This window comes from Rhamphochromis sp. 'chilingali', assembly GCF_963969265.1.
Source record: "Rhamphochromis sp. 'chilingali' genome assembly, chromosome: 19".
Lineage (NCBI taxonomy): Eukaryota > Metazoa > Chordata > Actinopteri > Cichliformes > Cichlidae > Rhamphochromis > Rhamphochromis sp. 'chilingali'.
Genome location: NC_137946.1, coordinates 30283539 through 30355627, shown reverse-complemented (window position 1 = coordinate 30355627; position 72089 = coordinate 30283539). Strand labels below are relative to the sequence as shown.

The window sequence follows — 72089 nt, the reverse complement described above, 5'->3', positions numbered from 1 at the left end:
TCCGTTTAGTGACAGATTGTAGCTAGAATCCTGTAGATGTTACCTCAGGTTTGACAGTTTTCAGAATTTCTAACAAGCTTTTCTGCAAACAGTGATATTTAAACAGAACGCTGCAGCTCGCATGCTGACCGGTTCCAAAAAGAGAGACCACATCACTCTGGTCCTCTGCTCTCTCCACTGGCTCCCAGTTGCTTTTAGGATTGATTTTAAAATTTTACTGCTGGTTTTTAAGGTTCTTAACGGTACTGCACCTCCTTACCTGGCAGAGCTTCTTAGCATTTACCGCCCCAGGAGATCTTTGAGGTCAGCAGACCTGATGCTTTTAGATGTTCCCAGGTACAGATTAAAGACTAGGGGAGAGAGGGCTTTTGCTGTGGCTGCACCCAGACTGTGGAACAGTTTACCTCCTCACATCAGATTCTCCACAAGCCTAGGAACTTTTAAAACTGCTCTTAAAACTCACCTCTTCTCATTGGCTTTTAGCAAGGTTTAACTTATTGTTTTAATTTATTGTTTTATCAGTGAGGTGTTTTATGTACTTGTGTTTTATTGTATTTTATATTTGTATTTTATTGTACAGAACTTTGGTCAGCCTTGGTTGTTTTTAAATGTGCTTTATAAATAAACTTGACTTAAACCCTTTGAAAGGGAAAAAAAGATTATTAACCTTCCAGTATAACAAGGCTTTATGTCTGATTATATGGATACCATGATGAACTGGTAACAGATTCAACAGTGTAGTCTGATTTAATTTTTTATTGTCAGATGCCATAATTGTCCCATTATGCCTCCGGTGTCAAGCGGCCACTTTCTTCTTGTCATTCTGTCTGTTGCCCCTCTTCCTCTGTTTATGCATGTATCTTTAGGTTTTTGTGGATTCTTGGAGGTGCTGCTACTCATTGGTTTCTTGCAGATCTCTGGCACGCACCCACGTCTGGCTAACTGGACAGTATATCAGGACCAGCATTTCCATCTGCCAGATTGTTTTTTAGCAGTAGAAATTAGGGGTGCAACGATACACAAAATTCACGGTTCGGTTCGATACTTTGGTGTCACGGTTCGATATTTTTTCGATACAAAAAAAATGTTCATGCATTTTTAATTTGTCATTTATTAAAATTATAAATATATATTTTAACTCAAAAGTACAGTTTTTAAATTTAACCCTAACCCTTGTGCGCGTTTTTTATTTTGACAGCGAATGCGCACCTGCGGACCACTTATGTGCAGCCCTGGTTATATAGCTCGTCATATTGCAGCCACAGAAATTCTTTTGTCCATGAAACCATAAAGCTGCACTTTCTTTTTGCCTTATAGTCTGATTTGTCATAACTTCTCCGTTTTGTGGTAAGCTTTTATTTGGCTGTCACTTCTTCACCCTGACCTGTCTTATTTGGCTCAGCAGAACTGAAATGCTTTTACACACTCACTCACATAAGCTCAGCGATTCTCTGCACGATCAACCTCTCACATGTTTAAGCTTGCTGCGGGAGATTTCACTTGTCATGTTTGCATAGTAAGCTAACGATTAATAAGACGATGTCAGAGGAATTGGTGCACAAATTATCATCACTCACAGATCAGTGCTGTCGCTCTCTATACACAGTTCGCACGATTGCAAAGTGAAAGCAAAAAAACAAGCGCAAATTCAAACGCGACTTCAATATGTCACATATTGACAGTGGCTCACCGATGCCAATGACATAATTACCCAGCTACATTTCTGAAAGAATGCAAAAGCATTGACATATATTTTTCCTACAATAGCCCGACGGGCAGGGAAGAGAGATTTTGGTAGCCCGACTGAAAAAAATCGCTAGCTCCAGGACGTCGGGCTAGCGATATTGCAAACCCTGTATCTGATTGAGGAATCACTCATCTTTGGAAAAGAGAGTTTATTACAGAGAAATGGCTCTTTCCAAAATAAAAGCTATACTATCCGCTTCTTCTGGGCTATATTCTCAGCAGCATAAGGAGAATCATGTGCTAACAGCTGTCTAAATGACTCGGCTAAAGTTAGTAGCATGCTTGTTGTTTTTGTCTTTGCACTAGGATGATGTCGGTGTAAATGTGCAGTCATATTCGTTGTGTTCCCACTAGTGCTTTCAGGTTAATCTCGTTGAAATGACCTTAACGCCAAAACACGGCAGATCTCCGTTAACGAGCTACCGCCGATCGCTCCGTGCATGGGGCTAGACGGCCAACACGTTAACGAGCTAACTGCGCTAACACACTAGTTCACACCAATGTAATTGAGCATTGCATGGCACATCCAACATACTGTTTTACTTTAGTCCATGACTCGCTTACCTTCAGGGTCATACGTCACATGAAAACCAAAATAATTCCAAACGCCAGATCTGAATGAGGGTCAATTTGCCTGTTGCAAGGAGAGCTTAACTTCTGTCTCGCTAGCTTGCCCTGCGCTCTTCCTTCTGACTATGCTGTCTGTGTGGAGCGCTCAGTGGATCTGCGCTCGACAGTGCAGCCTAGGCGGAGTAGTCGAACACAGATTCACTGAGCGCTCCACACAGACAGCATCGTCAGAAGGAAAATTGATAAAATAAATTACAAATGTTGTATTGTTCGATACATATGCGTACCGAACCGAAAGCACTGTATCGAACGGTTCAATATCGATACGAATATCGTTGCACCCCTAGTAGAAATGTTCAGGCTCCTCTCGTAGTACTGGTTTCTGGTTGTGATCTCTTGCATTCAAATGCCAAACTGCACATACTGTTAAATGAATGGATCTAAAAATAGATGGAGATTCCTGTAAGCCATTTTACACTTGATGTTGCTGTATTTTTTGGTGTCCAGAAATGCGCCAAAAGATGGTATACCCGCCTGCGAAAAGATCCTCCAACAATTTAAGGATTAGGCCAACATGCAAAAGGCAAATCCAACATTTCTAACCAAAACTGAAGACCTGAGTGTTGACCAAGGCTCTACAGTGATCTCATGTTTCAGCCACTGAGACTAAATATTCTCTGCACTGAAGACCCTACTCATCCATCATACTCAAGAAAAAAGTATTATCTTGTGTTTTTCACTTGTGCCTCAGTATGAATTATTCAATGAGCTATTCATTATCTAACTGGACCTGCATGTAGAGGACGAGTCCCATCTACGACTCAGCCACTTCTATCTCTGAGGAGTTTGGAAAGCTCTCAAAATAATTGAATTGTGGCTTTAGAGGGTCTGGCTTTCCATCTGACTCAACTGCAAAGACAACTGCACTCGTCTGCCACATCTGATTTATTTGATATGCCTTTATTAGTCCCACAAGGGGAAATTTCATAATTTAGACACAAGTTGTGTCAGTTTACTGAAAACCTGATCAAAGTCACACAGGGACTAAGCCACATAAAGATCCATCGCCCCAGAACTGGTCATTCATAAAGTAAAATGGGCAAAGTCTAAGCTACTGCAGCCACTGTGACTATTTCCATTAGACACACATAATGTGTAAGGTCAGAAGATGAAAAGCTGGAATTCATGATGTTGAATGTAAGCTTTGCTCCAAGTAGCATTACAGCGTGGTGTAAATGGCACTGTGCTGAATCACACACATGATATGGTGGAGCAGCTCTCAGCTACAGATTTAATAGAAAATATGAGAACATTTAGAAAAACACTGAACATTCGGTAGAAATGATACAATACCAATAAAGTACAATTACTGGTGTCTAGGGAGTGAAATGAGTTGGGCAACCCAGCTTGTTTTCACATTTTCACAACTGTTTTTACCTGTATGCTTTTATCTCTTTAGGTGAGGAAGTCTCTGAACGAGACCTTTAACAGAATAACGATGACAAACATATTAGGAGTGCACAGGCATGAAAAGAAATCTGGACAAAAATATGTCTTGTCATTTTTGGACTCCACTGAGAAAACAGGAAAAAAACAGTAAAGTACCCTTAATGAGCTATCTGCAGAAAACAGGAAGCAAAAGAAGAAGAAAACAGTCAGACGACATGAAAATGCAACAAAATTCACCGACTCAAGAGAAAATACATAAGTACATAAATAAGCTGTCCTCTGCAAAATTACACTTTTAGGACGTAAAGAGCTCATGGATGAATTAAAGATTTCTTTAAACATGTGTTTGCTGCTGTCCTGTCAAATGTGGCATAGACGATGCAGTTTGTTTGATCTTTCAAGTTGACTACTTGTTGCTCGTTTGTTAGTCAAAAAAAAACATGCTGATTGTGCAATAAAAATAAATCTATAATAAAGTTTTTGGACACATCTGTCTCAATATTAATGGATTTTACAACTAAGGAGATTACTCAAACAGTCAATATTCATTTTTCAGAAATTCTGATTGTAACCGTGATACTCTCCTTGCTTATTTTTTAAATAAGTGAAATATGGAAGTAGTGCTTACACTCATTTTCACACAAACTCTGCAAGCCTGAATTAGTTTTTTATTTATTTATTTTAAATGCATCACTTGGGAGGTTTAAATGCAAATGTAGTCCAAACAGATTGGACATTAGAGTCTTCAACATGCCAGCTCAACGTGCAAAGGAAAAGCAGAAATTCTGACTACCTACTCTCACATGGAATCCAAAATCCCACCTAGCCAGAGTTACTCCTGTGTCCTGCAGTGTGCTGTGCATGAGACAAAGTTGGCAGAATAAGGTTGGGAGAGTGTGCAGATTTAATATGTGAAAAGACCTTTGATTATGTCTTTCATTTCACAGCAAAGAGATCGGAGGGTTTATAGTGATGGTTGAGTTTACACAGTTTATACATTTAATGATGATTCATTTCCCCCGGGAGTTCGTGTTATTCTGCATGTTGTGTTTATTCTGAGATCTGCATGGGCCAAAAAAATATTCAGCCATCTGTTACTGTGTAAAGGCACAAGTGTGAAAAAATTGATTTGGGGATTAAACATTAGCATTTTTGGAGGTTTATCAAATGGTTTTTGTCAATGTGTCTACCTGTAAAAATCAGATTCAAGAACTGTAAAAAAAAATAAAAATGTTTTTTTAACGTAGTAAAAGTAATAGTAATCTAGTTACACTGTAGAAAAGGGAAGATTGCAAACACAGCTCTGCTGCCATGCTTTGAACTGAGGAGTATGACCATGTCACTCGTGTCTTGAGTAGCAGTTTATGTTTTATTTAAAGCTCTTCCAGTCTTCCAGTTCCATTGCTGTCTTTCTTGTGCCATATCAGGCACTATGTAGCCTCATATCCTCAGGCAGTTGTTGAAAACAAAGGGAGAAAGAGTGTTTGTGGTCAGGGGCTCAAGACTTTGGATATCACACGGGCCAGTTCAGTCAAAACATTAGCTTATACACTCCATCACGACTGATTTACCTTCTGAATTTACTGGACATCTGAAGTACAGAGCGCACCATTACTCTGCCACTCTTGCCTAATCCTTTTTACACAATCTGTCAATTTAATAATAGTTAAAAAAAAAAAAAAAAAAGTTGGTGACATTATTTGAATCGATGTGATTCTTGTAAAGAATTGGCATATGTAGACAGAGATTGACTTTAAGAGTAAGCCACTGAAGAGAATGAGACAGAGTGCAGTGATAGTTTGATTTCATTTTTCTGTCCTAGCATATCACTGTGGCTGCGTTATTGCTGAATAAACTGAAATATCAATGGTATGTGCATCAGTCTGTCAGACGAAATGAAAAATCTTTGACTCAAATTGGTTTTGCACTGATGAAGGTCATTTCATTGGAAAAGAGCAGACCAACTGAAAAGAAGAACTGACTCTCACTGTTTCACTGCTCTTTTTTTCCTGCTTCAGTTTGGCGTGCTCATCTTTAACAACCACCACAGCAATTGCAAAATGCTGTACTGCACATAACTCCCAGTTAATTTAACAGCCATACCACATGTTTGGATGCCAGTATCTTTGGAAGCTTACAATAGCCCTTTTTCCATTAGTACCTACTCGGATCGGCTCGATGCGACTTGAGGCAGCACAACTTAGCTCAGCTAATTTACTGTTAGAATCAAGTACCACGTAATGTGTGCAGGGTCAACATAGCAACACAGCCAAACGTCCCGCGACATCATTGGTAGGAACCAACACAGGTTGACGTTGAGGCAATGGTACACCTGCTGCTTGGACTGTGGCTTTTCGTCAGACTCTGGGACCATGATGCTTTTTTTCTGTGTAACCATTTCCCTCATTCCCGGGTTTTAAAAAAAAAAAAAAAAAAAAAAAAGGACGCTCTCATGACTCAGTGATGCCACTGACTAACCAATCGTGGCATATGGTCTGACATCACATTTTCAGATGGTTTGAAACCCTGGTTGAGAAGTTACCAAACAATTATCTGGTACCAGTGTTATGAGTGGCTGTGTGCAGACAGGAATAGGACCCAAGGTGCAGACTCCGGAGACAGTCGTGAACTCAAAACAGCTTTAATGTAAAACTCAAAATATAACATAACTGGGGGAAAAATCAAAATAAACTTAAACCGGAGGACTGACAGAACACACAGCTAGGTAAACGGTAGATCGCGACACAGACACAAAGAAACACAGGGCTAAAATACACAGAGGGAGCAATCAGGGAATGGGTAACAGGAGGGAAACACAGCTGGGGCAAATCAGGCCTAACGAGACAAAGGAAGCAAAACCAGACACATTAACATCAGACATGGACTTTCAAAGTAAAACAGGAAACATAACAGAGACTGAACAAAAGACACAGACTCACATGCAGTCACTACAACAGAGGGAACAGAGACGTGGGACCAGGGCAGACACAGACACTGACTGGACACGGGGATATAGCAACTAAGGATACACAGAGACGTGAACTAGACAAGGGGATACAGCTGACAGGGGGGACAGAGCAACTAGAGACGACAGAGACATAAACCAAAAGACAGAACTCTAAGAAACCAAAGACTAGAAATTATAAATAATAATAATAATAATAAACTCAAAAACCCTGGGTCGACGACCCAGGCATCCTAACAACCAGGTTTTATCACTTAATGGAAAACCCTAGAAACCATGAGCCATGCCGAGTCGACACAAGTAGGTACTAATGGACAAGGGCTAAAAATAACCATCTTCAAACCTTTAACTCCCAAACATTATTAGTTTGTCAGCTTGTGCACATGAAAAACCAGTGTGCCGAGCTGAGACTCTACATCACCAGATAAGTTCCCATTTAATTAAATTTAATTCTTTGGCATATTTATTTTAATCACCTTCTACTATTGTTTTCCTCAAGTTTTTTAATTCATTGTGAATCTATAAATACTTGACAGTGTTGTCACAGCAGCATGTTGTTTGTTTAAATGTAATTGGAATAAATTATTGTGACCCAGAAATAAACAATTTTGTGATGTTTGTCACTATGAGACAACCAAAAGCATGGTGCCGCCTTTGTTAAATGTTATTTCTTTTCAGTGCATCACTCCGTTTCCATGACAATAGGTATTATAGGCCACATATTTTAATGTAATGAACTTTAAAAAGGGGACCATAAGGTCACAGAGCACCAAGTGGAAACTAGGCATGTGGCCAAGTCATTGCACACCGACTCAAAAATCTTAAGCTGCCTATATTAAAATTATGATTTTAATCTAACAAATCATCAATAAGCAGATGACTTTTACATAATATATCTGAATGCATTAAAACAGAAGTCATCAAGTCTTCAGTATACAGGATGATCAAAGTGCATAATAGTTTTACACCAACACTTCTTTAATGGTTAAACAAGTTTCTGGCAGACACCTGCTCGTATTTAGGAAAAGCAACTCAAACAGCCTCACAGTGCTGTAAGGATTAATATTTAATGTCTTTTCATATTTAAATCCTTTTAAGAGGAAACACATGGATTGTAATTTTGCTTTCTAATGTCCCTACTTCAACTCATTGTGGACACAACATGTTGGCTAATTATATTCTTTTTTGAGTGACTGAACATGCAAGTCTGAAGTTACTGCTTTCAGCGATGGGTTACATTTGTAAATGGACTTTATGGTTTACTGGTAATTCTAAAGTACTCGAGGGATGTGCTGCATGTTGTCTGGCTTTTTAATGACATGGGCATCAATTATTCAGTTGAAAACATTTCACTGCGGGAACCAGACAGTCACTTAATGATTCAGATTTGTTATTTGCATTTAAATAGAAAGAAGAAGTACTCTTGAAATATGAGTAGTGTCTACACATTCAACCTAGTTGACATGTTGTATTATGTTATATTTATAATGAGAACAGCAGAATAATTAACATTGAATTAGCATCAGAGTTTTATATCAAGATGTGATCCACACCTCACAAGTTTGCTCATTACCAACAAAATTGATCATTTTCAAAATTCATCATAACTCTGTGTTCCCCTCTAGGCCATCTTACAATGATTTTAACATGTTTTTCTTTTCTGTTCACAAGTCTTACTACAAAACTTGTTGAGGGTCGGACCCTGAAGATGACATGATAGCCCTGGGGTGTTGAAAAGGTTCCTCATCTACCCTCAGGGGTTTAGTTCACCCCTCAGCCAGTGCAGGCACTGAATATACAAAATAGACAATGCTGCTCACAAGGAAAAAATAGTCACTGAGGCAGCAATAAGAGATAACAAATGTGCTGAAGGTTTTGCAGCCAGAATGTTAAAAAAAAAAAAAAAAAAAAAAAAAGAAGGAAAAAAAAGCAGACTTAGATTTTTTTACTTTTACAGAAAAGGAGGAAGGAGCTTGGAGAGACGGATGAAAGGACAAGAGGAGGTAGAGGAAGAAGAGGGATAAAAAGACAAGGGTGTATAAAAATATAGTGAGAACAGGAGGAAACACAAGGGGAGAGAAAGTGTTGGTTGTTTTTGTGCGTTTGCTGGAGTGTGAAATGCAAAACAAATTTCTATGCATGCAAACAGAAAAGTATAATGTCAACGAAAAAATAGGTTACTGGCGGTGGTGGAGGAGGGCCTGTGTACCCTCACTAACTTTACAAATAAAGTACACGCTCCTCCCCCCTAACCCCCATCCCCAGCTCTTTTGTGTTCAGCAGCCAGGGGGAAAAGAGCATTTCAGGATGTACAGCTGCATCAACCAAACCCATTTATAGAAAACACCTCATATGCAATATGAGGTCAATTAAACGTCACATGTGTCAGGTTATCTGAAAATAGAGATGAAAAGAGATTACTGATGAGATTTTAAACATTTTTCTAAGGAAATATTTACTTCAGTAGATTTATAATCAGACAAAATGAAACAAGATTATTTTGGTCCACTTAAGCAGACAGTAAGAAAAGGCAGCAACTAGAAGCGTTTAATGAAGCTAAAGAATGTAGTGAGGACTACAACACAAACCTAAGGTATGCATCTCTGCAAGGTACGTTTTCTAAGTACCTAGCTGGCTAATCTGTTAGCTTCTAGACCTGACCTTCCTTCCCTTCAACCTGGTGTCAAGATATGGTGGTGTCAAGTCCCCACTCAAGTTCTCATTCCTGCCCTTCCTTCTCTCGCTGCCTCCAAACACACCTTCACCTTCTGTTCGGCTAACAGCAGCATCTTGCAAGTGCAGTCGACTCAGACTGAGACTGAGTCCAAAACTAGATCAAAATCTTCACTTTCTTGTTCCACGTCATCACCTCTAATGATCATATCTGCTAAGATACTGACCCCAGGCATTCCTCCATTTCCCTCTCTTATTCCATTTGTTTTCCAGTTCCCTTCTTTACACCTTCATCTTACAAGTTCTTCTAGACATAAGGCGTCTCCTGTGATGCACTTTTAACCACAGGGTTGGAGCAGCTGCATGATGACAGAGTAGAGATCAAGCAACGATACAGATATGAGTGAGAACAGAAAACACCACAGACACACGTGGTTTGTTTACATTAGCTTTTTTTGTCCACGCTTTTTGAGAACTACATTTTAATGCACATAGAGTACGAATCAATCTGTGAAAACAGATTTAGGCAAGGCAAGGCAAGTTTATTTGTATAGCACAATTCAACAACAAGGTGATTCAAAGTGCTTTACAGAGACATTAGAAACAAGAACAAATAAAAAGCATGATTTAAAATTGATTAAAACAAGCAAATAAACTAACTAACTAATTAACAAACAAACAAACAAACAAACAAAACAGTATATAAAATCAAAACAGATAAAATCAGAACAGTAGATAAAATCAGTAGTTAAATGTAAGTTTTGAAATTTAAGCTTAAAAGTGTGGATTTGGTGCTTTATTCAAATGCAGCTGAGAACAGGTGAGTCTTCAACCTGGATTTAAATAAACTGAGTGTTTCAGCTGATCTGAGGCTTTCTGGGAGTTTGTTCCAGATATAAGGAGCATAAAAGCTGAATGCAGCTTCTCCGTGTCTGGTTCTGACTCTGGGAACTGATAAAAGACCGGATCCAGATGACCTGAGGGATCTGGATGGTTCATACTGGGTCAGGAGGTCATTGATGTATTTTGGTCCTAAACCATTCATTTAATAAAATAAACCTATAAACACACTGATCTTTGTATTAGATGCAGGTTTTTGAACATCTGGCTTTACTTTTTTCAGTTTTTGTTTTAATAATTTGATCAAAGTTCAGGCCATATACATCAGTGAGCCTTTACTGATGCTTCACAGACTTTTCAAAGTGGGCTTCAGACAACAGCAGCTGACAAGCTTCAATTTGAAGAACAAGCCACTCAATCCAAATGGCCATCTGGCTTTGAAAAGGCAGAATTTTGGTGGAAAAACAGGTTGTATCAAAGGGGACCAATATTAGGACTCTAAATGATATTGTCAGATATCTACTTCATGCATAGATGTGTGCGCTTGCATTAACTTCCTCTCACCCTGCATCATCATTACCACACATGTTCAGGTGTGCAATATTTGTTATAAAAAAATTCATCTTAGAGGTGGTAATTGCATTTTCTCTTAATATCGTCCAGATCCCTGAAAACTGTTTGTTTACAACAGTCATTGAAAATGGACATCTACGTTTGTTTAATTACTTTGATTCCTGTGTATCTGCTACCCCAGTTTAACACAAGAACACAATATAATCTGCCATGTACAACAACAAGGACACAGACAGACACCCTTTCACTGTCTACACAGTCCCTGCAGGCGAGTAGTGTCTTAATAAAGTTTTACAGATCTATGTTGGAGTTCAGCTTGCATCATCAATTCCCTTTTGTTTATTCATTTTCCAAATATAATTTCCTACTGAAAAAGGCGTAGATCCATAAAATATGCATGACCTGCCCACTCCCACACAGGCAGAGAAAAACAAAAAGGAAATTGTACAGTAAGAAAACAGTACGGCCTTGTTAATTCAAGGTTACGAATGCAAACTGGAAATGACTGTTGCTTATAAATAATGTTTATTATTAACATTCCATCACTCGTCAGTGACAAGAATTGTGTTGTGTACAGGACTCAATGTGTCTTCTCAACTTTGGGCTATGATTTTAATTCATGAATTAGTTGTCTGTCATTTGTAACCCAACTGAAAGCTAATGTGGGTACATTTAAAATTTAAGAGGTTGTTTGAAGGTCTGATAGGACATGAGGCTCCACATGTTTCTCCAAGGGTGCCATCATCTAAAAACACACAGGCTACATAAATTATGCACTGATGCCCTTTTAAAAGTTACGCAGTACAACCCTGTCAGCTGCTCTTCAGACATGGAAAAGCATGCGATGGAGTGGAAGCGCTGAAAAGGTGTCAGTACCACCACCGAGTGGTTAAATAAAGGAACAAGTTTTGCTGAAATGTTGCAGAGTAGTCACATGCCACATGTTTCCTGTGCCACCAGTGCCCGTGAAAGACCAGACGTTGTAATAATGGCTGCCACGTGATAATGTTCCCATTTTAAGGATTAAGGTTAGGTTACTGGGATAATGATACCATAAACTGCAGATGGTTCTAATGGAACAACTTTATATTCTCCAATTTCTGATTTGTTTTGTTTGTCCTTTATTTTTGCTTAAATTACATTTTGGCAGCAGGGATTACTTGGTTAGGTTTAAGAAAAAAAAAATAAAGGATCTTGGCTTGGATTAATATATGCCTGTTAACAGTAATCCTAATTGCTGACAGATGAATGGGATGTGACAGAGCCCTCTCACTGCTGTCATAGTCCAGTACATCAGGGCTCAAAGAAATCCTTATGTGTAAATGAGCAACAGCAGTGACTCTGACGAAATGTCACTAATTGTTGCTCCAGGGATGAGAACGGCCTGGCGATACTGAAATTAGTACCTCTTGAATATAGCTTCCCATCACATTTGCAAACACATGTAGATGTGGACTACTGGCCTCTACAAAGCCAGGCTGAAAGCTTATGCTTGATCGTAGCCTGTATTACAAAGTCAATTTGGTGGGCTGACCATGCGCTCAAAAGGTAGTTTCAGATTTAATTGGACAGGAGGTACTGGTCCTTGTAGTTGTTCTGTTCACAATGGTCATGGAGATATCCTCAATGATGGAAATTCAGCCTGAGAGGTCAGGGAGAAAGTGCACAGTCAAGTGTGCATCTCTTACCAATTCAATCTTCCTCTTGTTGGAGCTTCAGAGTGAATTCAAGCTGAGGTTGTTTTATGATACACAACCCATTTTACATATACTCATACAATTTATAATAATAACAATAATAACAACAACAACAACAACAACAACAACAACAACAATACTAAGTGTGCACTGCTCCCCCCTTCTAAAATGCATTTTAAAACAGATCTCTGCTAGCTATAAAACAGAAGAATGTCTGCAGTTGTCCCCAGCACACCACAATGTGCTGTCAAAGTTGGTTTATCTACTTCAATCAAGTGGGTTAGTGGCTGTGCTTAACAATCAATCATTATGTCTTTAAAACAAGAACAGCTGAGACTTTATAATGCTAAATTTTAGTAGCTGTTCTCAAAAGGTGATGGAAAAGGATCTGCTGGAGGTGTTCATATAAATAATGGTGCACACAAATTCTGTTTGAATGTGTTCATACAAAAAGTGAACCAGTGTCCTGAAGGCCAATCATGGTGGGCCTTTGTAGCTCAGGAGGTAGAACATCTAGCTGAAGTTCTCCATTTACTGCAGTCCACATGTCAACGTGTACATGGTGTATCCAAAAAGTTGAGCGTATGTGCATTAGAGCTAAAAAGCATGTCCATGATGGGGGAATACAGCTAATAGTATAAAAACAGTCATGTGTGATTCAGTGCATTTTATATGATCCAATACCAAGTAAATGCGGGGCAAGCATACCAAAACTGAAACGTTTAATTTATAAAAAGCAGCTTACTGTATGTATGGGAGAGCAGTATGTCAAGATTTATCTGATGGATCATCAGTTTTTAAATCCTGAATACATTTTAATGACCACTTCATCACTGATTTTTACTTTACCACAATAATTAATCAACAAAACACAACACAACACACTTAGCTTTTCATTTCATAAATGTGCCTGTCCCTAAAGCACTATGGGTCAACCTCTGTTTAAATGTGATATAGACTATAAGTCTAGAAGTTAAAAAGATGTGAATGTCCACACAAAAACAGATGTTTTTTTGGGGAAGTTTTTGTAGTGCATGTTTTCATTTCCAAAAATATGATTTAACACACACTTTAGTGGGCAACATACAGAATTAGAGGCTGGAAACAAAGTATTGATGATGTCGTGCCAGTGTTAGCATCAATACCAGTGCTGGTATCAATATTTGGATCAATCATTCCACATCTTGTATAAAAGCACTTCAAATGCTTTTAGTAACTGTGTATACAAGTACCACTCTAATTACAGTTTACCAAATGCCATTTAAATGAGACTGAATCTGTTTGAAAGTGTTATGTCAGGTAACACCAGGCTCTAAAAAAACAAAAACAAAAAAAAAAACAGTGAGACAACACTGCAAACTCTGAATTATTTTTGTAATCACAACAAGCCGTTCAGTCAGCACTGTCCTTTGGTTCCTCTGAGTCAGAGCAGAGCCTTAATATGACAACAGCGGGATTTTTTTCTTTTCTTGGAGCTGCAGCAAAATGAAACATGTCCTGACCAGAACTGAGGGCTCCTGACAAGCCTGTCACCATGAGCGTGATGCTACCTAAAGAGCACACACTGACAGCTGAGGGGGTGGAGGGTGGTGACATGGGGGTCAGATTGGTAAGAGTGAAGGGAGAGTGATGCGTTTCTGACGGCTGGGTGTTACCCATGTCAAATCAGTCCATACAGGGCAGTGCTGATTCACCCAGTGTCATTCAGTGATGGAATAAAATGATAGTGGTGAGAGCGTGTCACACAGGCAGACAGGCCAGAGAGACATAATTACCATCAGATCCCTTAGAGAGAGACAGAGACTAAGAGAAGGATGTGCATAAATTGAAAGAAGAGAATTAAAAATGAACAATTTGAAAGAATATAATAAAAGTGGAGAATTTTTTTTAAAAGGGCAGAAGTGTTAAGTGGCAAGGTGGTAAGTTTCATTACCCGCCATTAAAAGAGTTGCATATTATCCAGGTCAGGGCAGCTGAGAGTCCTACAAACTGTGGCTGAGAGTCCTCTGGGCTCTTTTAAATTTAAATCGGCTACTCACAGGTGGCAGGAGATGAGGAGACAAACGTATCAAAGTCGAGGAGGGAGAGGGTGTACGAGACTCAGATAACTAATGTCAGGAAATGAGGGAGGAGACTGATGGCTGCGATCAGGAGAGACAGGAAGACTGACAGCTGCTAAAGCAGTTTATGGAGTTGGTTGGACTGTGGCACTGATGTTGATATCAAGTGCATTTATATACCAGATGGTCTAAATGCCACAACATTAAAAAAGGAACTCTGTAATCACAACTATAAGTGGTCTTTTGGGCCAAACAACCAGGATTCCAAGAAGACACCTAAGAAACTAAGCTTGATAGATAAATAGCAATAATAATTATCAATAAAAGCAATTAAAAAAGAAATTTAAAAGGTCTTTAGCTTTCTGGTGGCGATGCTAATATGGCAGTAACAGCTTACACTGTAAATATAAGAGAAAAGGAAACAGAGGTGTGAAGGAATGAAGCTACAGCATCAAGCAAGACAAGCAGCCATCAATTAGCTACTCCAGGGAGGTTTATGGGAAATATACACCGTGGAAGCAGCGTCACTCGAAGCGATACAAGCAAGGCTGCACAGACAAACAATTTCCGATCTTTATTATACCATGTTTTTTTTGGATTGTAAATCCAATTGTCTCAAATCTCTCAAGAAAACCCCGAGGGGAATTCTAATTAAATTCACTTGGATTCAACGAACAGATTCAATTCTGGCGATCAAAATGTCAAGGTCACTCATCACAGAAAGCACATCTTTGGCCCCAACACAAGAATATCGTAGTCAATAAGTTATAAAAACAAGATGTCAGCATCATTGTGATGTTCTACAGAGAGACATTTTTTACAACATGACATTTTGGTCAGATAATAAGTTTGTTGTGCCGTCTGATGTGTCCGCCTTCAAATTTGTGGCGTTGTGGGGCTGAAACGGTGTGAAAGAGACACGTTTTAGAATTAGCGATGCCCATATTATCATAGCTACAACTTTGTGTTCTACCATTATCAGCTTTTATGGCTTCATAGCAAACACTTTGTCCTTCAGTAATGAAGTGACCAGATCAAAAGCATGTTTAGTAACAAAGACAGTATCATTCTTAAACTTGCTTTCTAATTTAGGTTGGAGTCTTTACAAGGTCATTAAATACAATTCAAGTGTTGCTGCAGCTATGGAATTGGACGAGAGTCAGGTTTATACGACAAGTACAATAAATTTTGGCAACATGAATCTCAATGCTCTGACAGCACTGCTGCTGCTGGCTTCCACAGCCATCTGCTGTGGCTGAAAAGTGGCCTTAGCCTAGAGCAAGTAGGGAGAGGCACAGAGATCCAAGTGATGGTTTTATGAAGTTAAATAAAATGAATAAAACAACAAAGCAACAGATTTTTTTTTAACTTTGCCTTTAAACACAGTGGAGACAAAAACTTTTGTTTTGACAAAGACCAAAAATGTATCCACATAGTCTTGAGGTAATCTTGACCTCTACAAACAAAATCCACAAAGTTCACTTCAGATGAAGAAAAGCCATCAAGTCAAAGGACAAAAACACTGCATGGTCAACAACAGACTACTATCATCAAGATCCAGATCTTCCACATATGTCTGACAGCTGCAACAAGTGCAAGTTATTAAGAAGTTTAATTTGGCTGCGGAAGTTTTTTTTATTTGTAAATTTGTATCACTTTTAGGGTGAGTCATGTGCAGCCATAATTCTTTTGTTGTTTTGTTTCATTACAGTTTTGCTCCTCTTCCAACACCATGTTTAGCTCGCCTGACAAACTAAACAAATTAAAACCATAGCACTGTTTTTCAGTGACATAACATTGATTGGCACAATAGTTCAGACACAAGCTAACGAGGCCTCTGCACACCAGCAGATTATAATTATCCAAAAAGAATTGAACTGTGTTAATAAAGCCTGGAGTAAAATGTTCAGCTATCATACATAAAAATAAACACCTCAAGCAAGATATGTTTATGAGGTACGTGAAGAAGGAACCTATTAAAATTAAAGAAGTAGCTTAATTCTTGCTCATTTACATGAAATGCTGATTTGGCTTCATGATGATGGTGCCAATCAGATGCCTGAAGACACAGTTTCTATTACCTGTTATTTGTACAAATATATTACAAATACCTTCTAAACTGCATCAACTACAAATCAAATTAATTAATGCTAGTATTAGAAGAGAGTGTGATTCCAAACTCTATCCTCGAACTATCAATGGCCATATTCTGATCTTTTTAACCTGCCTTAAATGTTTTAACAGAAGTCTCATGTGTGATCCACAGAACTTTACAAACATATCTCCAGTTCACACATATACAAAATGAACATCCTGAAGATATTAATTCACTCAAAGATGTTGCAATAGTTGTTCAGGTGTGTTTATGGGAATCAGATCTATTCCAGCAGACCTACGACACCAGCTTCTATAAAGAATTGCTTTATGAGTCATTATAAAAACTGCTGTTTCTAGTCTGGTGAGTTCCTCATATTCATTTTTGAGTCTTTCAAAATGAAGCGATAATTTGTTGCCTCATTTGTGATATATTTTACAGCCAGCGGTTTATGTGTTGACTGAAAATGAGTGAGGTGTTTCTTGAGATCTTACAGCAAAAACATACCAGTGACTTTATGTCACAGTGTGTCATGATGATAAGCAAAGATCACAGAGCATCATTCTAACCACTTCAAAGAGTCTGACAAAAAAGTATGTGACTGATGACAAGTTATGCATTGATGTTTGATTTGTGATCCACTTTGGTGAACGCCACTCTCAACAAATGCAGGAATCCAAAAACCAAAGTGCAGCCTACGATGTAAAAAGTTTATACAATTTGTTGCTGTTATTCTATCCAGCAGATGGTTTTTGTCACCTGAAAATAAAGGAATATCTTTACTTGGTAAAATTCAGTCTCTTTGTCTTATAAGGCTTCCACACTAGAATTTCTTCCACTTAGACATTTTACACACTGAGTGGCTTTTATGGACTCAGCCTTGTTTAATAATAGTGGAATAATAAGCTCCATGGGAGACAATTAGTGAAACACTCTAAACTGACACCTGTGACCACATGAAATAAATTATTAAGCAGACTGAATGCAGAAAAAAAATGAGCAAATCATGGAATCTAGTCAACATTTACACTGAACATAAGTGTAAAGAGATGTTTGTCTAACAGGAAGATATATGAAACCACACTCATGTGATTAATTAAAGGGGGAAAACTAAACTCTTGACTCCTACAGTGAGGGCATTTGGAACCTCTGTTACGGAGTTGGGGTGCCTTTGCTGTTTCCTTTGAGAAAAGGATATTGAAATCCGCCCATCCATTCAGATGGACATCATCTTCTTTAGAATTATTGATCGTTCAGAGACGCGGACTACAGCTTTCTTGGCTGCTGCCTCAAAGCACATTGTGCGCTGTCTATCTTGTGTGCTGCACAATATCGTTTAATATTTAGTATCTACTGTTATCTACTGCTAGCTAGTTTATTGTGATGGTGCTGTTTTTTTATTCTGTTGCTCTTTGTTGTTTGCTTTCTCGTCTTTTTTTTTTCTCCATACAGGTGATCCAGGTGTTTTGTTTGTTTTTCTTTCTTTCTTTCTTCCCCCCCTTCTCACCGTCTCTTCTCCCCTTTGGTTTTCTTTCTCTCCCTCTCTTTCTTTCATTCTTTCTCCCTGTCCTATCCCCCAGTCATGTCTGTCCCGTTTGTAGCAACCGAAAATAAAATAAATTCATAATTATAATAAAGGTCAATCAAATGGACCAATATGGCAAGGCCATGATGATCCACTTGGTAAAATAAATCCGCTTGGCATCTTTCTTGGCCTTAAGACAACAATTCTGATGGCTAAAGATCCAAACGGGACACAAAAAAAATAAATAAATTATTGATCCACCCAAAGGGATGGGATCCCGAACAGTTTGAGTTTGTGAATGTTGTTAGCTTCTCATCACCAAACCTCAGCCTGATTAAACCCCTAAGTGGACATCTCAAACTGCAAAAATAAATTTGAAATGTTTAATATTTTGAACTTGTGCAGATATGTAGTCCCATCTATTGGTGCTTATTTGCATTTTTCAATATTGTTATCTAACTGTGCCCCAATAGAACAGCTTCACCTTTGGTCTGAAGTCACTATTTGACACCAGTTGACCTTTTGCAACTTGATTAAAACATCAAAATCATTGGCGCCCCATTTCCAGAAACTCTTCTGATGTCATGTCTTGGCTTACTGAAGAACATAACGAGAAAAAAGTTCTTTCTATCTCTACATGTATATTTTCCTATTTTGCACCTACAAAAAACTAAATTGAGCTTATGTTCTCAATTTAAGATAGAAAATGTTCCAGTGTAATATATTTTTGCCCAGTTACCTTATAGGACAACATAAAGCCAGTGGTAACAGTTGCAATATTTTTGTGTTATATTGTGAAATGTGTTATATTGTAAATGCCACCTTTAACTGTTCATAGTATATAGTTTTTCCTCTCCGACAATGAAAACTATTGAAGAGAGAAAGACATGGGGGGCACTTCTTGAGAGGCTTCACATAGCAGGAGAGAACAAACAGCAGTGTGATTTAACTCCCCAAAAAGCTGCCATAATCATTCAACACTAATAACCAGGAAATGAAACTGGACACCACATTAGCCCAGCACTGCAGTGGAACATCCAGTTCCTCTCTGTCAAATTACCACATTAGTTCTAATGGCACATGGAGCATTCCAGTCGGACACAGCCCTCAACCTGTCCAGCTACAGGTTGAGCTACAGGAGGTGGACTCAAGATCATGAGCATTTGTGAGGTCTGAATGATAATGTTGTGGTTGTGTGTTTCCTTCTTTATGGACTCAGAGGAGAACAACTAAAGTCTTTGGAATGTGAAGGTTGTGTAGAGATGAGGGTTTCGTGTTTAATTTAAACAAAAGGCGTTGTTCGTTGTTCTGACAAAATGATGTGGATAACTGACATTATGACAGTGAATAAAAAGAACAAATGCTTGTTGTAGTGAACATTAATGTCCAACTGAACTGAAAATATTCTGACTGGGGACAGCTTAAAATGCCTGCCTCTCCTTTGCTATATTCATCATCATCATCATCATCATCATCACCGTTACAAGGCAGGCTCAATCACTGGGCCCTTTTCAGTCTGGTTAATATTCAAGGCATGGCAAAAGGCATCCTGATGGGACATCAAATGAACCACATGGAGTGGGCTTGTTGCCATTAGCCAGCAATCACAAACTAAAGACCCTTGTGACTTCTGGCACATTTGATGCTACGATAATAAAGCCTCTGCTTTAATGAAGCAACTCAAAAATATGTCAAAGGAAAGAAAACAAAAATATTTTCATCTCATTAATGGTCTTTCATGTGGTGGTTGACGGTTGCAAGAACTGCATCTCACAAGGTGTGTGGGAGTGGTGGTTACAGATTGGTAACCACCAAATAAAATGATATGTAAACTTCTATTAAAATCAAGTTTGCAGGTTGGTCTTATTGTGTGACTGCATTTAGTTAATGAGTGATGTATCCTGCACATCCACATCTAGCAAAAGACAAATGCAAACTTTATCCTAAACAGATATTAACAGCACACAACTATGCTTCTTTCATAAGAAAGAGTCCACATAGCAAGAGTCAGTAGAAGCACCAAGCGAACGAAAATGCTGATGATCAGAGCAGAATAAAGTGAGCACTGCAGATTGTACTGCCAGTTAAGGGACAAACAATCCATCCATCCATCTTCTTTTGCTTTTCCAGTTCAGGGTCGCAGAGAGGTCGCAGGTGTTCCCACGTGTCACAGGGCAAGAAGCAGGGCATACCCTGGATCAGTGGCCAAATTCATATTCACATCCGTCTTCTGCCTTTCCTTCAGTTGTTCTCATTTTCTGAATAAATCCCTCTTTCTTAAGGTTCATATTAAAACATTTGTCTCCATGTGATTAACAGCCAACCATTTTTGCTTGTGTAGTTTCACACAGGGAAAGCAATCAAAAGTACTTGCAGCTTGTTTTTGGAACAGCTGCATGGGTCATTTGAAGGGACTCGCAAACAATCGACTGGGATCCTGGCCCAGTATCTGTCCCAGCTTTGATCTCACCGGATTCCTAGCAGGCGCACAAAGCAGAAACCAAGGAAAGAAATTGCTTCCAACAAAGTCTGAATTCCTATTCTCTCTTCTCCTGAGGTGTGTTTTATCCCCAGCTCGCTTTCTCTCAGTAGATGAAATGCAATATTTGGCTTTTTTTAAATGACTGACTGAGCCTCTTATTGTGACTGACTTTTCTTACTAAACCTCAAGAGACTTGGTGTAATTTTCCATTCTGCGCACGCACACACACACACATACACACACACACACACACACAAAGAGAGAGGGGGGGGATTCATTAGACATGTTATGTATTGAGGAACTCCACTCCAAACAATAAAACTATGAGAAAGGTCTCATCTTGTTTATTTTTGGTCCAAATTGGTATAATTTAGGGCAATTAAATAAATTTTACATACAGATAGTAGATATGAAGATAATGTTAGAAATTAGTTTCATATTTGATATTTTAAAAGGAAATATGTTTGGAGGACTCCACTGGCAGAATTAAAGAAATACATTTAGAAATGAAATAATATATAAAATTTGACTTATACATACCACTACATTAACATTTGTCCTCCATGTCATTACTTCCCTGTTTTTATTGAGCGGCGTTTTTAGTTTTTGTCACTGGTTCTACACCTCCAGTGTATTCGATTTATACCCACTGGACACTTTATTAGTTACTCCTTACCAGCACCACATTAAGAGTTGCTGCAGTTTTGTCACCTGCACATCCATCATGTGAATCTCTAACACAACCCAAAGGTGCTTTATTGGATGAGATCCGGTGGCTGCGGAGGCCATTTGAGTGCAGTGAACTTGTCGTGTTAAAGAAACCAGTTTGAGAAATGAACTCTTATTCACCCATGTTGCTTATTTGAATATCATCAAGCATCAGCAGTGAGACAGAAGGAAGTTATGGTTTCAAGCTCAGACAAAGTTATATTCAAAGAAATTTGGAAATGTGAGTATAATCATCCCATTCTCAATCCAGGCTGTCAAACGTTCTTTTATCAAAGCCCCTGGCCTCTCAAAAATACACTGTTTAAGGTGTCATCACACACCAGGTTTCTGACAAAGATGAGATGACCTGTCACTCCCAACACTTTACACAGGGACACTTGTGAACGACCCCTTTTGTATCAGCTTTAATCACAGGCTACGTCTACACTAATCCGAATAAATTTGAAAATGACTTTTTTGTCTAAAAACGCTCCACATCCACACTAGCATTTTCAATCATTTCCAAACAGTTGTTCATCCACACGGAAACGACTGAAAATGCTTACGTTGCTGTATTGCGCATGTGTGACACATAAGACGATTCGACCTACGTCATTTCTGTGTGCTGTTTCTTTACTTTCCGGCTCTTTGAAACATCACAGCAAAATGTCGAGGAAAAGCACCAAGTTTTTCAAATGAACCGACAATGAGGTGGAGTTGTTGCTGCGAGTAACACAAACGTACAAAGTTGCAAAAGCGAGTGAGAGTTAAAGAATTTGAAGAAAAGCTATCTGGAGCATGTACAAACTGATAATAATCTTTAATAGGGCTGTCAAAATTGAGAGCAAACAAAACTGCTCCGCTATCTTAGGTTAATTGGTCACATGACTACATCATATGACTAAAATGCGTCATCGTTTTAAAAAGTCTCCATTTACGCAGTCTACACTGCACCACAAAAACAGCGTTTTCAAATGTATCTGCTTTGGAGAACATTTTCAAAAAGCTCTGTTTTCCTTGACTAAAAACGCCGTCTCAGTGTGGACGAAGGTCAGAACGGAGAGAAAAGGATACATATTAGTATGGACACGGCCACAGTTAGGTTTAAATATGGAGGGTTAATGGCATGAAAGGGCATATTTTAAACCAAACCTTGATCCGTTTCTAAATCTATCCAAGTAATCTTTGGTGCCTAGACCTAACCAGGTGTGTGAATGCAAATGTAAACTGCAAGTGAAAAGGAAACAAACAAAATAGAGTGCAAAACACAAAGCTTCCAAATGGGACATGAACTATGGTCTCCTGGCTGGAACACTTGTGATTTAGTCCACTAACTCTGAACAAATAATTGAGCCGACAGCTGTATAGAACAATCATTACTGACTACCCTAATGACCACTACAGAAGTGTTCATATACCACATTTAATAAAATCTGTGATATGTCAAGAAGTCTTCACAGTGTGAAATCTTCTCACATTTCACCCTTCATTTCTCAACCTGTTGTCTGCAATAATTTATGGTTAATGTTTTTAACTTGAAGTATCAAGGTTAAGAGTGCATCGTTTTCTTCTTTTTCAGTTAATTATTTATGATTACTGTGGTATAAAGCTTAAAACAGCAATCTGAGTTTTCTAACACGTTCTGTCCTCTCCTCATTCTTCCCACCACCCTCAGGGTAAACTTCATTTTTCTCCCCATCTTCGCTTCTATCATCCTCTATTATATCTTCCTGCTTTCTATCTGCTACACATACAAGCTCCTAATTACATTCTAACTCTTTTGATGCTAAGGCAGATCAGAAGTCAGTCCGATCATCTGGGGAACCTGCTGCTTCTTCTCTGGCTGAGGCATATAAGCCCTTTTTCCATTATTACCTACTCAGGTTGGCACCCCATGGCTCACCTTGGTTTTCAGGGTTTTCCATTAGGTTAAAACCCTAAAAAAAACCCTGGTACCTGCTACTTTATTAGTACCTACTAAGGTACTAAGTTAAGGCGTCACTCGATGAGTCATGAGAGCGTCTCCTTCGCAAAAATAAAAACTGCCATTTTTTTAAACCTAGTGATGAGGAAATGGCCACAGAAAACAACAATGTTCCCCGAATCTGAATCCTTAGGGATTAATAAAGTATTCTGATTCTGACTGATTGTTTCAGGATGACCTGCCATTATCCAATGACACATCTGCTTACCTGTATCTTTTGCTCGTTTCTCTTCCTCTTCTTTTCTATTTTTTCTAAACTGAGCACCTGATGAACTTACATTGGTTTTAATTTTGCACTCCAGTATGAACACAAATCCCCCAACTCGAGAATCGCCACAACATAACCTAATAGACCTACACCTTAGTTCACAGATTCACTTTGTCTAGGGTTTATTTATGGGATTTCACAAAAACCCAGGATTCAAATCATGAATACATGATGGCCTTGGATTTACATCATGAATGAAATGTGCTCTGTTTGGAAGCAGCCGCCCCCTCCCCTTTCGACGGGTTGTGTGTGAGACTTTAAATCGATCCTTAAATCGATGAGACTACCGCCTCGATTCGAGCCGATAGTTACTAATGGAAAAAGGGGCTGTAGTGTTACATCTGGCATTAGCTTAATATTTTTAACAGCTGCTGATCTAAACCATTCTTAGCATGTTAGTTGTGCACTGCTCACCTTTCTTTTAAAAGAAATTACTTAATAGTTGGCTTTTGCCCCCTCTCCATTCTTTCTTTTCTTTTTTGATGCCCCCGATTTTTCTTTCTTGGGGAAACAAATGGATCACAGTTCACATTAGCAGTCACCTTGATAAAATAAATTAGCTGTGTTGTAAAGGGAAGTCCCAGTGTGAGGCGGACTAAACCAATTTGCTTGATTTGTAAGGGGTGAAAGCGGCATCGGAGAGCGTCCGCTACTATTTCTAATGATAATAAGTTCAGGCAGCCAACTGATTTATTCAGGCAATTAAATTATAACACTTATTAGGTAGAAATTTTAAGAATGTAAACAAAAGATTTGGAAGGGCTCGTCCTTTCCTCTGGGGCCCTGGGTAGTCACTTCCACCTCCCCTCTGCCTCTAACTGACTACTACCGTCCTTTAAAAGAGGACAGTTGTCTCTCAGCCAGTGTGTTAACCAGCAAACACCAAAGGACACCTTTTTGTAAATCTGACACCATTATTTCACACCTTTGGTTAAGACTTGAATGAGACGTGTTGGAATGACTTCTAAACAATTTCTCATACTTGATATATTTGGCTAAATTATAGATGTTTGTTTTTTAGAGCTACCCAGATATACTATCTGACAGACGAAACAGAGTTTACCTGAGCTAAGCTAAATTATGTGGTCAATTTATAACAAGTGTGGCCAGTCATACCACCACCACCTTTATTTATAAAGCACTTTAACATAAAACCGAGTTCACAAAGTGCTGTACATGCTAATAGCATAAGTAAAGAAAATTAAAATGAGATAAGATAAAATAAATAACTAAAAAAAAAAAAAAAATTGAAACATGTTAAAACAAATTGAGTCAACCCCTCTAATCAATGCCAAAGGCTTCAGCGAATAAATATGTTTTAAGAAGACTTTTAAATTCAGAGAGAGAAGAGGCCTGCCTAACATGCAAGGGTAGATCATTCCACAACTTTGGAGCAACTACAGCAAAAGCACAATCACCTTTAAATTTATACTTAGTTTTCGGTACCTTAAGGAGCTGCTGATTGGCGGACCTAAGGGAACATTGTAAAATGTGAGTATTGCTTTCTCCAGTTTACTGAGTTGACTGATGTGATTAAAGTGTTTTCATCGGGTTTTTGGAGATGATTTTGCCAGAGAAAATACAAACTTGTTGTAAAGAGACTGGGAGAAAAAGGAGAAAATATCAGTTACCCAGCAGGCATTGTGTGGGTTAACAAAGGAGTGATGGATTTTCTACTGAACATGACTTGTTCTGTCTTGATGCATGTCCAATCATTCAGGTAAGGAATCTCAAAAAGTTGATTCTGCTCATCTGGGACAGAATTCTGGGATTACTTGTTCTGTTTGTGCCAACAGTCTGCTTAGATGGGTATTCTACACTCAATTGAAACAAGCAAGCAGCAAACACAGCTAGATGACTATCTCTGGATTGTGGATTTGGTGTTCCTGACAGATTGCACCAACCCACCCATTATGTTTAAATTAGAGTTGCAGAGTAAGGATAAATATGAAACCAACATCCCCAGTTGAGTGACTACAGTGAAAAACAAGATAAAAGTGATGCAATGCTGCCACCTGTGGAGGTTTTGTGAAACTGAGCACATTTTACAATTTCAATACTGACTTTGCATCTATTGAGCCTGTTCACAGCTTCCGTACTGATATTAACATGGGTTGCATCATGCATTATTCTACCTCTGTTGTGCTGACTAATTCTCAATCACCAGTATATTGAGATTATATCCATGGCATCACCTGGCATGAGTGGAGAGCTCTGACAGAAACTTCAAAGATATGCAGCGCCATTTGGACCAAATTATTTGTGCAACTCTTTTTTTATGTTGAGTATAACTCATCAGGGCAAGATCCACAGTTACAGATGACCACCGTGTGGCTCGCCTAATCATTTCAACCATTTCCCAGGGCCCTGACTATGAGAAAGTAGCTGCCTACTTCTTGTACCAGCAGACTGTTATAAAAATACATTTATTTCTGCTTTTCCAGTTTTGAAACCTACATTTTTATTATGTTTAGGTATAGTTGGATAGCACTGCTTTAATAATTTAAGCACTAGAATGTTTCTGATGGAATATTTCTTCTTTTGTTTCTGTTGTAGCTGCAGGTGTCTCAGAGCGGCAGGGCTGTCACAGCTGAGCCCACTGTTGTATCTGGCAGTAGATCCAAACTGCTTCATGACTCAGCTTCCCTTTTTTTTAAAGTCATGCCCTGGTTATAGGACTCATCACAGTTTTTATCAGTATGACCAACAGTATGCGAATGCTTGAACTGTACATCCACATGTGATTACTGAACATGTCATTCTAATACTGTGGGCTTTGTTCTGCTACTCTAAGCCTCTGCACTTTTGGTTTCAGGCTTTCCACCAGATTTTGGAAACTGGCTGCAGGGATTTGCTCTTATTCAGCCAAAACAGCATTAGTGAGATCCAACAGTGTGCGATAAGGCTTGGCTTACAGTCGACAATCCAGTTCATCCCAGAGGTGTTTGGATGGGTGGATGGGGTTGAGATCTGAGCTTTGTGCAGCCAATCAAGGCTTAACTGTTGTGAGGCCCAGCACATAAAAACCAGCTCCAGACTGAAGGCACATGCAAGTATCTGCTGTCCAAATTATTTTTTTTTTCTTTTCTTTTTTTTACATAGTTAATTTAATGATGCTAAACAAAAAATGGCTAACTAAAAAAAAAAGAAAAAAACATTAACATATAGCAAAAAAAATCTATTGTTTTTTTTAAAACAATGACTATAACAAAAGGTCAAAGATTGCATCTGCATTAATTCATTCAGCATTAACTTTGTCAATAGATGTGCATACTTCACTTGTACATATTTAAAGAAAATCAGACATTTAAAGCACAAGCTCTCCTCCACTAAAATAGAAAAATGAAAATAATGTGAGATCTGAGTGGATGATGGCACATTTCCTCTTGTGAGACATCCTGCTAATTACTTAGATTTTTTTTTTTTTTTTAGTCTTCATCTTTCAAATTGATGCTAAAGCTGTGACATGAGTAGGAGGAGTTGTCCATGAAGAGCAGGAATAGACTGGCTGAGAAATGAGTGAAAAGATGCTCTTAGATGTCAGACAGCAGGGAAACAGGAGGGTGATCTGACCCTGACTGAGGAAGACACAGGAAGCGTACAAAATGCTACAGGGTTTGCACACTGGGGCAGAGACTGGGTTCTCATTCTGAGCTCCATGTGTGGCTGGGTACATGCAGAAAGTACACTTGCTTATGTTGGAAAAAGATCATTTTTGGAACATTGTTAATGAAGTAAACATGTTTTCTCTCATGTTTTCAGTCACTCAGTGTTTAGAGTCAAACTTTCAGTGTTATTAATCCAATAATACCATCTCTGACACACTCTTTTAATATGACACCTGTACAAAAGCAGCATGTTTCTTCTCTTCAAAAGGGAAAAATCTCATACAACTTGACACTGAAATGGCAAATTAATTGGAATAGCCTTTTTCCAAAACTCTTACTGCTCTATAGTTACATTTAAGTCTTTTTATTTTTTTTTAATAAGAAATTATTGCTTAATTGTGATGTTAAAGTCCATTCATTAGTCAAACCTCAGATTCAGAAGGAACAATGTCGGACTCATTCTGTGTTTTCTGGACTTCATAGGGCCTACTCTTTGTCACTGAATGTGTGTGTGAATGGGTGGATGACTGGATATGTAAAGCGCTTTGGGGTCCTTAGGGACTAGTAAAGCGCTATATAAATACAGGCCATTTACCATTTTATTTACTGACTCATAATTTGCATGGACAGAATTTCAGCAATGGGGTGAAGGGTGTCAGGTTTGGTTTGATTTGATTTGAAGCCGAGTACTAGGATAAGAATTAGCACCTCCAAGCCTGAAGCAGTGTCTGACAGACACAGTACCTGTCTCTTGTCTCAGTGGAGAATGGAACATGAAAGTAAGGATGTCGTTTTACTGGTTAGCTTGATTTCCAAGCACATTTATGGTCAGGAGCTGTAGGTACTGACTGAAAGAATGGCTACTTCATCGCATCAAAAGGAGACATCTGAGGTAGTTTGGTCATCTGACTAGGATGTCTCCTGGGCACCTCCTCAGTTGAGTGTTTCAGGCACATCTTACTGGGAGAAGGCTGCAAAGCAGACCCAGTACCTACTGGAGAGAGGTTGTCTCACCTAGTTTAGGAACTCCTATATGGGCCTCCCAGAAGAGCCGGGGGAGTTGGTTGGGGTGGGGGAGGTCTGGGCATTTACACTGCTTGTGTAGTGTGTATGTAAGTACAGAAGAGCACTTAATATTTATTGGAATCTCTCTAATGCCCTTCATGTCTGCTTATGCAATGAAAATGTTAGTGGAGGTCAAGGGTGATGCTCTTAGAAATTAGCATATATGCAATGGGGGATTCAGTGATTTAGCATCTGAAATTAACTTTGACTGGAGACAAATGTTTAATGAGGGGGGGTCGGAGGTCTAAGCCATTAAAATTTCAGTCACATAAAAAATGCAGCTGGTCTTTTTTTTCCCCTAAAGAGCGCTGGGACTTCTGTGTCTTTTCACTCAGACCATGCTGATGGAGTTCTGATTATAGTTCAAACATTGAGGAGCACGATGAAGGCACAGAGGAAGCTACTGGAATCACTGATACAGCCTGCTGCTGCCATCAGCTAACATTATCAATTTGCATATGTGTATGCGTCACATGTCTGCAGTTGCCCTTTCCAAATGCCATGAAAGGTCAGAAAGCAATAAGTCAAAGTGCCGCTCTGCTTGGCAAGGGTGTCTGATTTCACAGGTTGTATGCATCATTCTTTAGTTTAGCAGAAAATAGTAAACAGTAAGGATAACAGAAAGAGACCTAGAATTAATTATTGAGTCTACTGAGTCTGGCACTCATTTGATTGAAGAGCCCCGACCTGTGCTGCTCCGGCAAAACTTGATGTTTATTGAAATTTATACTTTATTATGCCTGGCATTTTGAGCAGCACAGGGGTCGGCAAGTTCCAAACCAATATTGATGCTCAGTATATGAATCAATACAGGGCCTGTATATCCTTATGAGTGATAAAGCTAACAGTCAGAGCAAAATTTCTTTTTCTTAAAGTATCACAACTCAAACTGAAGGCCGCTGCTGGAAAACATATCAGAACATTTTTATTCCAAAAGCAAATAAATATTTATTTCCTGAGTAACTTGCATTCCTTCATGGTTTGAGAATATTCCAAAATGTATGTTAACTGCAGATATAACCTGAAAGCATCAATGTGGAAATGGAAAGATTATTTACTTTTCTGTTGACTCTAGTCACTGGATCTCAAGAAAACAAATGACTGTGGCAGAGATATTAGAAAAGGACATGGCTCTCTCATTAATGAGTTCTCTCTGATGATGGTGATACTGCCAAATTTCACCAACCTATTTTCATCCTAAACTGAGAAAACAGTTAAGTGTGGTATCTGGCAGTAATATGATCATTAGAACTGATCTTAGTCTTTTTTATTACATTCCAAATCTCAGAAGTTTATGTTCTTTAGTTAAAGTAAGCACAATCTGTGTGATTTCGGGCTGTGTGGAAGAATCATGGTCATACCCTTAGCTCCAAAACTGCTCTTCTAATGTAAAATACAAGGGGTTTAAAAACAGCTAACAAACTTTATTAACAGGTGGCATGGAAAATATATATAGCTGCTGATTAGGGATAACAATTATGAAACACAAAAATTTAATTCACCAAAATCAGAGCATAAACTTTTGGATGGGCCAACATCAGAGCCAAGAAGTCCAGCTCGATGACTCTAATTAGCTAATAAACAGTCACCAGTAAAAGCTGCTTGTATGGCAGGCACACATCTAAAATCCATTACTTTCAGCCTTAATAGAATTAATTATTCAAGTATCTATTACATAGATGGAATTAGTTATAGAGAAAAGGTCTTTTCTTTCTACTGGGTTGTAAACCTATTTATTTCTGCTGTAACGCTGACAGTCTATGGTGATTTTTTCACTTTGGGAACCAGTCTCAGGTGGCCATTCAAGCAAATTCAAGTTTTGACATTTCCTTAATGGTTTCATTTTTCACAGTTCCACAGAGCCAACCAGTAGTGGTAAAGCATGAAATGACAAATTGATCAACATAATTTTTGAAAAAACACAACAAACCCAAGAACATAAAATATTGTAGCGTGGAGAAGAAAATCTTGCCGAGTTGTGGCACTGAAACGTTTGTATGATGGATCCTTCAGCTGTTATCATGACAAGCCAAGAGGACAGCAGTGAAACAAGAAATTCAGTCCCGCATTGCAGCAGCAAGATTACATGTCAAACTTGATGTTGTACCCAGATTTATCAGCCTCACTCTGCAGGTGCCTTGAAATGATCTGAAAGACCAGGATACGGTCTGGACACAGCAAGTTCACATGAAATTGTTTGGTCTCACTCATAGCCACGCAGATATGAAATATCCTTAATTGTCATTTATCTCCTGGTCTTTTCTATCAATGTAAAAATTAAATAAATTGGCATCCTCTAATCCATAAAGTCTGCATGCAGACACGCTGTCAGCTGTCAGAATCTGCACTAATTAATGACACAAACTAGAGGCTTCTTTATTCGTTATGGTCACAATCGCAATAATTTCATTTGACAAAAGAGCGAAATGTCAGCAGGTTTAGACGACACATTATGACTGAGATGTGATGATTTCAGTTGAAGAAAATGAATTTTGACAAGTTTATTTCTGCAGTCACCAACTGTTAATGGATTCACCCGTCCTTGTATTTCCTTAGTTTTTCTAAGGAAATAATTGTGTTCTTTCTTTAATGTTGCCACTTTTCTCTCTGTTTTGTATACTTATTTTATTCATACATTATTGAAAGGTATTTTCAATACCATTCAAAGCAAAGAGTTTAGGGCCCAAAGTATTATCATCATTATTATTTGTCAAGGTTTCAAACTTCCAAGAGTTTTTTTTCTCTTATTTTCATGATTACTGGAATCTAAATAAGTCAAAGGGTTTTTTTTTCCCTTTTGCCAATGTAATAATAAAGAAGCTGTCCTTAACCATGAGTGCAGCTGCACTGACTCGGTGTTAATTTTATTTATTTATTTTATTTTGTTTGCTTGTCAGGGTTTCTCTGTCTTTACTACCATGATTAAATAGTTCAGTTGCAGTTTCATTGAACTTGAGTGGATGTCTAATCTGCCAGAATAAGGGAAAATGTTTGTTGGAGCACAAAACCTTTGGCAAAGCATAAAACATAACACTCAGAGTGTGAATAGAAACTGCAAGCTGATGACCACAAGTTTGATAATTTCCCTGACTCATTACCCAACCACAGATTCAACATATTAAGGATTTAAGAAGAAAGTTCATTATGCTTACAAAACAGAATCTGGAAAGCCAAGATGAAAACCTTGCACATCTGATGAAAGTGCACATCTGCTCGCTGTCAAGCCAAAGCTAAACCCACAGTTCAAACATGTAGTTTGAACTGGTCCACCTAAAAACAGGGTCTAAATGTTTGTTCATAGAGTACATAAAGCAACAGCTGCATAAGCCAGTCATTTTGTACACAGACTAAAAGTTAAGCTCTCTGGCCATAATCACTAAAGCCACAAACAAAAAGAGAACATGATTGCACAGAAAGCATCACCAAGATAGGAAGGATTCCACAAAATAGGAGAAAGGTTTGCATTCAGATAACTTCAAAATGTCTGGTTTTTACAAAAGGACAATAAACCAAAGCAGTCTTCAACCATCCACTGAGAATGACTCTGTACAAACGCTATCTGAGCAAATCCATCTGATCATCCTTCAAGCTCTGTAGCCAAACCATACATGCTTTAACGTCCTTTGAGAATCAACGTGGTGGGTTTAGGGTGAAACAACAGACAGATGCTTACCCTTTTAACCAGCTGTGTGTCAATTTGGATGCTCACGTTAATGTGCTGTACTGTGAATATTATGCACACAGTGCATGAATTTTGATAGCACTTACAGTACAGTGATCTTATCCTGTACTGGACCGAAGCAGTTGTTAACAGAAGTGGTAATCACATTTGACTGCAACTTGTTAGTCATCTGACTGCACTGAAGATGAAAGTTTATATAAGCATAAATAGCACTGGCACATAACCTAAAGCTACCACTGCTAGCTAGTTAGCACTGAAATCACAATTAGCACTAATAACTTATCCTGTTATTTGGCTGTGTAAGTATGCAATTTGAGGCAGTGATTTTCTGGCACAGACTGTAGGTTGTTCTTTTCTTTGGAGCCCTCTGCTATCAGTGATCTTATTGATTCTTATCTGACTGGTTGAAATTTATGTGATGCATGATTCAGGTAGCAGCCTGTAAGATATGTTTCTGTATGTATGACTGCTCTTTTCTAACTGGTTTCAGAGCACGACTTCTCAGAGGGTTCTGTGTAACAAACCGTCCAGCAAGTTAGATGTGCCCAAATTTATTCATCTGTAAGCCTTACCAAATTATACTAAGTGCAGATTTTAGTCAGTGAGTAGTTATTTACGGCATTACTCTGCCAGATCCAGGTAGGAAAAACTCAAACACTTGCAGCATGTTGAACAACTTTATTGCTAGTACTTTCGTCACAAAAACTAGCAAGATTTTATGTGTTGGGCTCTGAATTTTTGTCTTCTATACTGATCTGTAAGTAACCAAGTAGAATTTTCAAGTTTTGTAAATAAATGCTACTTGTAAGTAAGTGGTAACAAGAAAATGTGTATATTGATGTGTAAGCTTTTATTTGTGCCCGACCAAGTCAGCAGTGTTATTTAAAAAGCAATTTGTAATGAATTACGTAGACTTTAAGAACAAATGCTGTAACATAATGTGTTTAATATGTCTTTTTTCTTGCTTTATGTAGAAGTTCCAGATGTGCAGTTCTCTAAAATATTTTTTTTAATTCAGGAGACACAACTGAAACAAATGCAGACTGTGTTCCAGGTTTTTATAAGCACCGAGTCATAATACGGAGACAGTTAATCAGATCCCCATCTAGAAATAGTGTCTACACAGAGCAGTCCTGTTTGTCCTTTCACATTCCACAGAGTGTCAGAAAATGAGACAGTGGTGGAAATTTTCCATTCCCCTCTGTGACAGGCGGGATAATTGGCTTTCAGTCACATCTGCTGGAGAAGCAGGTGCTTTTCTGGGCTGTGGTTTTCATAAAGTACTGTGCTACATCTGCTAAAGGGAATGCAAAGGTATAGGGGGAAAACAGTCATGTATAAAAGATGCCGCAACTATTTTTTTTAAAGCCCATGACTTTCTGACGCATCATTTTATTGCCATGTATGGACATCTACGAGTTCATGCATGTAGACAAATTAATTCTTGAAAACAGATAGTATTAGAAAATATGAGGAGAGAAAATGCACCTTTTTTCCAATCTTTTTCCGATTTAAATAATTTACCCTCCTGTAGCCACAAGAGTGAGATATGACTGCAGCTGCTCTGAGAGAACATCTGACTCAGGAAGGTGTTTCTGTGAGTCACCACTGACTGGTTGGATTTTTCCCCCCAAATACAAGCGGATGAGTGAAGAGCAACAGACAGATAAAACCTTGAGCCTGAATGAAAACCAAGATTGTTCAAAATTGTGCCAACAACTTGCCCATTTGTTCATTTTGTCAGCAACCTGTTACCACCTGAAGGAACCTGCTTTTCCCAACGTGATGTAGTTCAAATGATTTATGTTGTCCATTCACCGCTCCATAGCAGACACCGGAGAAAGAAATATAAATCTTTGTGACAAAAACATCCAGAAGAGCACCTGAGGCATAAACACTGTATTATCTGTAGGATAATCTTAATTGAATAATTCAATCTTATATGTAAATCTTGCAGTTCCCAATACCCCTAAGAGCATGTTTGATTTGATAACAGGTCATGCATTAGCAGCAAAATTGGTGAAGCAGTCATGTAATCTACTGATCTGTGTTCTCCTTTCATACAGTATGAGGTTTCGTAATGCTCTTTCAAAACTGTCTACGCAGTTCAGGAATAGGAACAGAAATACACTGCTCCAAAAAATTAAAGGAACACGTTTTAATCAGGGTATAAGATGAAGTCGATTAAACTTCTGGGATACTGATCTGGTCATTTAAGTAGCAGACAGGGTTGTTAATTAGTTTAAGCTGCTTTGGCGTTAATGAAATTAACAACAGGTGCAGTAGAGGGGCAACAAAAAAAAACAGGTGGAGGACACTGAAATTTGTTTCCTTCTTTATCTTTTCTGACTTTTCACTAGTTTTCCATTTGGCTAGAATCAGTGTCACTGCTGGTAGCATGAGGTGATACTTGGACCCTACCGAGGTTGCACAGGTAGTCCAACTTCTCCAGGATAGCACATCTGTATCTGCATTTGCCAGATGGTTTGCTGTGTCTTGGAGCACAACCTTAAGAGCATGGGGGAAGTTCCAGGAGACAATTTCTCTAGGAGAGGGCCATAGAACACTCTTAACTTATCTGAATTACTGGTATCTGCACCTTTGTTCAAAGAGGAACAGGTTAAGTACTGGTAGAGACCAAGAAAATGACCGACAGTGACCTACACTCTCTGACTAAGAAACAGACTCTAGTGGGCCTTGTGCTGACTGGCCAGTACCATTGGGTCCAATTCAGTATCAGTATCAGTATCATCAAGCTTTATTTGTCGCAAGCAGGTTGCCCTGCAGCGAAAATGGGACCCCCCCCCCCCCCCCCGACATTACACACATAACACAGACATCACATGGGGTTACAAGTCGGAGATTGGCAGCGTTACAGAAGGAAAAAAAACACTGAAATATACACAACAACGGGATGGTACAAGAGGAAAAAAAGAGACCCCCACTCATGCTGCGCTTCCATTGCAGGACAGCACGAGAGCAGGAAACAAAAAAACTCCTCTGCACCAAATAAAAGACCATAAGAATGGACACATCACCACATAGTGAAAGACATGACAAGCCACAGGGTTGGGTAGGGGATATCATAACACAATAAACACAGTGTGTACATCTGATCTGGGAACTGCTGCAATCTTTCGACTGCGCCGCCAGCTGACCCGACGTCCACATCATGGGACAGGTAAGCATCGAAGGTGTTGGAAGGGGAAGGGGGATGAGTGAGTGCTTATCAGTGTAAGTGTGTGTGTGTGCGTGTCCATAGTTCAGCTGAGACAGTGTCCTTCACCCTATCAGGCTAAGTAAACAGTCCTCCAGCCAATCCAGGTGTCCTTGCATGGGATGGGAAGAACAGCCATAACACAGTCATTATCAGGGAGTGATTGTTCGGCTCCAGCCTTGGGCCTGCAGCTGGCGCCGTGATGGGGGTCCGCAATTTCGATATTGATTTTGTAAATTTCCATGCGAGCAGCCCAGGAGAATTTTCAGGCTGCTCTTTAACACTCTGACGCTGGTCTCTCAATCTCCCGTTGGAGAGCCGCGAGCCTCCCCATGATGGTATCAAACTTCCGTTCCGTGGTGTTGTCATTCTTTTGATTCTGAGACCTCACAACTGCAGTGATCCGTTCCGCGATGTGTTCCAACTGTCGCTCAAGGGTCTCATTTTGAGCAGGCCTCTCTCTGATGTATCCCCTCATACGCTCAATGGTGTTATTTTGAGCCTTCACAGCAGCTGTAAGCGTCTCCAAGGTGTTAACCATGCTGCGTTCGTTGTGAGAGGTCGTGCCTCGTACCATCGCTTTGATTCCAGCGGGCAGCCTTGGGGGGGTTTGAACAGCCGGTTCCGCTCTCTTATTTCTCCGATAAACCAGGGCTAAGCCAACTCCGATCAGCAAGAACCCTGTTATCACGGTTCCGAATAGATAGATATCTTCAGCGTCCTCGATCGACAGTCCCGCCAGGCACACGACCCTCCATGTCTGCCACCCGTCCATCGTGTATCCGGCAGGGAAAGTCCCTCCAGGGCACTCAGGCTCTCCCAAGCCCAGACTTCTCGTTGAGAAGAGGGTGTCAATAGCATTCAGAGACCAGTTGATCAAATCCATAATTCTCGTTTAGGTTTTAGAGAACGACAGCGAGAGACTGTTCCAGGGAAAGTAATGCACACGAGACAAGACAAGGACATAAAGGGTAAGGAGGAGAGGAAAAAAGTGCGACCACCTTCGCTGAGAGCCAAGATAGAAAATTGGCATTTGCCCTAGAATACCAGAATAGGCAGATCCACCACTGGTGTCCTGTGCTTTTCACAGATAAGAGCAGGTTCAACCTGAGCATGTGTCACAGACGTGAAAGGGTTTGGAGAAGCCATTAAGAATGTTATGCTGTCTGTCATTCATTATGACTTTTTGGATAAAGGAATTTATACCACTGACTGGTCCCCATGCTTGCCTTGACTTAAATCCAATAGAACATATATCTGGGTTATATCTGGGACATTATGTTTTGGCCCATCCAACACTGCAGGCTGCACTTCAGACTGTCCAGGAACTCAGTGATTCCCTGGTCCAGATCTGGGAAGAAATCCCCCTGGAAAACATCCATCATTCATTGGGAACATCATATATGGCGGCCATACAAACTGAACACATTACCCAGTCCATACCAGCATAGATGTTCAGCATGATTTCTTTCACATTGAGCCAATGAGATCTGACGAGTTTTCAGTGTCTCCCTCAATTTTTTTTTATTTTGTATATAATTAATTTAATTTAGTGTTTTATGTAGTACTTTGAAATTAATAGAGCATTAAAGACCACATTAGGAGAAAGCAAATGCATTCTCTCTTCATTTATTTCTCTTCATTACTGTGTCCACATATGGACTAAAGATTAGTTATTACAGGGCAGAGTAAAACAGCTTGTCCTTCCATAGTTTTCTTTTGACATTGCTTTCATCAAGGTTAAATCAGAAACAACCTGGATTCATGGTGATAATTTTACAGCACTGTCTACAATAGACATTAGCATGCCATACAGAACTTAATAACTTGATAAATACAATTTATTGGTCTTGATTTACTAGAAACACTAGTCCTGGGAGTAAAGCTCCATCCTCAAAGGAAGCGATTTGCAGCAACACTGACCTGAGGCCATAGAAAGTCAAGCACATTTGGAGACTTCAAGTGATTATGAGCAAAGAACAAGAAAAAAAACCCCACTACTGACTTGAAGTAGGCACATCCCAAAGTGAATCACAGTGAGCAAATTTATCCCTGTGCAGCTTGATGCTACTTTCTTTGCTAATATTAGCTGTAGTAACAGTAAACAAGAAATGACAGTACTAATATGTCATGGTATTTACACTTGCTGTCTGGTTGGGTTTATTCATCAATACTACTGGTAATGCATTTGTATCCTTTGTAGCAATCTGTGTAGCAATGTAGATCTGTTTGACTTGGTAGAATGCTGATTGGCTGAAAAGACAAACACCTGAAGAAGCACAGATGAGAAGCATCGAGTGGCTGCAGTGGGAGATTTCCACTGTTTCGCTTCATTACAAAGAAATTCTTTGTATGTTATCATTTTTGCCTTTTACTAACCTAAAGGAGCAGCAATAGCACAAACACAAACAAAAGTAGCCCACATAACTGACTTTCCACATATTTTTGACACTGCCCTCTAGTGGCATTACAACATGCAGATCTGCTAAGCAGCTGTAGCTGGGGTTGGGGTTCAATAAAATAAAGCTACTTGTTAAATCTAGGCAAAAACAAAAAGCAGAAGCTCGTGTTTCTGTGCACAAACAAAGTAAATATGTCTTTTTGTGCCTGTTTCACATTTTGTTATGAGGCTGAGCCGATATTAAAGTAAATAGATGTCGGGGTGTAAGCATATTTGACATTTATAGATGGCTTGTGGATGTCAGCAGCATTAATTTTCCTTCTTGTGGAATCGATAAAATCCAATCTTCTTTGATAGATGTTTAAAAAGAGTTTTGAAATTTGCCCTTGCACCTACAGTGATATTGAAAAATCTGAGTAGATGTGCTAGTTTCCTCCATCTTCAAACAGCACTTGAAAAAAACTATTTTTTTGCTTTTAAAGACAGATGTTTTAATTTACCCGATCTTTACTGAACTCTTTGGTAATACCTTTCAGTCTGTATATCAAACTTTACCTACTTCCAACTCCAAATCCTGAATGGATTTGGCACAGATTTTTCTCTTTCTTTGTAATCCCTGTATTTGCTTAACTCAAGGAGAAGTGACTCATTCAAACCATAATCATCTCCTCTCTAAATAAATTGCTGGGTATCTTCCCCGGCCCTGAGCTTTTGTGTTTTGCCTCTCTTACCGTGCTTTTTTTTCTTCTTTAATGGCTTTAATCATCTCTGTGACTGATGGTGTTAAAACACACACAAAATCTTAACTTCATAATCAAACTAGCACATCTACTTCATAATCATTTCATCTGTCAACGCAGAAGCTGGGATGGCTTTTAGGCAGTAGTTATTCACTGAACGCTGCTCCACGGCGTGCCCACTTTCACGCGTCTCATGGGATGTCATATAACGCTCAATTTGTCACACCGGCTTGGATAGAGAGGTGTCGGGACAACGTTGAATACACTGAGAGACCACTTTACATGTTATTGCCTCCGAGAGCCAGTTCCCTGATGATATAAACCTCTAAGTTGCAAAGTGAAAAAGCTGCTAATGTTTTGGCGCTCTGTCATCTGCCGCTTTTCTAACAAAAGAGGAAATTCAGTTGTTTTTAATCCTTTTCATATTTTAGATATGGCACCCCTTCTCTCAGTCATTTCCTACCTCTTCATGCGGGATGTTTGCACATGAGAGTAAATATCACATTAGACATATGACAACAAAGAACATCATCAGCAAAGCAACAGAGTACAAACAGATTCACATTTACAGCATTAACAGCTCCCAGTGTGGCCAGCCCAGCCTGTTATCATTTTGGGAACCAGCTGCAGTTATTTGTCCACGCTCAGCTACAGCACCATTAGTCAGGTCTGCAGCTCTTGTTGGTAGCAAGGTCTGGCTCATGGTTGTTGTTCCAGTTTAACCTGAAGGTGATGAATAAGGTTGTGATCAGAGGCTCTGTGCAGGTAAGTAAAGTTCTTGTGTATGTATGTATGTATATATGTATACATATATATCCATGGCGCCGCGTATGGATGCCCTGGTGCTTCAGTACGTTACTTCTGTTTTGTTTTTGTGCATAACTTCTGTGTCTGGGCACTCCTCTGGATATTCTTACACCAGAGAAGAGCTTCTTAACTACAGGACTACAACACCTGTGGATTTACTTCCAATATTTGTCGCATCTGCGGCAGATTTACTGCAGACTCTGATCAGGAAAGTGAGACGCCGAAAGAGAGGTAAGCGAGCCGGCGCACTCGTGCGTCTGAGGAGACGCGGACTGCGAACTGCTCTTCCTGGGATCTTCCTTTCCAATGTACGCTCACTCAGGAATAAGATAGACGAGCTGGCCCCGATGAGAAGCATGAACAGAGACTTTGCCTCCTCCTGTGTCTTATGTTTTACGGAGTCGTGGCTCTGTGAGGACATCCCGGACAGCGCGCTCAAGCTGGATGGCTTTCATCTGCTGCGCGCGGACCGGCAGGCCTCTCTCTCTGGTAAGACCAAAGGTGGAGGTGTCTGCATCTACATTAATAGTGGCTGGTGCACAGATGTAACAGTGATTGCTCAAGCACTGCCCTTCCTCTCTGGAATACCTTTTTATTCACTGCAAACCGTTTTATTCTCCGTGGGAGTTTGCTTCATTCATCCTGGCCGCTGTTTACATCCCGCCAGATGCGGATGCGCAGGCAGCTCAGTGCGCACTCGCGGAGCAGATACTGCACATGGAGCGGACATTCCCGAACTCTCTCATCATTGCTCTTGGGGACTTTAACAAAGCCAATCTGAGCCATGAGCTTCCCAAATACAAGCATGCCCGACCAGAGAGGAGAGGACATTAGACCACTGTTACAGCACGATCAGCGGGGCCTATCGTGCAGTGCCCCGCGCTTCACTCGGACTTTCTGACCACGTCATGATCCACCTAATCCCCGCGTACAGAGGCTGAAGCTCTCCAAACCTGTCGTGAGGACCAAAAAACTGGAGCAACGAGGCTGTGGAGGAGCTTCGCACGTGTTTGGAGTCTACAGACTGGGACACAATGAAGGCTGCTTCTAACAGCTTGGACGAGTTTACGGACACTGTCACCTCCTATATCCACTTCTGTGAGGACAGCATTGTGCCATCACACACCAGGGTGAGTTATAACAATGACAAACCCTGGTTTACTCCTAAACTCAAAAAGCTGTGGCTGGAAAAGAGAAAGGCGTTCAGAAGCGGAGACAGGGACTGCTACAGAGAGGCCAAGTACAGGTTCACTAAAGAAGTGGACATTGCTAAACACCAGCACTCTGAGAAGATGCAGCAGCAGATCTCAGAGAATGACTCGGCCTCTGTGTGGAAAGGTTTTAGGAATATCACCAACTACAAGCCTAAAACCCCCCACTCCACTGATGACTTGCTCTTAGCCAACACCCTCAACGACTTTTACTGCCGTTTTGACGAGCCATCAGGCAGCCTTCACACCTCCAACGGCCCCAACAATAGAGACACTTTGGACACTCATTCCCCCACCTCTCCCCCCTCCATAGAGCCATCACCACCTTCAAACACTTCACCTACAACACCCCCCTCCTCACCCCACACAAAAGAGGATTTCACACCACCTCCTCCCACCACAACTCTTCATATTCATGAAGCAGATATGAGGAAGCAGTTTAAGAGTCTGAATGCTCGAAAAGCTCCCGGCCCAGACGGTGTGTCTCCTGCCACCCTCAGACACTGTGCAAACGAGCTGGCCCCAGTGTTTTCTGGCATTTTCAACTCCTCACTGCAGGCATGTCATGTGCCTGCCTGCTTCAAGTCCTCTACCATAATCCCTGTCCCCAAGAAACCTAGGATCACTGGACTAAATGACTACAGACCCGTGGCTCTGACATCTGTGGTCACGAAGTCATTTGAGTGCCTGGTTCTCTCCTATCTCAAGACCCTCACGGCCCCCCTCCTGGACCCCCTGCAGTTTGCATACAGAGCCAACAGGTCTGTAGATGACGCCATTTTTTGAGGCGACTGAGGTCCTTCAACATCTGCCAGAAAATGCTGAGGATTTTCTATGAGTCTGTGGTGGCCAGTGCGATCCTCTATGCTGTTGCATGCTGGGGGAGCAGGCTGAGGGTCGCAGATGCCAACAGACTTAATAAACTGATCCGTAAGGCCAGCAATGTTGTGGGGATGGAGCTGGACTCCCTCAAGGTGGTGTCGGAGAGGCGGATGCTGTCCAAGATAAAGACAATGTTGGATAACACCTCCCACCCACTCCATGACATGTTGGTCAGTCACAGGAGCTCGTTCAGTGAGAGACTGAGATTACCGAAAAGCACCACTGAACGACACAGGAAATCATTCCTGCCTGTGGCCATCTCCCTGTACAACGCATCCACTTAACACACTGTTTGCTGCTACAACTACACATGTTTCTTTTCCAAATATTTATTTATAAGTGACTTATGTATGTATGTATGTATATATATGTATATATTGTACTATTCTTAGTTAGCGTATTGTCTGTCTTGTCTTAATGTTGGTTTAAAATGGAGCACTGTAACAAAAAATAATTTCCCCCAGGGATCAATAAAGTATTCTGATTCTGATTCTGATTCTGATCAACATGGCCCTACACTTCATCCTGCAGCATCTGGACTCCCCAGGAACCTACGCCAGGATCCTGTTTGTGGACTTCAGCTCTGCCTTCAACACCATCCTTCCAGACCATCTCCAAGGCAAGCTTTCCCAGATGAATGTGCCTGATCCCATCTGCCGGTGGATCACTGACTTCCTGACGGACAGGAAGCAGCATGTGAGGCTGGGAAAGAATGTCTCGGACTCCCGGACCATCAGCACCAGCTCCCCTCAGGGCTGTGTTCTTTCTCCTCTGCTCTTCTCCCTGTACACCAACTGCTGCACCTCCACCCACCAGTCTGTCAAGCTAATCTGTACTGTACTGTGTACTGTATTTATTCTTATTGTATTCTAATTTTTGCGTCATAACTTTTGCACTGTCCACTTCCTGCTGTGACAAAACAAAATGTGGTGTGGCATTTGGAAAATGATGGCAATATGGCACAACAGATGTCATGACAGAGTTGGATTAAAAGTTAGGATAAAGTTAGGATCTGGGAATGACCTGTACTTGAACAAAAAGTCAGTATACCTTAGAAAGTAACTTGAAGTGACTGTTGCTGTGATTTGGTACTATATAAATAAAGCTGAATTGAAACTAGCCCACGCTTGACACAACCCCTTTTTGCAAAAGAAAACCACAATGAATTGCATTTGAACATTTAAGGATATCAGTTACAGATAAAGAATGGTGGGCAGCACTGATGCCTCACAGCAAAAAAAATTGTGGGCTGCAATTCACCTGTCAGCTGGGGCCTTTCAAGTATTTGCATGTGTCATCACCAGTTACTCCAGCCTCTTTCCATACAAACATGTATGTGGTTTGGCTGAATAGGTTAGATTAATTGGTGATTCTAAATAGATCTGAATATGAACGTGAACGCCTGACTCTCTGTGTTAGCCCTGTGACAGACTGGCGACCTCTCCAGGGTGTACCTTGGCTTTCACCCTGTGACAGCAGGGTTAGGCTCCAGTACCCCACGAAGAAAAATGGATGGCTAGAAATAAAGAAAACACCATTGCCCATTGAACTATAAAACCCAACATTTTTAGTCACTAAAATGGCTTTATATCCTTGACAGTCAAGTCGGAGTTATATTACTTGAGATGTTACCAAAATGATGAATGATGAGCAGTCAAAACCTTTGGCCTATGTAGTCCAAATCAAGGCACGGCATGTGAAGGAGTCTGTTGTTCCTCAGGTTTTTATTCATTTGTGAGGTTTTGTCTCCCTCCAGCGGTCAAATGTGGAACTGCACCGTGTTGATGCGAACAATTCTGTCCTCACTCTGTCCTCATGTAGCTTAAATGCTGTTTAAGCTCCCGAGAGCACGCCGCTACAAACCAGTCTTTTAATATTGACCTTTGATGGTTTGTTTGAAGAGGTAAACGAGTAACTGTGACGATATGCAAATTAGTAACAATGTCTCCTTCGTATCACGAATCCAAAGAACGCAAACGATTCAAAGCCAGACTTAACGAAAGTGGGGTTCCCCCTTCAATTTCGCATACACTTACTTCGTGTGATAGAAGTGGTGACTCGTCAAAAATCAATAAAACTTTAACATTACGAAAGAAAAACTGATTTCGAAAGTGTGACGTGTCGTCAAAAGCCCCTTTAACTGGCAGCAACGCCACCTTTAACTCCGATTCATAGTAGAAAACATCTGACGCCGAACGATACAGGAAGAACTGGGCTGCAAAATTGAAGTTGGTCAGAGCCAATGGAAATGTCACTTTTTGTACATTAAGCCCGCCTTTGTACGAAATGAGCCAATGGGCGCTCAGTATGGGAACTTCCGCCCCATAGACAGAGCATGTTCCATTGTAGGATCTCCTCGAAAGAGTGCCGTAATCGTTAGAGGTGCACGTCGTTAAATGTGTAATTTAGTCAAAGTTGGTTAGAAAGCTGTAGCCGCCAGTGTTTTTATAGCTCGGAGTTGTTGTCGTACGCGCAGAAGCGACGGCTGGTTACAGGGACGAACTGCGGCGCTCTCACCGAAGGAATTCCTGCATCAGCGGCAGCTCATCCACCTTGCTGCACCGCTAGCACAGGAGCTAGCCAGTGTAAGCAGAGACTGACGGCGCCAGTCTGCCGGAGATATATACGAATATGTCTTCAACCTATGGCAGCGATCGTGTTTTTAAATAACTTACAAGTCGGCATCAAAACATCAGGGGCTGTTAAATTTACATTGTAGCCACTTAGCCAAGGTAGCTCGCTAGCTAACGTTGCCAGAATTGTCTTTCATAAAAGGGCAACGGGTGAACAGGAGACTAAGTGTCCCACCTGACGCTGTTTGTTTTTTGTTGGCGCTCCTTTTTTTTAAATTGTTGAGGTTAAAGCAGGCACATCGTCACAAGTACAGAATGAATGGGTTCAGCACAGAGGAAGATAGCCACGACGGACCGCCTGCTCCGCCGTTTTACGGTCAGAGCTGCTGCCTGATCGAGGACGGAGAACGCTGCGGCCGGTCTGCTGGAAACGCCTCCTTCAGCAAGAGAATCCAGAAGAGCATATCACAGAAGAAGCTCAAACTGGACATCGACAAGAGTGTAAGACAAAGCATGTTATTGCGTATTTTAAAGTCTTGAACAGAGTGCGGGGGTGGCTGAAAGTTAGTGGAATCTGAACAGCTGTCAGCTAATGCTAGTTAGCCGGTTAGCGTCAGTTATTGTGACCACAGAGCTTTCCGGTCCTGCTGGAGGTAAAGTTAGCAGACTGGTGGTCCTGCTTGCTGAGAGATTTAGCTGTCATGCTAACGTTAGCTGTGCTCGTTACTTGAGCGTCGTGTGGGATAGCAGTGTCCCGAACTCAGAGCTTTCTGTCGTCGCAACAGTTTTCTCCAACACGCCCCCGCCGCTGCTCATAAAATGGCTGTTGCCAGGGAAGCTTAACGAGTTGCTAAATGTCAGTCCAGTTATAGCAACAGTCGAGTTTTAATGCCGGCTGTCGACAATTGTTAAAGTTAAACTCCACACCGCATCGCTACCGTGTTTCTGCTGAAGAGCTTTGCAGCGACTTGGCTTCTTTTATGGCAGTTATTTAATGGCACGCGCTGTCTGATACGCATTTATTACAGCTGATTGTGCCAGCAGTTATCACGTGGTCTGTGTGAGCCCACAGTGAGAGAGACACTTGTTGAGACGTGAAGCAGAGACTTTTCTTAGAAGTTCTCTTTTCATATTTTGCTTATATTTAGCAACAGACAGCACTTTACTCGGAGTGAGCAGACATTATAGGAAGATACTTTATTGGAATTATTGGGAAATTGTTGTTACAGCACCAGGATAATCAATAAAAATTGTAGGGTCCATGTTAAAGTAAAAGTGCCTCAGGCCATAGTGAGGGCCTCATACTTTGAGACAGCAACTGTTCCCAGCCCCAGTTTTGTCAATTGTTTGCACAAAGATGTCTGGGAATAAGACCACTGAAACTCAATATTGTTGGGGCTGACAGGCTGCCTTGTAGTTCCACAAACACTGGTTTTGTTTACTGTGTCTGGGAACAAAAACAAAAGCATTCATTAGCCCAGAGCCACATTTTTAAACAAAACAAAAAAGGGTTATCTAACAGAGTGACAAAACGGAGAAAATCAGCAGATTGGCACATTTGAAGAGAACACAGTCAAGCTTTTGAGTATGCCCCACTTTAAAAGCTGGAGAAAGTTTTATCAGTTATTAACAAAAACAGCAAATCTGGATCAAAGCGAAATTCCAGTAATAACAATGGCAAACTCTTTTATTTTCATTACAGAAATGAGATTGTGTATATTCTTCCTTTTAGTCAGATTCCCTCACGCTTTGAGAAACACTTTGGTTCAAACAGTTGGCGAATGAGCAGCTCATGAATAGTGTTCGCATTACAGCAGCTGCTGAATAACACAAACATATGGCAGGTTTACATAGCGTCCTTGTGTGATCTGCTGTGCAGTTTGTCCACAACACTGAGAAAGATTAAGAAGAACCTACGGGCCCCAGTTTTGCCCCGTTATGCACAGCAGTGTCATATCCACGAGTGTACAGGTGTCTGTTGTTGCTGCATTAAGCCACTCTGCATGCTTTGCTCCTCATTGTGTCCACTCTCGTTTGTGTCCTGTGTGTTTCCTACAAAGTGGTGGCCGTGGGCATGTTGGTGATTTGTTACACCCACGTGTCAGCTCAGGGAATGAGCTTCTATTCGTTTGTGTTCGTGTGTTAACTCTCCTAGTTTATTCATGACATGCAGGGACTCGAGTGACACGTCATACAGTGAAAGTGTGGCCTTGAGGAGTTACGTGCTTATGATCACACAGAGATACAGGGATTGTTGCATTAGAGGCTTTCAGCTGAGACAACACATGGAAGACGAGCAGAGCGTAGAGTCACAGTTTCAGTGTGGAGGTCTTTAATGAGACACTTCCTGTTTTGAGTGACACATTTTGGATGATTTCTGCGTGGCTGCAAACAAGAGGTTTAAAGTAGAACAGCAAAAACAGAAGTGTTGTTTTGGTTGACATTAAAGCAGAAGCTTGAGAATGATTTTGAAAAACTGTATTAAACAATCTGGAAATGACCAGTGAGACTGGTGAACCTAAAGCTTTGCATTAATGGAATTCTCCCATCTGTTCCCACAGGTGCGACATCTCTACATCTGTGACTTTCACAAGAATTTCATTCAGAGTGTTCGCAACAAGAGGAAGAGGAAGACCAGCGATGATGGAGGGGAATCCCCAGATCATGATGTGGAGGTGCCCGAGGTAACAGGGAGTGAAACGTTAATCATTATAATGATGCTGAAGCTCTGTTGTCCAAGTATTCAAGTTTCTTTCCTTGCTTTCGATGTTTTCCACATACCTCATGTTTAAAAGCTTGGCTTGTTTTGTTTCTCTAAGCAGTCCATGGTGAACTTTGAGGAATGCTTTGGATGATTTCCCTGCACTAGTTTTCACTTTCTTTACTGACTTTGCAGAACTGATGTATACATCGTAAACATTCTAAGCTTGATTTAAAAAAAAAAAAAAAACCCTCAGTTATAATTTATCCACATCAACATTCGTCTCCAGAAGAACTCTGGTTTATCCAGATGTTGCTTTGCATACTTTAGGAACATTGCCCTCTGTGTTTGCAGCAATTCTTCCTGCTTTGCAAGCAGGCAGCCCTTTAATATTGTTTATAAACTCCCAGTTTTTTAGGCATCAGTTAGAGAGTGGAAGGGATTGGCAGGAGTATGCTAGCTCCCCTGAGCCTCTGTTTGTCTCTCAAACCAAAGATTGCCATCTAAGGTGAATGTGTTAATCACTCACATAAGACTGGATGGTGTGACTACAAATTAGTATCACTGTTTTCATTAAGATTCAAGTGGCTTTGTGTATGTCACTATATTGTTTACAATGTGTTACTTTTTGTCAGAAGCACATACAATATATAGTAACTTTTTAAAGTTATAATTGAAAAAAGAATCACTTCTGTTAAGCAAAATTAAATGCTTACATATGGCTCGTTAATGTTTGTGCAGCAGATTTAAAGTGAACCTTTAAACAAACGTTATTTCTCTCTGGGTAAAAACACCTAAGTCTTTTTCTTTGCCTCACCTGATTCCATGTCACTGTGTGGGTGGAGCTTTCTTGGTGTGGATGGGTAATATTTATCCTGTATTAACTTTTGGGTTGTGTAATGAGAGCTGTGGGTTCACAGTTAGTCCCCTCTCATTGTGCTCAACAGCACTCCTCGTGGCCTGTAATGATACATTTAAACTGCTTGAAACCCCACAGTGGATGTTTCTCTGTTCCCCAGTGCAGCCATATTTGAGAAGGCAGCACTAAGCTCAGACCACGTTTGGATTGCCACAATTTCCTTCTTTAAGAAAAATAAATCTGTTCTGGATTTACTTGTTTTCATGTATTTTCATGCTGCATTGACCCACTTTCTCTCTGTGCATCATTAAAGTTTCAGCTCCTTTAAAAGAGGCAGAAGCCACTGGGAGCCTTGCATAAACCATGGAAAGCAAGATTAAAAAAAAACCCCAAAAAGCTCATCACTTTGAACCCACTCACTGAGTCCCTGCTTCTCTTGGTGATTTCAGGTGGACCTTTTCCAGCTGCAAGTGAACACGTTGAGACGCTACAAGCGACACTACAAGCTCCAGACCAGGCCCGGCCTCAACAAGGCCCAGCTGGCAGAGGTAACAGCAGATGCTGCTTTTCATTTAGGGTGTTGTGTACCCTAACTCTTTCATCAGGGAGACTACCGTGAGAGTGGATTTGTGTTTTTTAATCCAGTACATCTCACTAATTTTTCTTTTTTTTTTTCTTTTCTTTGGGAATGTTGATCACTGAGCTGCTCTCATTAGTGTATGCTGCTGTGATATAGGAAGTGTTGGCGCTCCCATTCAGCTGTAATGGCAAATTGTTAGACTGATTTCCCAAATCGACAGGTGGACTCGGTGCAGCCAGCTCCGCCCTCGTCCTTATAATTACCTTCTGTGCTTTGCGCTCCCGGTCATCCTGAGATGGGGTCAGCTGGGGTCGCATGTGGTGTTGGGCTAACAGTGGGAATGAATGAAATCAAACTGGGCTGTAAGTTGGATGTTTCCCCAGGCTTTTAGTCACATTCAAACCCTCCTATTAATGAGCCTACCACATCATTAATAAAACACCAGTCAACAGCCCCACAACCAGTTACAGCTGTCCTGTGTTCAGCCGTGTTCAGGAGAACCATAGCAATGTGAGAGGCTGTGCAGAGGATGTTTGGCTCTGTAAAAGTCGAGGTAAAGAACACAAATGGCTATTTTTCAGTGTTTAGTTTAGGCCCGGTGCTTTTGGTGATCGACACTTTCAGTGCAGACACCGCAAGGACTATTTCCAGTAATTATAAATTCACTGGAGCCAGCTTTGTACTGTAGTGTTGTTTTCACTCTGTAAAATGTTTTTGTTCCCTGAGCTATAAATTCAACTCCATTTGCTTTTGATTGATGCATCACTTGGCCCTCTGTGCAAATGAATAACCAAGAAGAGGTTAAAAGCACCAACTCTTCTTAAAGCAAGGATTGTAGGTGTCCAGAGGGCACCTACAATGTTTGTAAGAGGTGTGTTTACATAGTTTTAAACAACTTATTAGTCAAAGCTGATTAAGAGGAATCACGGGGTTGCTTTTTAAAGAAGTATGAAAGTCGCTCTCATTTTTTGGACAACAATGGAGCATTTCTCAAATAATAACTCCCAAAAAAGCTGCTCATTATCATGTGACTGACTCATATAAACATCATATCAGAGGAGGGGCCAACTTAGAAGTGATCAACTTTTAAAGTTTCTCCAAATCTGGCTCTAGGGAAACCAGTGCGAGATATGGAAAAGTTAAATTTTTCACAATTGCAGAAAAATGAGAAACCGTGTCGCCATGTTCTCATTTACAAATATCGCAAACTAATCTGGATCCAGATTTCTTTCTGGGGATTTAATTTAATGGTGTGAAGGAAGATTTCAGCAGTCAGGTATGCAGTCTCAGTCTTTTCGCTTACCAACCCTGAAACAAACGATGTATATCGCTTTTCTTTTAACCGCTTCCCTCTTTCTCTCCCTTCTGCAGACGGTGAGCCGTCACTTCCGGAATATTCCAGTGAACGAGAAGGAGACGCTGACCTACTTTATTTACATGGTGAAGAGCAGCAAGAGCCGCTTGGACCAGAAAGGGGATGGTGGAAAACCCCTGGACTAAACTTCCCCCACAACAATCACAGCGGCAGCTACAACCACAACAACAACAACTGTAGCTACAGACAAAACCTGGACTTCAGTAACGGCTCCTCTGCACCCTCCTGCTCCCCTCTGAGAACAGGACACGAACTGCTGTTGTCCTTAAAGGACTCAAAACAGAAATCCAGGGTGAGATGAGTTCATTTTGGCTTTTTGGCCCTCTTCACAGAAATCCAGTCTCTCCCTTTTGACTTTGCCCTCTCCAAGGTATTCCCTGATTTACGAAAGCCAGGACCATAAAGACTGCTGATTACAAGGACTCACTCTGCAGAGTTTTATGTCGTCATACTGTAACACAACTGTGTCTATATGTACAAAAGAACAGCGTCCGACTCAAGCGACTCAGCTGAATGCAGTATCCTGCCTTAAGAGTCAAAAAAATAACAAAACAACTTTTGGTAATTTTGGTTTTCTTTGCCAAGTTGACTGTTAAACACGCTCACAGTGAGGAATGCTTGTGCCAAACGGGACTGCGAGATGGAGCTGAATGATGCGATGATAAGTGGGATTTTTCCCTCTTTCTTCATACGTGACTGTTGGAAAAGAAATGCCACCCTGGTCTGAAGTCACATCCAGAACATTAAGGCTCAGGTTCACTCTTTAAAAGCTGCAAATGGTGAAGATAATGATTATAAATGTTGTGTAAAACATTAAAGGAAGAAGAACCGAGTAAGGATGTGATACGTTGTGACTCAGTCTTCTATTTGTTAGTGGTTTCTTTTTTTTCTTTTTCTTTTGAACCTGTGAACATACACATGCTGATTTCTTTATTTCTGTAACCCAGTTTAAGTTTAAGTAAGCTTTAGTTCAGCCTTAATTCCACAAGTTGTTCAAAGGTTGTGTCTGGTTGCATATATCATTTCTATTTTCTTTTTTCCTTCCACATTAAGTGAAAGCTGTTTCGCATGAATGGTCGGGCTGTATTGTGCTGCCATCCGACGGTGTTTACAGCGGATAAAATCTCTGCTCTTAATTTCATTCCTCCAAAGTGGGCTGACAGGTTAGCCTGGTGAAAGTGGGAGAAAAAAATTAATGTTCTTCTTTTATTCACAATTTTGAATATGTGTTACATGTGGATGCCCTTCTTCCGTATCGGCGGGTGAGATTTAAAATTTTAAAAACTTAAAACAAACCTTTTCATAGTGGTGAACCTGCTGCTGCTGCTTCAGTCCAGCACGATTCATTTGGCAGTAAAACGGCATCAAACAGCAACATGTTTTTTCTCTGTATAGACTCAGTTATTTACATTTAAAGCAGAAGAAATAATACGTTTGGCTTTTTGTTTAATTTTTTTAACTTTTGTTCAGTTCCTTTTTTTTCCCTTCTGTTTTTTTTTTTTTTTTTTTTTTAAGCTGCCTGAAGTGATGGGAAATGAGTGGGAGCTGTTGGGTTGCTAGCCACCGTTAACCACCTGTTGATGTGTTTAAAAACACTTAATGTGATAAAGCAAACGCGCTGCTGACGACCTATAAGTTTATTTAAAAATTTTTAAAGCACTGCTGCAACCTCCAGGTGACGGACATCTTTGCTGTTTTACAGACACATCCTCTTTGTCTTTTATGGTGGCGGAGGCACGGATCGTACGTGCACTTTGGATAATTGTGCGCACGATTTGTGTCAGATTTGTCCTTTTCTCTCTCCCTCGCTCTCTTTTTTTAAGTGTCACATTTTAAATTTTGCTTGTAGGTTTGTTAGTGTCATGTAGGTAACATCCATCTTTATTAATGTGTAGGTCATGCCACGTTAACCTAATTGTTGTATTAGGAAAAAGAAACATATTTAAGTATGACTGCTTGTTGCTCCTATTAATATAAATAAATGTATTGTACAGGAAGAAGAAAAAGCCTCATCTCTGCTCTTTTAACATGTTGTGACCAGAGGTCAATAACACCAGACTAATTATACAATAGAACCAGCGATGTGCTTTAAGTGTTTTCTATGTAAAGATTATACTTTGTACTCCATGCCACTTATTTTAAAAAGTACAATCTAGAAATACCTTATGCTCTGTCACTAAAGATGAAGCAGAACATGTAAGTAATGCATCGCTGGACAGCTGGAGATAATATTTTTAAATAAAGTTATATACACATTATGCTTCAGTGGTTTAATGTATGATCCTATATGATAAGTTCTTATAGTACTTTAGCATCAAAGTATTTTAAGTTTATTAGGACTGATGTTTAAACTGTATTGGAGCTCTTCATTTAATGCTTTCTAACAGATTGGCACTGTATTTTTATTTTTTATTTTTTTAAACGAAATACACTGGAGATTCAGAGGCCTTGACTTTGTCCTACATGTTTTCCTCCACACTATATTTAAAGATGAAGAAAACGTTTTCTTTTACTTGGTTGAAAGTTGCAGTTTCCTCATGCTGTATTTTTACAATGACGCCCATCGACCACAAGGCGTCACTGTTGCTACTGTAGCGCGACTGCAGTCCATTGATTTTTTTTTTCTTACATTTGGAAACAACACTTACTTCACGCTGTTCTTTTATTTAGCTTTTTGCAAAAGAATGATAAATAAATAAATAATATGAAGGGAACTGTGGAGAACAGCAGACTGTCAACCTGTGGAAATTATTTAAAGGATAAGGACAGCGTTACATTTTCAAAGTAATGAATTTGTTGAACAGCATCCGGTTAACACGATAGCGCTTTTTATGTTATTTCAAATTATATGTAGATTTAAAACATACCAGAAAACTATTAACAAATGGATCATTTAGATGTGGGTCTACATATAACGTGTGTTGGTGAAACAAACTCAGTTGGGAAGAAAATGAGTAAAAGTAAGAATTTAAAAAAGGAATTAGAAATATTAAATTTTAAATAAAGGAAAAAAAAATTCCTGCTGTTCGAAAAAAAAACTTTATTGTCCATATCAAGATTTAGGTTTCTTTGGTTTTTCGTTGTTTTTTTTTTTCTTACTTGGGACCAACACCTACATGGCTAAAAAAAATTACGTAACAACAATAATAATAATGATAATAATAATAATTTTAAACATGATGGGGAAAAAAACACTTTCACCAAACACAGCTAGTGTCTTAAAATAATCATTTATTTACGGAACTATATATATATAATTTCACATCTAATGCACATTTCCATCACCACTGCGCACATTAATAAACTTTTATCCTATTGGGTCTTTTGATTTTGTTTTGTTTTTTAAGTTTTACATGACGGAGTGAATAAAGTTGCGGTAACTTCTCCCAGCAGTGACATCGTGTAGAGTATTTGAGGTAGATTCAGTAAATTCAATACGATTCCTACGCGAAACAACAGCCCGGAGAGTTCACGCGCACACACACAGAGGGTCTGTTGGGAGATAATTGAGCTGGGAAAACCTACTGTGGACGAAAATACCTGAAAATGAAATAATACAGCGGGATGGAACAGTGATAAACAAAAACGTGTCCCCCCTTTCATGATGTGTTTCTTCCGGCTTCCGTTTATTTGATTGTATCTTTAGAAGCCAGACATCTATAAAAATCGTCCGGTTTTTTTTAGTACTTACTCGATCCATGATTTAAAAGTTAACATTTTAATTTTATTTTTGACATGTAAATTATTCCTATTTTGTACACGTTTTTGTGTCAGCATTAAGTAAATTAAGTACAGTAAGTTTAGGGTAAGAAATGAAATATTAATTTTTTAAGAAAAAAGGAAGAAAAAATACGCCAACACGCACAAAACTGAAATTTATAACTGCTTCCTGGTTTAACAAAACTCTATAAATTATTAACACTGAGAAATAAACCGGTGTCTCTGATCTGAAAAAAACATATCTAAATTTAAATGGCTTCATACTGAAGACTTCTTCCACCTTCTTATAATTTATTTATTTTTTGCTTCATTTCCTTTAACTGGGAAGACAACGTCAGGTAAACACACATTTAAGGGGAGACAGATGTGTTTTTGACACCTTCCATCGCGACATCTGGTCCGCAGGGGTGGAAAACATCAACAAAGCAGAAATACCACAAATATCAAACACCTACAATCGGATCTGTGAATCGGCTTAGAAACCACGGCACGAGAGAAGAAGACGTCTCTCCTGGAGCTCTCCACCGTCCCTCCACCTTTTATGCCCGTGTTGTCCTTTAGTTCGCTCTTTTTTGCGCATCGCCGCACGGCCACAGCGACGTGCTTAGGTTCACTCAGTGGTTTGTTTTATTTTAAATCTGATTTGAATCCAGAGTCTCTGAGGAGTTTTTTTCGGGTTGAGAAGTGGAGGTCACTGGTTCAGCTCCAGAGCCCAGACCTGCTGCGGCCACCCAGTCCGGCCTTTCACCTTCTTCTCGGCTCCTAAGGACTCCGGCAGGCCGTCGGTCTGTGGGAGGAGGGGGAGGAGGATGAGAATGAGGATGGAGACCAAAACACCACAACATAATCAGCAGGACAGAGAGCTGAGGGCCACTTTGCTTTTACTTTATTTGAGCTTTTTGCGCTATTTCGCACATCATATTTATCTGTATTCCAATCTTTGTGTCATGTGATGCACTCTGTTTTTAGATGTGCTTTATAAATAAATCTGGATTTGGAGTCTAAGTTTGTCCTCGTGTAATCTGAAGAAAACTGGAGGTTTTAGTGACGCATTCAGGGCGATGACATAACAGGATTTCACTAATTGACAGTAAGTCAGCTCCTGGGTCGGAGCATCAGGCATTGCCTGTCACGTACCCCAATATTGACTAGTAATCTTTTAAATACATAGAAACGATAAAGACTTTATCATTTGTCTAAAACAGCATTTTATTGTATATCTAATAAGGAAAGGACATTTACTTTTCGTCGGCTATGATTAGGAGCTATATAATTAATAACAAATAATAATAACTGTTATTAATAATTAATAATAGCTTGTTATTCATGTCAATATTTTAGGCCTGCACATATTCAAGCCTAAATATCTGAGTCTAAATCTACAATTAGAAACTGTTAGAAAACATTATGCATTCACTATAATTAACACGTCATAAATGTTTACAGGCACAAACTGTTAAATGTTGTTTTTTTTTATTGTTTGTTAGGTTAGTTTAAAATATAATTTGGCCGATATTTCAACTGGGACTCATAACTGGGAATTATTTGAAGGAAAAATGAGATTAAATAAAATGATATAATTATAAAGCGATATAAAGGCTTTGGTTGCAGGTTAAACATTAACGGTACTTCAATCCGAAAGGTCATGCTGAAGCATTCATCATTTTCAGGCCTACAGCTGCTTTTACACTGACTAACATGTTACCGAATCCCAGAAAAATGCTTTGGGTTGGGTTGCATTTCACTTCGACACTCGTAACTTACCAGCTCCCGTTTTCGTTTCAAATCCCGGTTTTCAAATTTCTTAATTTCGGCCTTAAAGCCCTCCGTCTCCCCGGAGTCTTTGGCCAGGACGTCCATCAGATAAGCGATGTAACTGGTCGCCAGGCGTAAAGTTTTGATTTTTGACAGTTTTGTGTCCGCCGGCACGTTGGGGATGCACTCCCTGAGTTCGGCGAAAGCTGTGTTGATGCTTTCCGTCCTCCGGCGTTCCTTCTTCGGCCCCGACGCTCTCCTCTTTCCCATCCCGGCCTGGAGCCCTTCCAGCCGGGCATCGTGCGTCGTTCCGGGCGCTCCCAGCTCCGCAGCTGGGTAGGGCGCCTGAATCTGGAAATCAGGGGGCACTTCGCCGTGGTTCACCACCCAGCTCTGGAAGTACGGTGCATCCTGGTGACACCGCTGGACGAAAGGGAAGGGTTCGTGCATCAGGTGGTGGTGATGCTGGTAACCCCCGATGAGGTTCATGCTGAGCGGGATTGCAAATATGGTCGTTGCCGTGTTTCCCTTCGGCCTCTCTCTGCTGCCGCCCCAAAACGATCTTTGCTCGGGGATCCGCAGCCAAAAGAAATCATTCAAGATTTAAATACGTCTTCCTCTGGATTTATTAACAAGTCAAACAAAAACAACCACCGCCTTCACATCGTATTCATTCTGAACGCGGCTTCAGCCCAGGCCGAGAAAAACGTTTTAAATTCCACAGAAGAAATGTCGGCGATGAGCAGGGCTCCACTTGCGTTTCCTTCTTGAAATCGTTTCCAAACGAGGCAGCTCTGACTTGACCAAGAAATTTGACCCTGGTGAAGGTGTGAGGCCCCAGGTTTATATGACTTGGATATCTGCGTGAAAAGGAGTCAGCCAATGGAGGGCAGCGCCCAGGATGGGAGGAGAGTCTGGATAGGCTTCTGAAAACATGCACCATAATTTCAAGACCCTGCACAAGGAGCAACTATCGGCTATCCGAAAATGTTGCAGCAGAAAGTACTTTGTAAATCTGTAAATCTTTGTAGGATTCAAAGTCTTGTTTTACTTTTGGAAAGCGTTTACGCACGAACTTTACGCACTGACATCTCTTAGGGCATACACGCTTAATCATTTCTGCCACTGATTTGCAGCAGCACTGTATTATCTACATTTATATTTGAATTAACAACTGCAGGTTGGAATACATGGAGTCAGATATTTAAATAAATATATATATATAAAATGTAAATTTTTAAAGACGTGTGTATAAATTTCAAAAATAAAAATAAATAAGATTTGCCAACTCAGAAATTCAGACAATTCGACTGTTTTTAATGATAATCCCAAATAATCCAAAGCAGACTTTATCTTTTTGTTCAGCTAAACATTTAAAAGAATGGGCGAATAAAAAAGGTAGAACTATGCCTAAAATGTAAAATTGACATCATTTTATCCGTTTTTACCCCGGTGTGCTCACCAATTTAGTTGCTTTAAAAACATGAAATTATTTTTCTTTTTCGGTCCTTCTTTAAAGATTATCTAAGGGTTTTAAAAATATTTTCTTTAAGGCGTAATGGCCATTTTCTTATGCCACATGTCAAAGTTTAGAACTATTTTTATCAGAGTGAAAAGGCCTGACCAGATTTTTATCCACGTCTTATTTTCCAATAATAACATGACGTGAATGTCAGAGAGTAATGAGAAGGGTAAATGACCCGTTTGAGGAAATTTTTTTTGTGCTACGTTTGGCGCACAGAATCAGCGGCCTGTCCGCGTCATACCTGAAGGAGAAGGCCTGCACTGGCTTTATCATTTTTTTTCCTCTTCCTCGCGCAGCTCCTCGCCCACCAAACACATCATCTTATCGCCATCGCCTAAAAACATTATCCCATTACATTACATGACCTTGACGCTATTTAGAAACCATTTACGGCGGCGTCTTATCTAAATACAGCCATAAATCAGGAGGTGTCACCCTCCTGCAGCACGGGTACAAGTATTCCATAAAAGCTCTCCTGGCCTGCTCACTGTTTACAGCTAAGAAGTTTGCAGCATATTTCACCGACCAACCTGCGTTACAATAAATAATCATCAGTCACAACTTTATGTTCCTTACTTCACACGAATGCACTGAAGTCTGCACGGAAAGGTTCATATGAATGCGCACAATGCTCTGCGTTTTTTCCCGTTGTTACCATCCACACTCCTGCAATACACTTTTATTCTTTCGACTGAATTATTTTTTGTGTATATAGCCACACAGATACTTTGAAGTCCACTGTATTTTTTTTATGAGGGGTTATGGTTGATTTTGCACAATATAAATTTGTGATTGTTGCATTTTAAAACACCGAAGGGGCTCACAGCACCTGGAGCAGCTACAGCGCTGAAATTTGCTGCTCATTTATTTGACAGTCTTAGGGGAGCCATTCTTCATCATGACCACGCTGACTTTTATACTTGCGTGCATCATCCTGAAGAACTGTACTTATTTTATCTTGCTTTTTATTTTTATTATGGACACATAATACAACAAGAGCCTCATGTCAAAATAAAATGCTTTAAAGCAGAAAAATAAAAGCATGTGCAAAAAAATGTACAAAAGTAAATAGGACGATGCAAATTGACATTAAAAAAACATACATACATACATATATATATATATATATATACATACACATATATATATATATATATACACATACATACATACACATATATATATATATATATACACATACATACATACATATATATATATATATATATACACATACATACATACATATATATATACACATACATACATACATATATACATATATATATATATATATATATATATATATATATATATATATACATATATATATATATATATATATATATATATATATATATATATATATATATATATATATATATATATATATATATATATATATTAAACAGTAATTAATGAAGCAAGCATTTTATATTAATTCATTTCTAGTAGACATTTACTGAATGGGTCATTGATGTACTTTTGTGTTCTAATAAGATCTGAAATTGAACTAAAATACATCTGGCTGATAATCTCACTAGTCTCGAAGTACTGAGATATTCTGTTCAGTGGGGATGTTTACCTCTATAATACAGCAAGTTATTGGCAATAGGAAGTAGAGCTGCTGGGATTATAATATAGGACCAATTCCATGCAGGGGATTTGTTATTTGGCTGCAGTTGCATGTCATGCATTATCGTGTGTTATCTGCATCTTAGTTTTACACTAAACAAACAGTAAGACATGGATATAAGATACACTATTTAAGTGAAAAGTGAAAAACCACAGCACAGTGGAGGTTTTTTTTTTACCCACAAGTGTGATAAATTGTGCATCTGTTTTCCTTCTTAAATCCTTTTTCAGCCTTCTTGTGTCAAACATATACAAACTATTAAAATTGTTCAAAGACAAGAGAAGAAGAAAGGGGGAAAGGTTTTTTTTGTGTGCAACTTTTCCTTTAATTAAAGAAAGTCCCCTGTGAACTGAAAAGCAAATTTTGTTTTTGCTATAAAACAAAATGGTTAATTTAAACTTTTTTTCCACTTTGATTCCACGTCTGCATTTAGATGCATTTTGCTGTTAAACTGTAAATTCAGACGTGCAATTTGTCGCTTTGCAAGTCAGCACGAGTCTTCTGCCTCTACAGTCAAACTTTGTTTTCCTCCTCTTGCACAGTTCAACAAATAAGCGCATGAAACAATGATATTGCATTTGGCATATTTTTATGCAAAGCTGGGGCTGCTTATGAGCCTCCTCTCTGTCCTGTTTGCCACTCGCGTGTAGCCTCCGCTGTCAGCGTGAAAAACACCATGCAGCCTCCAAAAAGAAAACCTGACACTGTTGATTAAGACGTCCACTACACAGAGATGAAATACAACACTGGTCATACACCCACACGCCCTCTTACTCCTTTTCTTCATCTCTCTCTGTATCACTTTCTCCACTTCTTGTTCTCCTTTTGCCTCCATTCTTTCTCTCAAATGTTTAACCAGAACCTTCCCTCTTTTTGATCTCTCATTTTTTCTGCCTGTTTTTTTCCTGCCCTGCTATCACCAGAGGTGCTGAAAGACCTGAGCAGCAGTAATAGTCTCTTCATATTTTGCTTTCAGCCCCAATAGACTTCAGTCATCTCTCTCTCTCTTTCACTCTCTCTCCTCTGTTCCTGCTTTGCCAGGAGAAACATCCAAAATAGGTCATAAGGAGCCATCTTGGCCCTGTTATGAATTCTCCTCATAATTGTTTGTATCATCATGTAGATTTTTCAATAGACACTGCTTCCCTCCTCTTCAGATTGCTTACCCTCAACTCCACATTTCCAAACAAATATTCAGCCTGATTCAAAGCCGAGCAAGCTCAGTACAGCAGAGCACGCTCAGCTCCAAGTGTTTATCATGCAGAGGCTCTTACAGTATATACATATATCCACCTCTGGCATACGTCGACGCCAGCACGCAAAGCTAATTAAGCCCATTGGGTACAATTAGACATGGCGGCTCTTTCTCATTCTGGGAAATGTGGGCAAAGTGGATCATGCTGCAGGGTCAAGGAGTTCCTAAGAGGCCCAGTGCCCGATGGGAGAAGAAATTCCAGTGTCCACTATGTGGAGTGTTAAAGAGGAGCAGGACGGGGTGCAAAAGAGGCTAAAAATGTCAATTAATAGTTAATGTGGGATTATTTTGTTTCGTGCTGGTGCATTTGAGTTTATGCAGAAGTCGAATCTCTGAAAACTGAAATCTGAATTAAATTCTCATTTTTATCAGTTTGAGTTTTGCTTGTTGTTAAATTCTCACCACAGTCTACTTTATTGTTTTGCTGCTTGAGGGTGTATGTCATTCAAATTACACATAAATTAGTTATGTAGTTATTGATTAATGTCTGTTATCCTTGCATGCAGTGGGACAGATTTGGTTTTATGGTTCCAGATCTTAAGATTTCTGTCTCAGAGATTTTATTTGTCTACATCTTAATACTTGTACGTGGGGTTTCTTGTATGGCATTATAAATGACATTATGGAATGAACATAAAGTAAAATGCTTGATACTAAATTATTATTGTTCTTTTCTTGTAATTGAGATTCAAAATTCCAGAAAAAAGAAACGTTTTAATGGGAAATCTCAATAAACATGATGATGTCATGGAATTGTGTGCAAATTTCAAACATTTCTGTTCCATGTCTTCACATTTGTGGATTCGCTTGCATGATTTGAAAATACAGCAGCAGCAGCAGCTTAATGTGACGTCTGTCGTTTATTGTTATTATTTAGCTTTTTATCTTTTGCCATCCGTCCGTGCAGCCAACCGCTTTTCCTGTTGTGGGTGCAATTTACACACTTTTGCAGGAGGACAACATGTTGTGTGTGTTTGGTTTTTTTTAGTGTATGTTCTATCATCTTTTAATGGGCTGCATCTATAAAACTGTGGGTCAGTACTGATACTTACAAGTACAATTTGGCCAATAAGCAGTTGTGACATCTTTTTAATTTATGCTTATTTGTTTATATTGTTCCTTTGTGTCAGGGAAACAAAGAGGTTATCTTAAAAATAATCTCTCCATCACAATTTTTTTTCCATTTTGCACTGACATTTTAATACAACACTACAGATAAACATCAGCACTATGTTTCTTAATGGCCCCTTATTTACAGATATCAGTCAACAGGACCAGTATCGGGCAGCTTGAGCCCTTTTTCTCCACAAAAAATGAATAAATCAGTTATGTATAAATCAGACACTCAGAGACGATCTGCCATCCCTGCCACAGTCCCTCTCTCTCGCTCCTCTGATGTTAATAAAGCAGACACTCTCACACATCTGCAGCTGTTATCATAATGCAGTGAACAATGAAACTTTCCTGAGTGATTTTGTTTCCGCTTTTATTTTTCCTCCCCGAAATATGATCTCGCTGTCAGTGATGTCATTCATATGACTCACATTAAACACTCAGCTAAGCCATTTGTGTTGCATGCCCGACTCCTATAAAACAAACAGGACGTGTTTACAGTATCAGTCATGTCTGTGGCTTCTTTGCATGTTTATCAGGAACAACAGTGATTTTGGTTATAGATGGTGTGGTATTTTAGTTTAATGTAATGTAATCAATAAAAAATTAAAATTCTTGCAGAGATGCTGGTGAATGTTTTATTTGCTGTAGTCTAATTAACAAAAATATACCCCAAGCAGACTGGAGTCAAAACTCATGCTAAACATATTTTATTGTTTGTCATTTGGGAGCTTTACCAGATCATTTACTTTTACTACACACACTCCACACTTGCTTTTTTCCCCTCCAGCCTGGTCTCACTTTCTTGACCGTTTCATTATCTGAGCAAAAAGGAAATTCTCCACATGTTTGACGCTGCCCACCTCACCTCTCGTACATTTTATTCTCTCCTCTCATCTATCTATTGATAAGTGATTGTCGTCTCCATGCATGTCTGCTCTCTGGTCATTTGTGTCTCAAAGCTCCAGAAACTGCCCTCTAACTGCTGCAATTCTGCCCGTCCTCAGCCAATAAAGATAAGAGCGGGGGGGCTGGAATGTGGAGCAGAGAGGTGACGGTGACGAGCTGAAGGGACATAAACTGACATAAACTCCAACACTTTCAATTATAAACCTTTTACCTCCTTTTTTTTGTTTATCTGACAAGTCATGTGGACACATTTTCAAGTTATACATCTCAGGCTTTTAATAAAACAGCAATTATTCTGTCTATTAGCAGCTCATGACAGTTTTTACACTTTCTGGGAGTTATGAAAGAAATCTCTTTATTTGTCAGCACCTGCGGTCATTCATCAAAAAGAATTTAATAAAAAGAAAATTGTTCGTTTGTTTGTTTTTATAGTATTTTTTTTAGTAAATGCTGATGAAGAAATAACTCCTTATAACACTGCAGAAAGTTATTAAATGCATAGCATATCAACTGAAGGACAAAAATTAATCATGAAAAATGAAAATCATTGTTTCTAAGAGACCAGTGCTTTACGGTGTCTTGTTTTGTCTGATGAACAGTCAAAGACCTGAAGATATCTGGTTTGTAATCATATGAAACAGGGACAAGATGCAGATTCCCACATCGGAGGCATCCAAATAATCCTGTTTTTGCTCAATAAATGACTTAAAATTATTTATATTGTATTTAAAAAGTCCAAATGTATTCTGAGGAACATACAACTAATCATGTACATCTTCAAGACCAAATGATCTGTCAATTAAAAGAACAATATAAGTAAGAGTTCAGATATTAATTACATTGTTAAAATTTAGAAATGCATCAGATACAGCTTGCATCATCCACGTTGGTCCCTGCTTTATTCTTTATGAAAACATCAATATAAACTAAGACTGAGTCAGGTCCTGTGCTCCGGGCTCACGGACCACCGGCAGGTCCGGCTCTAATGATTTCATAGCAGCAGATTTAACAGAGGGTGGCTGCTCTGTGTCAGACAACCCCAGAGGGTTTAGCGAGGCTGACAGTCAAAACATCGGCATAAAGGATTGACCCTGAGAAATCCTGACGTGGAGATGGTTCAGGGACCAGCATCTCTAAAAGTCTGACGTATAAAAATGAAAGCCTAACAAAACTGAAAAGCACTTAAGGTCAGCTCTTGCCTTTCTCTCTCTAATCCTCCGTGTACTGGTAATTTGAGTGGATTCTATTTGTGTCTGTTTGTGGGGGGTTTTTTTCATATTGCTCTAATATCAATATACTGAAATCTTCTGGCCTCCTAATGAACTCTTTAAATAAAGCTCAAAGATGTCCAGTTTCGAAGTAAAAGGAGAAAAGAAAAAGATTTCTCTATATTTAGATCGGACCTTTACAATCTCCCACAATGACCAGCAGGTTCAATCCCAGAGCTTTCTAGCTAGGAGCCCACAGTGAGTGCTAACCGCTGCACCACCCTGCCACCCTTACATGTGGGAACAATAAGTTTTTACTGTTGTTACAGCTCATTGGAAAAAAAGATTTACCATACAACACACAACGAGACAAAACCCCACGAGAAAGACAACCTGCATTTAGATTTATATAATTGGCATCAACTTATATATATATATATATAGATAGTCGTAATGGACATTTATAAATATTCAAATAAAAAAATGTATTAATTAGTGTTGTATTGGCTGAAATTAGATAAAATTCCACCAAATCTGGATGGAAAGGGGACTTTTTTAAGGCTATGACTGGATGTAATTGAGACAACAAAGTCCCTGGATATCTGTTTCCTAGAGAGCCGATATCATGACTACACTAACTTCAACAAGCATAAACAAAATCTTAAGCATTTCTGTAGCGTTTAAGGAATTTGATTCAGGAATACCTGTGTAATGCTTTTATATGTAATCCTCTTTAGACAGATTTCTCAATGTAAGACAAACTGTTTACCCGTTGGTTATAAAATAGGAAGAATAAGCTGTGTGAAGGCTGTTGTGTATAGTAACACTCTGTATTAGTGTTGAGGTCATTGTGTTTGCTGACATAATTGCCCCACAGGCTCTTAATGGCAGAGGCAGCTAGTTAAAGTCTCCTGCTTGTCCATTCATACTCAGCGCTCTCCACCTCGTGCTCCTGCTCATTAAAACGGCGAATGGGCCACAGATGTGGAGTCGCCCATTAGTTTTTACCTGGAAGGAGCTTAGGGAGAGGTGAAGGTAGGAAGTCAACCATCAGGGCCAGGGCTTTGTTGCCCTGCTGGGGCCACCCAGGCTAAAAATGTCTGGGCTCACACTGCTGGAAGGAATGTGTTCGTCAGATGACAGATGTTACCTGCTGCAGGTAGACAAACGGCAAGTTAGAAATATCCTCAAAAGGCGGGCTGAAGGGTAGATTTTTTTCACGACACACTAAAATGATTAACGTATACAAATCTGGAGGATCTGCTGGTTCTGTTTTTAAAGTCCCGCATCAATCAACGGCAGACAAACAAATCCCTTAAACCTGGTTTTGCTTACAGGATCAATATGAGCATTGTCTCTAGCTCTTAAAGGGACAGTTCACCACAAAAATTCTATGTAAACATGGTGCTTTTTATCCGTCTGTTTTGGAGTGATGTGCCCAGTTTTGGGAGATATCAGCTGCAGAGACTTATCTTGACTATACTGGAACTAGATGCCACTCGCTTTGCTTTGAACAAAACCCCAGAAATATGCAGCTGGAGTCACTCAAAGAAATCCACAAACCTTGTTGTGAGAAGTCTAATGTAAAAAATATTCTTTTACTGAGCTATCAACGGTATCACCATTCAGGAAGTCTGCATGATGAGAGGCTCATGTTTGTGACGGCACAACATTTGTAAACATGACTGATATCAACCTTCAGCCAAACTGCAGTGCTGACACGCTTTTTTCTGCACAGCGATATGGTTGGTAGGTTTCGTTCTTCCTTCTTTGAAGCTTTTATTTTTAGTGAACAGAGTAATAGTTTCAGAAACTAAATATTTCTCCACCACACAGTGATATTCCAGGAAACACACCTTAACAACAAAACTTTGCATCAAAGACATCTCCCAGTACCACAACTCCCGAAGCAGTGCATCAATTATCACAGCTTCATCGAAGCCGATGAGCTGAGCTACTACTGACCTTGTGAACGCCGCATTTTAACCTTAACCTAACATTAAGGTTAACGACAGAACTCAATAGTCTAATGCAATCTTAGGAGGTCTGTAAAAGGTACTGCTACACCCAGTGCATAGAATATATGTGCAAACATATGTGGAAAGACTGGAGGCATATGACAAAAGCGCATTATATAATAATACAGAAAAGTAGACATTTAATGAAGGTGCTTTTCCAAGACAGTATGACAGAGTTCTCAAACATATCCATGAAGGAGTTCCAAGCTTAGTGTGGAAAAACTTGACTTAACCCCATCTAACACCACAGGGATAAATTGAAAGCCCAACTGCAAGCCAGGTCTTACGGTCCAGCTGAATGTGCATTAGTACATGCACCCTGCAGTACTTAAGCCTGAAAACCAGAAGATCTGAGATACTCCAGATTAATGTCCTTGGTGTTGACATACAGCTGTAATGTTTCCACAAAACTTTGGTCAAATTTCCACATACTTTAGACATATTTGAGGCCAACATGAGAATAAAACCTGCATTAGTCAGAAATGTTGACCCTAACCTGGAATTGAATGACTCTGTAATGTGAAAAGGGTCACTCTGGCTGGAAATATCAAAATAAATTGCTGTATGTAGGTTTACTCGAGAATCTATAAAAAAAAAGATGGACCTAACATCTATTTCCATCCAGAGTTTTTAAATCCAGATGTGACAAGCAAGGCCAAACCTAACAAGAATAGCGTACATGGATATAGCAGCGACTTGTCATACACAAAGCAGCCGCGCACTACAGGACGAGTGGTCCCCTGTTGGCTATTAGAAAGAATATCAGTTTAAGGCACTTCAACGTTGACTTTACTTTAAACCCAGAGCACCCTGAGGGCTGAAATAAAGCTCACAGTCATTTGGCTCATTGAGCTGAGCAGCATGAGGGGAGCTATGGCAGAAATACTGTGCGGTCCTTGCCAAGCACCGTAACGAAGACAGACCCTCTCAGTCAGGAAAGTAAGTCAAATGTACCAGATAAAGAAGCAAATAAAAGAGCAGATTTTGAGGTTAAACTTCACTAGGATGACAGTGTTGTTCACTGTCTGGTAGATCTGTAAATATCCAACTGATTGCTACACACATTAACCGGTTTCCTGACCTATAAACATGCAAAACTGTGACATTTGTGTGTATCTAAGCTGGCTTTCTCATTTTTCTGCACCTTCACTGGTCAATAATTGATTAAAGAAGCTTTGACAAAACAAAGTAATTGTTTCATGCCAACACTGGCCTATTGACCAGGTCAGACTTTAACTTTTACCTCCAAGCCTACATGTCATCTGTCAGTTTATTTACAGACTCTAAAACTCTCACTGTTCAGGGTTTAATTGGGTTTATCTCACTCAGATGTGACCAGAAAATAACAAGTAAAGCAGCTCTTCGTGGTTTTGAGTGCTGCGTGGACAGATTTCTTTCAGTTTGTCTCAGCTGTGTTTGAACCTCTTTCTTATCTGTAAAGACCCTAAAATAGCTTAGCAGCTCTGTGTCCCAGCTGGCATTAGGCCTCATGATAGTGTCAGATCAGCCTGAGGAATGCAACGACAAGCTCTCAGACTCAGATTGGATGCCTATCAGAGCAGCGTGAGCTCTGACTGGATGCTTATCATAACCATAGCCCGTTGTCAGCTGATGGGATGACCTTTACAGTATCAGCCACTGGATGCCATCAGCAGCGGGGGGACTTTCCCTGATATTTTTTCATACCTCCCTCATCAGACCTGTAAACCGCAAAGAGCATTATTCAGAAATGAGAGGGTACTTTAGGAAAATGAGGCAAAGCAAGCTAAATTTAAAATGTTAGCTCACACTGCGAGCAATGAATCATCTTCTCTGCGTCGACTTCGAACCTCTAATATGCATGAGTGTCAGAGAGCTGAAGGTGGTGAAACAGGCCTGCTCTATACAAGTCAGCACTTACAAAAGGTTCATGAGTGCAAATTTTGTGTTAATAGCCATGGCAAATACGTAATTCCTCAAGTAGATTTTCACAATGGGTGGCACACTCCAGAGTCTCTGTAGAGATGATTGTGGAGGTTATGCTTTGAACTGATTTTATAAAATCAAACATGAACGTAAAAGAAAAGAGTAAAAGTCATTTTAAGCTTGTGGTTATTGCTGATTTTTATACAGCTGTAAAAAGTTCAACTTAATGCAAATCTATAGTTACTGTACAAGTGTGAAAACATTAGATTGCTGTGCCAGCTGAAAACTGTTTATTTTCAGCAACTGTTTTGGTTTAGATATGGAAAAAATACCGCTGGTGAAGATTCACCTTGCCAGTGAGCAACACATCAAGACACAGCTTTTGCCAAGAGATAAAGACTTGTTCGTGCCTAATACGGTTATGCAGTTCTAGGTCTTACCCCATTGAGTATTGTACAGTACAGCTGTTCAATATCTCAGGATGTAGAGCATCGACTAATTGGAAAGTTGGTGGTTCAATCAGGCCGCCCAAGTCTGCTTGCCAAATATCCTCGGGCAAGATACTAAGCCCCAGATGCTCTCCGATGCATCCATCAGAGTGTGAATGTTAGAGAGAAAGCACTTAAGCAAAGAAAAAAAAGACCTTTCTGAGCTGCTAAAACTACATGTGTTCCAACAATCGCACCTATTCTCTTTCATTGCACATAAAATGATCAAAGTTACATGAGAACTTCAGTCTGCATCAAAAATCTTACAAAAATAGCTTACATCCCCAGCCAAGTCTTACACATTATTCTATATAGTAATAAATAATAATGACAATAATAACTAAACCAAGAAGTGGTCAAAGGGAAAAGGAAAGCATGAGATGTGCATATAGACCTCCATTGGTGAGTGCCTCAAACCTGCATTCTTTCTACTGGCCAGCAGAGGGCGATACCTCTGGTTATAAAAAGAAGTCACATTGTATATAAGTCTATGGGAAAATGAGCCTTCTTTAGCTTGACCTACCTTTCTCTGTGAACTGATAACACATTTGGCTGCTGGATGTATGTTTTATTTACTAGTTTTCAGTATTATTTAATACAAAATCATGTTCATTTTGTAAATTATTATTATTATGTTTTGAGCAAAACAGATGATAAAGCAGGGTATGCCCTAGGCCACGGTGATTTACACGCTTCTTTATGAAATTACAGTCACTCTAGCCCTCGTCAGAAACAGTCTTGCCAAAATATTTCGATATGCCAGTAGAGGAACGACATCATCATGTAGCTGTAAGTGCCTTTACATGACTGTTGTTGGATTTGACGGCATATTAATAAAACTGGTTTGAATACAATTGAGTTATATGGCCCTTGGTGTAGTTTTAATGTTTCTAGAGAATTTTGAAACCTTGCCCTCAGTAATCTGGTCAACCATACATGGTTATGTGAATGTAGGTGTGGGTGGCACTGGTTTCTTTGTCCGAACATGGTGGATAACACTGATCCAGACTACCTTCTATTTATTCCTATCAAAATGCTTTTGCTGCTGCCAGATATGGAGCACAGACTGTTTTCCCAGAAAAGCCCCTCTGGATGGCTCGTGTTGAGTCTACACTCAGAGTTTTAAAGCAATCATGTTACAATACTCAAACTAAAGATAACTGTTACTACTTTAAATTACACATAAGAGAGAGATGACCTGAGAATTGTAGGGTGTAATTCTGTGGCTGGGACATAAATCTGACCATGAATGCTTTGTGGCCGCCCAGGTCAGTCCTCCTGTGGGAAAAGGGAGATGAGAGACTTGGGGTCAATCTAGGCTAAGCCCTGCTGGTGCCAGTGAACCCCCTATTTCACCAAACCAAGGTCAAATACTGTTTAAGAAAAAGATTGCATTTTTGTTGCATGTTGTTGCATTTTTTACTCATGGGGGGGGTCGTCTGATTGTTGGCGTTTTCTCTGTTATCATAGGATCTTTACAATGTTAAAGCATCTTGAGGTGATTGTTACTGCGATTTGGTGCTGTACAAATAAAATTGAATTAAATTTGTCAACCTGTTTGCAGCAACAGGAAAGGTAATGAGAGCTCTATCATCTCGACAACAGTATAGCATGCATGCAAGCATCTGACAAAAAGTTATGAAACCAGGCTGCTGAGTTTCGGCATCTGAAAAAAGCCAAAGCTCGTGTGATTAAATCATTTTCTTGTTTTTCTTCAAAATTAAAGTATTAAATGTGTCAAACATGCATTTACTCAAAAGTTAGTGGCTTTTTGTTGCTTAAATTGGGCATTTATAAGCATAACCATTCAAAATAATTAATGATTTATGTTCAATATAATGTGTGTTTCTGAAAAAACAAAAACAAAAAAAACAGGGACATTAAGTGACCTTATGCAATTTAGCAGGAATGCATAATCAAATATTTTATGAAATGGTCACAAATTGTGTGTAAATGAACACAAATTTGCCTTGGTTTTGCAGCACTTAGCACAAATTTGAATCTCACATAATTCATCTGGAACTTTCTTTTATGACAACAGTTTTTGGAGGTTTTTAATGTATGCAAAAATTTAGGAAAGGGTGGATTTTTCCCGCCATTCTGTCCACAATCATCTCCTGAACCTAACCGAGTCAAAAACAAAGCCCAGGCGCAAAATAATATTAAAGCTGATCCAGGTCGCCTTCCAGCTGGATCACAGGGACCAGGAACTAGAAGACTCAGCTGGTGGCACAATAATGGTGGAACAGAAGCATTCCTGACATCTTGTTCCTTTACATTTTTTGGCTACTTATCCCAATTTTTTTAATGGCAAGTCTGAATTAAGCAGTAAATATGTTTTCATCTTTAAAAAAAATACAGATAGCAACTGCTGTTGCCACTCGTGCAAAGCTACTCCTGCACAAACACAGAGTTCTATAAAAAAAATAATAATAATAATGCGTGCTGAGGAACACTGTTGCCATAACCATGCCACTGAAAACAGGCAATTCCCTACATTTTCACTATTTTTACTACAATTTTGCATCATGCATGAACTTTATGTGGGGTAAGAATATTAGAAGGAATTATATAGCCTGGGCTACAATTAGCTTAAAATATTTGATGGGATTCAACAGTTGGGTGCATCACATCACGTTTATTCTGACTGTTTGTGTTTCGGATCCGTAGTTTAAACAGAGAAACATTAAAGAGGAGAAAAGGATTGTAGGGTATTGACTTGTTTCAATCAATTCACCCAGCCTAATTGTGAGGTCATGATCCTGTTATGAAATGAAATAAAATGATAAAACAAGAATGATGGGTCAGCTGAATTAACGTGAGCACGACTGAGCCCAGTCTAGTCGAACAGACGGGTGAGTTTGGGAGCTTGGCTAAGGCGCGATCCCGCCGCTCTCTGCACCATTTTCCCATTCCCCGGCTTTTCCATGTCGACTTCGCTCTACAGCTTCGCTCCTGAGGAAAAACAGACGCCCTCTCTGCCGCCACCCTCCCCCTCCTCCTCTTCCACCGGCTTTCTTCTCCTTCCCCCTTTGCCCCTTGGGCTTTTTTTATGGCAGGGCTTCTAACATATGACCCCTGCCATGCATTAGACTGCATGTAAGCATCCAAACACGACAATATAAAAAAGAACAGTGTGCGATAAGGTACACAAATTTCGTGTGTATGTATTGTATTCTCAAATTTTTCTATGAGGTGAGACCACCTCCCCAAATCCTCACCAGCTCTCAGCAGCAAAAACTGAATTTTGATTTATCCCCTGCAAACACACTCATACTGTAATCCAATCAAACAGCAGCCTCAGAGAGTAAGAAATCATCTTTGCCTCGTGGAGATTTTCATTCAGCTCTTTTCTTCTTCGGCTCATGCTAGCTCGTCTGGACGATCGCCCCTGTGAATCATCTGGCTTGCCGCTGTGTTATGTGGAATGACAAGCTGTAATTTGGTGTACACGTTTACCTCATTTGCATGAGAAGCATTTGCGCTGCCTGCCACCAAGATGAACAAATTACGGCGGCGGTTATTCTCAGAATAAATAACGGAGGCTAGATTATGAACGTTGCTGGGAAATGAAGGAGTGGCTCATTACGGCAGAGCAGCTTTATGCTAAGTTGGTGTCCAGTGGCTCTTTCTCCATGACTTCCAGGTGAATGACATCACTGTTTAACTGATGCTGCCATTATGAGTCGTTATTCAAACCAAAGAAAGGTTTTTAAATCCTTCTTCATGTTCAAGTCTCAAAGATCACCAAAGGACTCAAAAAATTACCCTCTGAACAAATTGCTGGTTCAAAGCCTCTTATACATATTACTAACTTTTACCCATTGCTTGGACTTAACCAGTACATAAGATCATTAAAAAAAAAAAAAGACCACTGATGGGTTTGGTAATATATTTTTAAAACTAACTTTATATGAAAAGTTTCAGTTTTTTACAAAATGTCCAACTTTGAGACGTTCAATACCCATAAAACAACCAACACAAAAAATAAATATAATGGGAAAAAAGGAGCAGGCTAATTTAAAAATACCAATCAAAATTTAGTATGTTGGTAACATACTAACCTCCAACAGAACACTGTGTTCATTAAAAACTGCCATTGTAAGAATCTGAAAACATAATGTTTGTTTCATATCAGAGGAAACTGGATTGGAGAAAGTAAAGACAGTATGATTGCCTTCTTTCCCCAACCACCTTCACAAGGTTTCCAGTGCATAAATAACAAACCTGCAGACTCCTGTATGTGTAGAGATGCAGACAGTAGGAAAGACAATAGCAAATCTAAGATGTGGATGAAAGATCAGAAATCTGGCAAAAATTTAGTTCAAACAGAAGGACCAAAAACAGGAAACTTCTTTCATTGCATATAAACAATGTCTGTGCAGGACAAGTTTATAATTTTGAATTTTAACAACAACCCGCTGTGTCTCCAGCCCTTTCCTAACTGAATTTTGCTCATGAATTTCTCCAGACCTCCGTGAGCCTAACAAACAGAGGACCACGTGCAGCATTACCTCTAGACATGAAATCCCTTCCTTTACGGTGACACATTACTACACCTAAACACACAACATATTACAAGGTAGTTTGCATTGAACTAAATAAAAGCACCTTCACGCACTAACCGAATTTTCAACTGAGGCTGTGAGCCAGCTGCATAAATATAAAACCTTATGACTAAAAACACGAAGACGGTGTTTCAGTTGATTTTTGTTTGACCTCATATATTTTGGGTTCGGTTAGACACCCTTTAGACCTCCCACGTCAGTTTAAAATCTTGAATATAGATCTTGAATAATTTTGTCTGCCATGGGGCACGCACCAAACACAGCAATATGATAAATGCTTGGCATGTATGTGCATGTGCCTGCTACACTTTCAAATCTAAACTAAACTCTGACCCTGTCAGTTTGTCTAGTTCAGCAATTTTTCTTGAACCATTCCTCACATGAGCCGCTTTCACTTTCTTGCGCTCTACAACAGAAATACTATAAGAAGCAAAATAAATCCAGACGTAAGATGTTTAAAGGACTTTGGCGTACTGTATTGCTCTGAACCAGCACAATAAAAAAGTCAGTTACAGTCTTGCACATATGCTGTCTCCTTGTGTTTCATCCTGTTTATTGTATTTCTGTCCTCCTTTTTTCTTTCACCACAGCGGATGGCCACCATCCTCGACCTTGGCTCTGCTGTTGGTTTTTTTTTCTTCCTACTGTTACCA

The 72089-nt window shown here is 39.7% G+C and overlaps 3 protein-coding genes across 5 annotated transcripts; 1 reads left to right on the top strand and 2 right to left on the bottom strand.

The window, feature by feature from the left end:
• Window positions 1-34841: 34841 nt before the first annotated feature.
• Window positions 34842-43446, bottom strand: LOC308387604 (uncharacterized protein). 3 transcript variants are annotated; one of them, XM_080867764.1, is made up of 2 exons: window positions 42881-43446; window positions 34842-39071 (listed from the first exon to the last, which is right to left on the bottom strand). In XM_080867764.1, exon 2 carries the CDS (start codon window positions 36091-36093, stop codon window positions 35485-35487), a length of 609 nt encoding a protein of 202 aa, XP_080723890.1. In that variant the 5' UTR covers window positions 36094-39071; window positions 42881-43446; the 3' UTR covers window positions 34842-35484. The 3 variants fall into 3 exon arrangements, with proteins under 3 accessions (XP_080723890.1, XP_080723891.1, XP_080723892.1); XM_080867765.1 differs by having other exon boundaries at window positions 43285-43446; XM_080867766.1 differs by having other exon boundaries at window positions 34842-36130; window positions 43285-43446.
• Window positions 43447-43555: 109 nt separating this feature from the next.
• Window positions 43556-51342, top strand: sap30l (sap30-like). The gene is made up of 4 exons (XM_080867768.1): window positions 43556-44322; window positions 46383-46505; window positions 47831-47929; window positions 49333-51342. Exons 1-4 carry the CDS (start codon window positions 44137-44139, stop codon window positions 49459-49461), a joined length of 537 nt encoding a protein of 178 aa, XP_080723894.1. The 5' UTR covers window positions 43556-44136; the 3' UTR covers window positions 49462-51342.
• On the bottom strand, window positions 50822-55643 carry LOC308387605 (heart- and neural crest derivatives-expressed protein 1-like). Its single transcript, XM_080867767.1, has 2 exons — window positions 54821-55643; window positions 50822-53843 (listed from the first exon to the last, which is right to left on the bottom strand). The coding sequence occupies exons 1-2, from the start codon at window positions 55298-55300 to the stop codon at window positions 53748-53750; spliced, it is 576 nt and encodes a 191-aa protein (XP_080723893.1). The 5' UTR covers window positions 55301-55643; the 3' UTR covers window positions 50822-53747.
• Between the last annotated feature and the right edge of the window lie 16446 nt (window positions 55644-72089).

Excerpts from the sequence above, each read along its gene's own strand:
- LOC308387604 (XM_080867764.1), bottom strand. The coding sequence starts at position 36,093 with ATGGATTTGATCAACTGGTCTCTGAATGCTATTGACACCCTCTTCTCA.
- sap30l (XM_080867768.1), top strand. The coding sequence starts at position 44,137 with ATGAATGGGTTCAGCACAGAGGAAGATAGCCACGACGGACCGCCTGCT. Across the intron at positions 46,506-47,830 it reads ATGATGTGGAGGTGCCCGAG|GTGGACCTTTTCCAGCTGCA; the intron begins GTAACAGGGAGT and ends TGGTGATTTCAG. Across the intron at positions 47,930-49,332 it reads ACAAGGCCCAGCTGGCAGAG|ACGGTGAGCCGTCACTTCCG; the intron begins GTAACAGCAGAT and ends TCCCTTCTGCAG.
- LOC308387605 (XM_080867767.1), bottom strand. The coding sequence starts at position 55,300 with ATGAACCTCATCGGGGGTTACCAGCATCACCACCACCTGATGCACGAA. Across the intron at positions 53,844-54,820 it reads TGAAACGAAAACGGGAGCTG|ACCGACGGCCTGCCGGAGTC; the intron begins GTAAGTTACGAG and ends CTCCTCCCACAG.